The 58,019-nt window shown below is 43.8% G+C and overlaps 5 protein-coding genes across 10 annotated transcripts; 4 read left to right on the top strand and 1 right to left on the bottom strand.

Annotated features, from left to right (window-relative positions):
* Nucleotides 1-1,660: 1,660 nt before the first annotated feature.
* On the top strand, nucleotides 1,661-6,206 carry khdrbs1a (KH domain containing, RNA binding, signal transduction associated 1a). Of its 2 annotated transcripts, XR_008563412.2 has the most exons (11): nucleotides 1,661-1,983; nucleotides 2,348-2,475; nucleotides 2,646-2,762; nucleotides 2,844-2,990; nucleotides 3,072-3,193; nucleotides 3,305-3,566; nucleotides 3,656-3,732; nucleotides 3,818-3,879; nucleotides 3,971-4,145; nucleotides 5,888-5,946; nucleotides 6,026-6,206. XR_008563412.2 is itself a non-coding variant. In XM_015970470.3 (9 exons), the coding sequence occupies exons 1-9, from the start codon at nucleotides 1,893-1,895 to the stop codon at nucleotides 4,078-4,080; spliced, it is 1,116 nt and encodes a 371-aa protein (XP_015825956.1). In that variant the 5' UTR covers nucleotides 1,661-1,892; the 3' UTR covers nucleotides 4,081-4,942. The 2 variants fall into 2 exon arrangements, 1 of the variants encoding a protein (XP_015825956.1); XM_015970470.3 differs by lacking the exons at nucleotides 5,888-5,946; nucleotides 6,026-6,206 and having other exon boundaries at nucleotides 3,971-4,942.
* Nucleotides 6,207-6,763: 557 nt separating this feature from the next.
* tmem39b (transmembrane protein 39B) lies at nucleotides 6,764-18,461 on the top strand. The gene is made up of 9 exons (XM_015970332.3): nucleotides 6,764-6,931; nucleotides 7,511-7,713; nucleotides 7,839-8,058; nucleotides 15,933-16,016; nucleotides 16,199-16,353; nucleotides 17,212-17,545; nucleotides 17,629-17,816; nucleotides 17,898-18,018; nucleotides 18,091-18,461. Exons 2-9 carry the CDS (start codon nucleotides 7,583-7,585, stop codon nucleotides 18,322-18,324), a joined length of 1,467 nt encoding a protein of 488 aa, XP_015825818.2. The 5' UTR covers nucleotides 6,764-6,931; nucleotides 7,511-7,582; the 3' UTR covers nucleotides 18,325-18,461.
* A 2,598-nt stretch (nucleotides 18,462-21,059) lies between these two features.
* Nucleotides 21,060-32,437, top strand: ccdc28b (coiled-coil domain containing 28B). 4 transcript variants are annotated; one of them, XM_015970330.3, is made up of 6 exons: nucleotides 21,060-21,281; nucleotides 21,970-22,280; nucleotides 22,363-22,532; nucleotides 22,691-22,845; nucleotides 24,720-24,742; nucleotides 24,858-25,062. In XM_015970330.3, exons 2-6 carry the CDS (start codon nucleotides 22,045-22,047, stop codon nucleotides 24,910-24,912), a joined length of 639 nt encoding a protein of 212 aa, XP_015825816.1. In that variant the 5' UTR covers nucleotides 21,060-21,281; nucleotides 21,970-22,044; the 3' UTR covers nucleotides 24,913-25,062. The 4 variants fall into 4 exon arrangements, with proteins under 4 accessions (XP_015825816.1, XP_015825817.1, XP_054597495.1 ...); XM_015970331.3 differs by lacking the exons at nucleotides 24,720-24,742; nucleotides 24,858-25,062 and adding an exon at nucleotides 32,298-32,437; XM_054741520.2 differs by lacking the exon at nucleotides 24,720-24,742 and having other exon boundaries at nucleotides 24,779-25,058.
* togaram1 (TOG array regulator of axonemal microtubules 1) lies at nucleotides 26,443-44,812 on the bottom strand. Of its 2 annotated transcripts, none has more exons than XM_070546695.1 (23): nucleotides 44,625-44,812; nucleotides 42,984-44,162; nucleotides 40,407-40,467; nucleotides 36,617-36,745; nucleotides 36,182-36,445; nucleotides 35,856-36,112; nucleotides 35,570-35,781; nucleotides 35,250-35,350; nucleotides 35,009-35,173; nucleotides 34,874-34,936; nucleotides 32,509-32,639; nucleotides 32,265-32,439; nucleotides 31,952-32,179; nucleotides 31,016-31,139; nucleotides 30,664-30,769; nucleotides 28,825-29,060; nucleotides 28,583-28,741; nucleotides 28,351-28,477; nucleotides 27,740-27,855; nucleotides 27,476-27,659; nucleotides 27,169-27,388; nucleotides 27,005-27,091; nucleotides 26,443-26,924 (listed from the first exon to the last, which is right to left on the bottom strand). In XM_070546695.1, the coding sequence occupies exons 1-23, from the start codon at nucleotides 44,712-44,714 to the stop codon at nucleotides 26,671-26,673; spliced, it is 4,668 nt and encodes a 1,555-aa protein (XP_070402796.1). In that variant the 5' UTR covers nucleotides 44,715-44,812; the 3' UTR covers nucleotides 26,443-26,670. The 2 variants fall into 2 exon arrangements, with proteins under 2 accessions (XP_070402796.1, XP_070402797.1); XM_070546696.1 differs by having other exon boundaries at nucleotides 36,182-36,322.
* A 7,586-nt stretch (nucleotides 44,813-52,398) lies between these two features.
* On the top strand, nucleotides 52,399-56,524 carry LOC107392492 (kelch-like protein 28). Its single transcript, XM_015970325.3, has 6 exons — nucleotides 52,399-52,577; nucleotides 53,218-53,478; nucleotides 53,558-54,195; nucleotides 54,277-54,720; nucleotides 56,029-56,237; nucleotides 56,313-56,524. The coding sequence occupies exons 1-6, from the start codon at nucleotides 52,437-52,439 to the stop codon at nucleotides 56,474-56,476; spliced, it is 1,857 nt and encodes a 618-aa protein (XP_015825811.1). The 5' UTR covers nucleotides 52,399-52,436; the 3' UTR covers nucleotides 56,477-56,524.
* The last annotated feature ends 1,495 nt before the right edge of the window (nucleotides 56,525-58,019 follow it).

The raw sequence follows: 58,019 nt of genomic DNA, 5'->3' as shown, positions 1-58,019 counted from the left end.
TTGTTTGCGATCGTTTATATCAGCCCATGTTCTCTGGTACTTCACGTTTCTTTTTTTCTTTTTTTTTTTTTGCGTTCGGTAGATCCCTTTGGCTGATTAGTTAGAAAGTGAGAAATCTAGGAAACAGTTTTTCTGGAAGACGGAGAAAACATGCAGCATGCAGGAAGGTTAGAGAGAGAAAGGGCAGGAAATTATTCCAAAAAATCAAGAAAACAAAAAGTGCTTGAAAAGAAAAAAGTGGGTAGATATATCCCCAATGCACATTTTTACCATTTTCTAATCCTAGAGTTTCACCGTTTATCAGATTTTCTATCAGAATCTAATGCAGGAGATAGCGGTAGGAGACTATGTTCATGTTCAGCCTGCATGGAACACTCAGTGACACATTAGAATCAGAAATAATCATAAAATGCAATTTTTTCAGTGAAATTGACCTATATATTGGCCTACAACAGATTTGTTAGATTTCCAAAATGTGCCCCCCCCCCCCCCCCAATATTAAACTCGTTCCTACGCCCTTGCTTATACTAACTATGCTGTTAATGCAAATTTAACGCAAATAGGGAATATCCCTCTCGCTTCCATCCAGTTGGCATGTGACACCATTAATCAGGTCAAATGGCAGGTTGCAAGTAATTGAATAATACTTCTAAAATAATATTTAGACAAAAAACAAACAGTAACAATGTATATATGTTAATATATGTATTTCATGAAAATAATGGGAGTTTCCATCACCATTCGGAGAAGAGAAGATGGGGAGTTGCTGCCTTCCAGTGGCCAAAAGGTGGTATTAAACATTTTAGCCATTTAGAAGAGAACTTTCGCACCAGATCTCAGTCCAAACGAGAACCTTTGGGATGTGATGGAATGGGTGGAACACCAATCCACCATAAAAACATTTTTAATTTGTTCTTTCATTGTGATCACGCAAAACCATAGTGGTTAAAAATGGTACGTTTCATCAACACCAACTTAGATGTCCAGGTTAATGTATTTGATGTTATTTTCTATCTTGTTTCAAATAGAAAGTCTTGCAACATACAATATATTATTAAGCTTTGGTCATTTTGGGTGACTTCTAGTGATACACCAATATCTGATATTAATATGATTGTTATGGCCGATAAGTGATATTTGCAGATATCGATATATGCTGATATTAATGCTTGTAAAATCAGCAGATTTTGTATAGAATGAAAATTATTAAAGCTGAATTTACAATATTATGTACACCACACACATTTACGCTTCTGAGGTGATTACAATCACTATCACATGACAAAACAAATACACATTACCCCCCAACCTTCTGAAATAGATTAAAAAAAATGGACTAACATCAGCCGATACTGATATTGATGCCGATATATTGTGCATCCCTACTCTAATTATGTTCTTTGTTCATTTCGTTTGTGCTTGATGCAGGTTTGAATAGGAAATTGTTTCTAATAATAATAAATAAATAAATAAAAAGCTATTCATGCTTTGTAAACCAAGACCCTAGTTCCTGAAAAGTACCTTTGGTGCTAGTAACGTTCGTCAAAATGTAAAATGATTTTATTTATTTATTTATCTCTTGACCCGCCAGAAATCGTTAAGATTACCCACAATCCTCCGCGGCGACGTCACTTCCTCTCCGTCTCCGCTAACTGAAATGCTGCTGCGCCATTTCTTCTTTGTCTACCGAGCGGAGCGCAGTCACCGACGTGTGGAAGCACCGGCCGGATTTACTGCTTGAAACTCGGACGCTGCTGCTTTTTATTTTCTCCAAAAAAAAATCCTTAAAACAAAACATTTCAGAAACGAGTTTGCTGTCCTGTTCGGTTTGCGACGATTTTGAGTGCAAGTTGAGCCCGCCATTGTGAAGCTAGAGAAAGAAGAAAATCAAAATGGAAGACACAAAGTACCTCCCGGAGCTCCTGGCTGAGAAGGACAGCTTGGATTCGTCGTTCACACACGCCATGAAGCTTATTACTGCAGGTAATCCCGATGTTTGCTGGCTGGTGGCTAAAGCGAGCGACTTATTCGTGTTTCTGTTCGAGGCCTAGCATCTTTTTTCCTTCGTGTTCGAGTCAACAGGCCTAAACAATGGCGCATTAGTGCACGTGGTTGTAAAAATGGGGCAACCCATCAGTGATTATGCATTCATTTGGATAAGCAAAATTAATAAGCAGGTTGCTTAATTTTGTAGAATTCGTAAATATAACAAATTAGAATTTTATGTAAATAAAAATTTTGTCGTTTTTCACCAGATTAGTAACAACTTCGACATTTTTAGCTCAGATAAACGTTCAATAGTTTTCTGTATTGTTAGTAATGCTAACGTATTTGTTTTTCTCGGCAGAGATCGAGAGGATCCAGAAGGGTGACTCTAAGAAAGAGCCAGAGAAGGAGACCTACCTGGACCTGTTTGCCACCAAGAACCTGAAACTCAAGGAGCGTGTACTCATCCCAACCAAGCAGTATCCTAGAGTGAGTCCTCTCTCCTTCGCCTAAACATCCATACATTTTATTAAATATGTGAAATTTAATTCACAGTGATCTGCGATCATTGAGGCGTTGTGCTACGGTCTCATTTTGTGCATTGATGCAGTAAAATAGCGAGAATAGGAGCTGTGATTGACACACGTGACTTCTTGCAGGTCAACTTTGTAGGTAAGCTGTTGGGGCCTCAGGGCAGCACGATCAAGAGGCTCCAGGAGGAAACCGGAGCAAAGATCTCAGTTTTGGGAAGAGGTTCCATGAGGGACAAGAATAAGGTTTGAGTCAAATTGATAATATGCAGAACCACTGAGTGGTTATTTTGCAGATTAACTATTTTCATATTAAATATTCATCAGGAGGAAGAGCTTAGGAAGGGTGGTGAAGCAAAATATGCCCATCTGTCCATGGAGCTGCATGTGTTCATTGAGGTTACAGCACCAATACCAGAAGCATACCTGCACATGGCTCATGCCATGGATGAGGTCAAGAAGTTCCTGATTCCTGTAAGTCTGCTTTAAAGTTCTCTGTAGTTGTGTTTTTATTCAATCTGGTATTAGGGTAATGTCTTCACCTACTGATCACAGGAGCCTGGTGAGCATGACCCCTACATGGACCCTGAGTTCCTGAATGGCTCCCAGGATGGCTCTGGCAGAGGACGAGGTGGCCTAGGGCGGGGCAGAGGTGGACCACCTGGAGCAGGACCCAGGTATGAGGGAGGCCATGGTTTGCACTATGCAACAGATTATCTGAACAGAAGGTCCTTGTCCCTGTTTTCATTGGAAGTTTTTTATTGAATTCAACCATTTTGTTTTCTTAGGGGTCGAGGAATGCCACGTGGCGCCCTTCGAGGAGCAATGCGAGGTGGTGCGCCACGTGGAGGACCTGGGGGTCGAGGCACAGCACCCAGAGGGGCTCCAACTGGTCGGGGTGGACCCCCCGCTGCTACTGCTAGAGGAGGATCTGCTGCCCGGTCCAGGCCACCTGCATCCGGAGCTCCGAGGATGCTTCCGTCTGCAGCCTTGTCCCACCAGCAGGTTGCGTCTGGGTCGCAGGCAAAACCAGAAGCATATGACGAATATGTGAGTTTGATTTTTGCATCCTTGCATTAAATATGGTGTCAATTCTGATGTAAATACTGATTTTCATCGTTTTCACTTTCTTTTCCCAGGCTTCATATGACGAGACCTACGTAGAGGCTTCCTACGAAGGATATGATAATTACTACAGTCAACAGGCTGCTCCTGCGTGAGTCCAAATTTATAGATTTTAATTATATGAATGCTTTTCAGATGGAATTTTGTCTCAATAATTCTTTACAATTTATCTTCAGAGATACAGAGTATTATGATTACGGACACGGTGAGGCCCAGGATGCAGCATACGATGCTTATGGTACGTTTGGAAACAAATGCAACAATAAAATGCAAAGTGCAGGTAATCGAGCTGACGGGTAACTTTTTGAGTATCTGTCCTCGCCTTGCAGGTCAGGGGGAATGGGACAGTTCATGGGCCAATTCTGGCGCCGGAGGCAAAGCCCCCCAGTCACGGCAGACGAAGGGATCTTATAGAGAGCATCCATACGGGAGATACTGAACAACTACTGGTAGAGAGTTGCTTTGGCAGCTGTCTCCGATTGTAACTCACTTAACTTTTCAAAAGTAATTTCCCGTTTTATTTGTTCCCTTTTTTATTAGTTTTATTTTATTTTTTGTTGTTTTTAAAATTTCGAGACCATTTGTTGGATGTATGAGAGCACCAGAGGAAAAAACGCAAAACTTTTCTCATTGTTATCTGTTTCCATTTAATGTTTCAGTTAAGGTCGTAGTGGCATAAACCTAAAAAGACGTGACATTTTATTGGTATTTGATGGTTATTTTAGTTAATGGTTTATTGAACAAACTGTGATTGTGGCGATTCAATTTTTTCCTGTAGGCTGCATTTTCAAAAGTCCTTCATGCCTGGACACAAATTGCTCCCTAACTCTTCGTTGTGACTTTCTCGTGAATAAAATCAAATTAGTTTAAATTCAGCCTTGAAGTATTTTGATTAGTAGCAAACGTCTTAATATTTGTTGTAAACGTTGCAAATTTAGTTTTCTCTGAATATTCTAAAAAAAATTGTAGAAGTCAGTCTGACTTAAAATAAATTCCTATTTTTGGCTCAAGTCACAATTTGGTATATGGTCAGACGTTCTGTAACATGCAAAATGACCACTGAATAATTATTGTAAAGCTTGACAGCTGACCAATCTTTGCTGTGTAAAAAGAAGGCTGCAGCCAACTCAATATTTTGTACATAACCTTAGGACAACTGTGTATGCTTTGAGTCGTGCCGTCTCCAAAATGCATAATGCTTGTGTACCTTTTGCCTAAATAGGATACTAAACACTTCCCAAAATGTTTTTCTGCAGTGCGTGTTTCAATAAAGTTTCTAGTTTCTTTTTAAACAAACTAAACGTGGTATTTTGCCTTTGTTGTACCAAAGGAATGCCTTCAGTTTGTGAAAATGATCATCGGTTCCCAACCATGCTGGTTAAGCTGTATGTATACACGTGAACCTGAGCTGCAAAAATATGGAAAGAAAAAAGGCAATGTTTTTCAGATGACCTTCTCCTCTTCGTCTGTTTCAAAACTAAAGGACACTTGTAATTCCACCTTCGGACACAAAATAAAGCTCATCATTCCTTAAGGTTATGTGCTGCCAAATACGTGTTTGACTTGACAATGATACAGTGCTTTAACATGTATTGTCACTAATCTTTAGTTAGTGTATCTCTCCAAGCTCTCGAGAGAGCATTTTGTATCTTCAGCCACTTGAAATGACTGAATATTCCCCAAATCAAGCTTGCAGGGATCTTACTTGACTTTGATGCAAAGTCATGCTGGCTGGTTTTTATAAAAGAAAAATATCGCAGAGGAGAGGATTCTAAAAGCCTAAAGATCGCCACAAGAAGGTAAAACTAACCCCAACACTCATTTACTAGATTTTATTTTTGTCTTTTTTTTTCTGTGCAAAACATTTTAAGTAATGCAAGTCATCCAAAACATCAAAACCATTCAAGTGCAAAATTATGCTGTTATATTAAGTAGTTTATTATTCCGAGCAAAACAAGACGCACAAAACAATCATATGGTTGTGATGCAACTCTTGCTCAAATAAAACCAACAATTCTTTCATTTCACTCAATAATTATTTCCATCCTATTTCTGTAGATTATTGATAATTGTTAGCTTCACGTAAAACGTTAAAACTTCATTGATGGTTTAAAAAAAGGAAGTCCGTTCAGCTTGAGTTGCATGATAATTTTTTGTAGTGTAAAATTAATTTTGCATGTGTAGCTCTCTTGTGTGCTTTTAGGCTTGTGTGAGTCCCAGATCTCACTTGGTTTTCCTCCTCATAGGTTGTCCGAACTCTAGGAGCAGGTGATTTGTTTCAGCGCCAGCGAGTCGGGCCTGTAAGGTCAGTTTAAAAAGGGTGCAGTCAAAAGGTTTAGTGGTTTTAATTGGTGCACTGAATTTACATTTTGTGTCCTTCACAGGTTTGACATTACCTGGAAAGAGGCCCTGCAGAGATTGAAGGCTTTTTACCTTTTTTTAAGCAGCATTGACCTGGTTTTTTACTTTTTTATGATTACAGATCAAACTATTTTTTTAAGTTTTCACTCATTGTTCTGAACATTTTGTATAAAAAATGTGAAAATAAACACTTTTTTTTGTAAATTGTGTTTTCTCTCTTACTATCAACTGATGTTAAACATGACTGTGGTGTTTAGCACTGCTCGGAGTATAAATGACAGAGTTATGTCATAGCCTGCTAAAGTTTAAATGGAAAAAATTAAAAGGGTTGATATGTAAATTATTGCTGGGAGTGAGCCGACTGCATTCCTGGATGGATGGTTTGTTGATAAAGGCTAATCGGCTGCAGAACCTTGGGGGCAGGTGCCAAATAAAAACATGGGTTATTTGCATGCATGCTAGCTATGCTGCAAAGCTTTTAGCATTGGAAAGTAAAGATCATGCACACAGGTAAAGGTTTCTATAAAAGACCCATGTGTCCTAGAGGACAGTTAACGACAGCAGCCTTTGTTAGCCTAGAGGAAAGCATTTTGTCATTTTTGCACCATCTCCGTGCAATTATCTCCCACTTTTAGAATAGTAGTCAACACGAAGCCAAGTGAAAGTTTTTCTAGCAGCTCAGGTTGAAGATTTATTCTGCGATTTCGTTATTTTTGAGGTTTCTGAGTGCACGGATGTGCCTTTAAGGGACTCCTCCCACAGGCAGGCTAGCATACCCGCGCCCCCACCCACCAGCGACTTGTTTCACATCAACAATGAGTCTCTTCGCTGGTTTCAGTGGAACAACAACTAGTGTTTTTAAAAGTCTTGTCCAGATTTAGCCCAAAACCTGGGAAACGGAGTAATTTCTAACTGAAAACACGGCCCTGGTAAGCGCACGTTTTCTTCCTGGTGAGGATAATGGCTACTTAGCTTGCTGCTAGCTTTAGGCCTCAATCTTGATTTTTAATCAAGCGTGGTCTTGGCGGCCATAGGCTGGTGGGGGGGTCTCTGCCTCATTGTGTTGACCCACGTTGTTTCCCACCTCGTGTTTCACAGCCAGACAGGCAGCTCCCTGGCCCTAAACCAGCAGGGATGCAAATGTCACGTAGCTACTTAGCTAAGTTGTTATGACAGCTTCCGCAAAAATCTTGCAGCCAAATTTGGGATTCTGTGTAGCTTGTACAAACCTGTAGAGTTACTGTGCACGAATGAGCATCTTTTAATCTGGGGTTTTTATTTATTTTGGTATCTGGTGCATTTTAATTCTAATGTAGCACTGTTTTGTTTGTGTTTAGCTGTCAGTTCATGATTTTATGTATTATTACCGGGAAGCCTAGCTCCAGTAAGCAAGAAATGAGCTTAACACTTCCATTCAGTAGTGTGTATTAATAATTAATCATGTAAAGTTGACTATTCTGCTTCGATGTTTGCTTTCAGTGTCTGATCTGCAGCCTTTACGTACACAGGTGTGTGGACTAGGTGAAAAATCACCAAATCAGACACGAATCTGAGAGGTGGGAAGTGCAGGTTCCTCTGCGATGGCCGGGGGAAGGAGAGGGACAAACCGTACCACGTACTGCAGACCTCCTCTGAGCAGTGAACCAGGCTCTGTCAGCAATGGAAACCACACGACCAGTTCTCCAGTGACAGGGGTGCGATCTCGCACAAGGTGAGTCTAATATATGTATATATAACCCCGTTACATGTTAATGTGCAGCCTGGTGTCTATTTTTTGTTTTTATTACACCCCTCACAATGGCTCACTGAGGAGCGTGTATGCTGTTGTGTCTGCAGGAACGGCTCTGGAACATGCATGTCCAGCCCTCCTCTTGCAGCACAGACTGTGGTTCCTCTGAAGCACTGTAAGATCCCAGAGCTGTCCATGGATCAAAATGTGTTGTTTGAGCTTCATCTCTTCTTCTGCCACCTTGTTGCACTGTTCGTGCACTATGTCAACATCTACAAGACTGTGTGGTGGTACCCGCCATCACACCCTCCTTCACACACATCACTGGTGAGAGCACTTTTCATTACACACGAGCAGCAATCTGGAGATCCCCTCCTTTCAGGAATCATGAGTTTTTAGAAATTCTTGATGGGCTTACCCTGCAGGCAATAGGTCTGCTAAGCCCACCTCTGTCCTGTAGAGCCCCATGCATTTTGACTTGAGTGCCACTCAGCTTTAGCCAATAGCGCTGGACATCCGCCTACATACAGATGTCAATGAGAGAGTGTGGCGCACGCTTGTAGAGGTACCTGCACTGATTCAGAGTTGTTGATGCTTCTCATAGACAAGTAAGTCTTTATAATACATGTATGTGGAAATAAAAAACAAATAATGTGGGAATAAAATTGTAAAACAATGTGTTTTGGCTCAGTCGGCTGGTTAGAAGTGAGCGTTCACACTCCAGAGGCGCTGTTCTCAACTCTAGTCATGGAAGCAGGAAGTGGGTTAGGGTGCTAGCCTGGCAAGCCAGACTAAATAAATGTATTATTTAGTCTGGCCATGCTCCATTGACGGCTCTCGGTTGTGGGGCGGGTTCTACCGTTGTCTTTCAAATGATCTCCACTGTAACTCCCTCCAAGTTGAAAACGGACACAAGGCGTTCTTGAATTTTGACTGGCATTTATTGCACACAGGTGCCACCAACGGTGCCGTGAGAAAATTGGCATTTACAAATTACCCGTGACCACCATAGACTCGACAGTTCTGTCACAAACAAACATCTTATTTTCCCATCACGACATAAACACACACATTGCATACCTCATTGGCCGCATTAACTTGCAGGGGTGAATAAAAAACACATCTTGCAGTGTCACTCCTTTCCGCAGCTGGAAAACGTCGTTGCATGCGTCTGCATAGCTCTACCAACGAATGATAGCGGTTAGCATGCTGCCGCCTATCAAGTGTGGCGTGCAACTGAAAATATTGTCAACCCCGAAACAACAAACTAAACATTGGTTCCACCCTGGAAATATTCTGTAAACCATTTAAATGCGCGCTTAACGTATACATTATTAAAAATAAAATATTCTTAGCTTATTTATCGTAACTTGAACCATAAATTATCTCAAAACTGCATGACTGTGGCTGACGGCAGCCACACTCCCACCAAATCACTGGTGATTTCCAACTGGACCTCATTACAAAGGGAAATAAGGAAAAGGCAAACAAAGGAAAATAAGCGTAGATAGACTCTTGGGCCAACATAAGGTACAAAGACAGGAGCTCTGAATTTATTCAGCTTCGAGTAAGGTAACTGTTTTGTGGATGGGTCTCTCAAGATACACTGGCTTGTTAACTCTTTTTCCTTGGTCATCCAATGCCGGATCACTGATTAGCAGCTCGAGTTTCCTAATGATTCCGTCCTCACTAGGGTACACCTTGGTTACCTTTGCCAACTTCCACTCATTTCTGGGTAGACTATTATCCATCAGCATCACAATGTCATTGGTTTTGGCATTTCTTTGTGGTTTGCACCATTTTCCTCGCTGCTGAAGATTCAGCAAGTATTCCTTTTTCCATCTGGTCCAAAATTCATTGGCCAAGTATTGCACCCTGCGCCATCTCTTTCGAAGATAAAGGTCTTCCTTCACAAACTCACCAGGTGGTGGTAAAACCACTGAAGACTTCATGGTCAGGATGTGATTTGGCGTAAGGGGCTGTGGACCAGTGGGATCATTCAACAGGTGAGTTGTTAAGGGCCTACTATTTATGATTGCCATGACTTCATAAAGGTAGGTACGCAAGGATGAAGTGTCAAGTCTTTGAGATGAATGATCAAGAATAGATGTCAAAACACTTCTAATCGTCCTGATCTGTCTTTCCCAGACCCCACCCATATGGCTGGCAGATGCTGGGTTCATGACAAATTCACAACCTATTTGTCTTAGGCTTTCTTGGTCCATTTTCTTTACAGACTCCAAAAACTCTCGTCTTGCTCCAACAAAGTTGGTGCCCTGATCTGACCGAAGTTGTCGAACATTTCCACGTATGGCTATAAAGGTTCGAAGAGCATTAATGAAGGCATCACTGGTCAAGTCGTCGAGAAGCTCTATATGCACAGAACGCGAGCACAGACATGTGAATAGCAGACCATAGCGTTTAAGTTCCTTTCTTCCTTCCTTAATGTAGAACGGGCCAAAGCAGTCCATTCCACAATAGGCAAAGGGGGGCGATGGTTCAACTCTTTCATGCGGTAAATCTGCCATTCTTTGCACTTCAGCATTCCTTCTGAATTTTCTGCATTTGACACACTTGTAGATGTAGGAAGACACTGCGTGACTACATCCCAATAGCCAAATGCCATTCGATCGTAGCTCATTCATAGTTATCCCACGTCCCTGGTGATGAACCCTTTGATGGAAGTGTTCAATCAGTAACCTTGATATGTGGGTTTTGCTCGGCAGGATCGCTGGATGTTTGATGTGTGGGTGTAAATCTGCATACTTCAGCCGACCTCCCACTCTTAACACACCCTTTTCATCCAAGAAGGGATTCAGTTTGTGCAATCTATTTGCACGATCTCCTTTTATTGTCTTCTTCGATTTCAAGTCTTTGATTTCTTCAGAAAACAGGTCGTTTTGGACAGCGGCTATGATGAAAAACTCTGCCTCTTTTCTCTCCTCAAGACTGGTGGCTTCGTTTGTTCTGTCTATCAGACCCTTGAGCTCTTTGACACATCGTATGAGTCGTGCAATGGCCTTAACTAGCCTTATCCAGTTTGAGAACCTTGAGAAATGATTGAGCAACGAATCTTCTGTGGTCAGTATCTTATGGACAAAAGTCTTACGAAGTTCTGGATCTTCAACTCCCAACTCTCCCACCTTAGTGTCATCAGTAGGAAGTTTATCTTGCCAGAGAAAATCTGGACCGGTGAACCAGTTGGAAGTAACTAGTCCCTTTGATGTCAGACCCCGTGATGCATGGTCAGCTGGATTGTTCTCAGAAGTCACATATCTCCATTGGTCCGAATTGGAGACTTCTTGGATACGCTGAATACGATTTGCCACAAATATGTGAAACCTTCTAGCATCGTTGTTTATGTATCCAAGAACAACCTTCGAATCTGTCCAGAAGAATTCCTTGGTTTGAACTTCCAACTCCCTTTTAAGCAGCTCACTCATTCGCACGGCAATGACTGCTGCTGACAGCTCAAGCCTGGGTACAGTGGTGACCTTTGTAGGAGTCACCCTGGCCTTGCCAATTACTAGAGAGCAGTGGACTTGGTTTGAGACACTGATTGCTCTCAAGTAAGAACATTCACCGTACCCCTTAACACTCGCATCTGAGAAATGATGCAGCTCATATCTTTCAACTTTCTCAAAACCTTCTGGAAGATAACAACGTTGAATTTTGATGTCAGCCAGGTTCCTTAAATCTGCCAGCCAAGACTCCCACCGTGGTTTAAGCTCTTCTGACAGTGGCTCATCCCATCCAACCTTGTCTTTACACATCTGTTGGAGTATTTGCTTTCCAACCAGAACAAATGGTGCCACAAGGCCAAGAGGGTCATAGATGGATGCTACAGTCGATAAGACTCCTCTTCTAGAAAGTGGGCGTTCTTCCACAATCACTCTGAAATGGAACTGGTCTGAAACAATACACCATTTGATGCCCAGAGCTCTCTCAATTCGAGACTCACCAAGAACCAAGTCTCGATTCCGTACTGAATCTGCTCGTTCGCTCTCTGGAATGGATGCAAGCACCTCATGATTGTTAGAAATGAACTTGTGAATTCGCAGTTTGCCAACACTGCAAAGTTGCCTTGCTTCCTTTACTAACTTGATGGCCTCATCCTTGGTTGAGACACTTGTGAGCCCATCGTCCACGTAAAAGTTTCGTTCAATGAACTGAATGGTTGTTTCACTATAGTGACCATGTCCTTGGGCGGCAACATGTTTCAAGCCAAAGTTTGCACAACCAGGGGAAGAGGCGGCTCCAAATAGGTGCACTCGCATGCGATAGACTGATGGTGGAGCCTGGAAGTTTCCACCGTCCCACCAGAGAAATCTCAAGTAATCCTGGTCCTCTGCTTTGACGTGAAACTGATGGAACATACGCTCTATATCACACATTATAGCAACTTGTCCCTTGCGAAAGCGGCAGAGAACCCCTATCAGGCTGTTCGTCAATTCTGGTCCAGTGAGAAGGTGATCATTTAATGACACGCCTTTGAATCTTGCTGAGCAGTCGAACACAACCCGTATTTTCTCTGGCTTGTGTGGGTGATACACCCCGTGATGAGGAATGTACCACACAGGACTGTTGTTAAGTTCTCCTATAGGGACCCTTTCTGCATCCCCATTTGTTATGATTTCACTCATAAAGGTCGTGTAGTCCCTTTGATATTGTTTGTCTCTTTCAAATCTTTCTTTCAAGCATCGAAGCCTGTGAACTGCACATGCCTTATTGTCTGGGAGGCTTGGTCGATCTTTCTTGAAGGGAAGTGGCATTTCACAGTGACCATCTGCTTTGACTTTGATTCCCTTTTCCATTATGGTTAGGAAACGCAAATCTTCTTGAGATAAATTAGCATCCTCTACTCTTTTCTCACTGAAGTCAGACTCAAGCATCCTCAGCACATCCGGTGGTGAAATGAACTCCTTAACTTGGGTTCGACATATGTATTTCACTTCATTTGTGAGCTTCTTAGACGTCTGTAGATGAGGTTTCACTGACTTCACGACAATCTTATGACTGCTTCCTATAGCATCACCATAGTCGACACAGGGGCTAACACAACCGACTATGCTCCAACCAAGATCTGTCCTTTGAGCAAATGGCTCATTATCTTTGCCTGGGACAACCTCACGGGGTAGCAAAGCCTGTGGACAGTTGTATCCTATGAGAAGCCCTACATCACACTCAATAAATGGAGCAATCTCCTCTGCAAGATGCTCTAGGTGTGGCCAAGCTCTTGCCGTTTTTGGTGTAGGAATGTGACTTAGATTGGCAGGGATGAACTCTCTTGAATAGGTTACAGGGAGAGAAATTCTCTTTGATGAATAGAAACCTCTCACCTGCAGTCCAACTAACCTTTTACTTGGAATGATTGTATTTCTGGATGAAAGTGTGGAGAGTTTTAACTGCACAGCTTCCCCTTTCATATCCAAAGCTTCTATCTTATCTTGCATAATGAATGTGGTGTCGCTTTGGTTGTCAAGTAGTGCATATACAAGAATTTCATTCTCTGGGTTACTTGAGGCAGACAACCAAACTGGGACAACTGTGGAAGTGTACATACTGTCCATGCCTTGCACTACTCTGTTTGATGTAGCTTCATTTGATGGTTCAGGTGTTGGGAGACGGCTTACATTAATAGACTCTGCTATTGCTTCAGCAAGGACTGTGACACTATCTGCTTGGTGTATCACAGTACGCTCACGTGGACTCCTTGTAGCTCCTGGAGCTCTATGTTGCTGAGCCACGTGGTTATGAAGTAGCTCTGTTATTTCCTCATCTGAGCTTGCATCTTGTTCATAAACTTGGAGCCGTGCCTTTGCTGCACTTATCTTCTTAACAGTCTGTAAGCGCTCTATTTGTCTGCGCTTCTCTTCCAGTGCTTTCTTTCTTGCCACATTTTCTTCCTCTTGTAATGCAATCCTCTTTCTATCTTCTTCTTCAAGGTCTTCTAGTTCTTGCTCTTCACATTCTATGTCCTGCAGGACCTTTAGTACAGCTTGTGTGGCAGCCAGCTCTGCTACGGCCTCTTGTCTCTTAATAGAGAAAAAGCTTGACCTTTGTGACCTTATGCTGGAACTGCTTGCAGAGCTTAAACTCCTTTGAGGGCCTTTACTTGTGCCTTGAGAAGCTGAAGATGAAAGCACTGAACTAGACTCAGGCCAGACTAAATCCTCTGTCTGAACATCTTCGTTATCTTTCTTCTGAAGGTAAGTGGTTGCATTGTCCAAGATTATTTTAGACAATGCGTCACAGGTATCTACTCTACGACGGATCTCACTGTCTGGGGAAGCATATTTGCGCAAATCTTCATATGCATGTTTCACATTTGCTGATGCACAGCTTAACTTATATATCAAATCCTTAACAACCTCAACAGAGGGGGCTCCCATTATCATTTTCTTAACTTGCTTGGCGGTTGCTTTCCACTTATCATAAGTTGTAGTGAAACGATGCTGAAGTTTTCTTAACTTATCGTCATACAGTTGCTGAGCCTTCTCAGTAAGCTTTCGATGTCTCTGACCTCTTCGTAGCTCCTCTTCACGTGACTGCTGTACATTTGTGGCACTACTACCCTCAAGTAAGTCGCCATGCTTAGTTTCATATTCAGTCATTTGATCCATTTGCAATGTTTACTTATTACTTAAATTACAAATAAATTACAGCTGTACCTTGACAGACATGCGTTGAACAATATACCAGCTCAATTGCCTGAAACAATAATAGCTACAAGCTTAACCTTGCCTTTAGATGAGCTTCATATAATACCTTCAAAATGTACAACACCTTAAACCTTAATGGAATATCTAAATGAATACCATCTTGAGTCAACAACGCATACGACGCAGCACTTAGTTCTACAACACTTCTAGCATCCAAATACCAGAAGGTAAATGACTTCACGTCCTCTAAATCTTAATTGGACAAAACCATAAACTTAGAAAGAACATATGCAGAGCACCAGATTACTTAAAGGGTTCAGTTCTTATAGTGTTCCTTTAAAGCAGTTGCCAGAATTGATCCACTTCTTCACATTTAACTTGATTTAAACGTATCACTTAAAGGATCATCCACAGAAACTGCAACTTCTTGCTGCTTAGGTTACTGGTGTATGCACAGTCTTATCTGTATGATGCTAGAGTGCGATGAATTTCCTCTTGCTCAGTGGTTGAAAGGCACAGGTCCTTGTCTCCTCGCCTTATGTCGAGCAGATTGAGTTCTCACTGTAACTCCCTCCAAGTTGAAAACGGACACAAGGCGTTCTTGAATTTTGACTGGCATTTATTGCACACAGGTGCCACCAACGGTGCCGTGAGAAAATTGGCATTTACAAATTACCCGTGACCACCATAGACTCGACAGTTCTGTCACAAACAAACATCTTATTTTCCCATCACGACATAAACACACACATTGCATACCTCATTGGCCGCATTAACTTGCAGGGGTGAATAAAAAACACATCTTGCAGTGTCACTCCTTTCCGCAGCTGGAAAACGTCGTTGCATGCGTCTGCATAGCTCTACCAACGAATGATAGCGGTTAGCATGCTGCCGCCTATCAAGTGTGGCGTGCAACTGAAAATATTGTCAACCCCGAAACAACAAACTAAACATTGGTTCCACCCTGGAAATATTCTGTAAACCATTTAAATGCGCGCTTAACGTATACATTATTAAAAATAAAATATTCTTAGCTTATTTATCGTAACTTGAACCATAAATTATCTCAAAACTGCATGACTGTGGCTGACGGCAGCCACATCCACATTCCTCTGGACAATGAATGTGACGTGCTCTTGTTTCACTCTGTTGCGTCATCCCACCCACCAGGCATATAGAGTGCCCTGATTGGCCCACAAAGCGGATAAAGCTCTGTGATTTGTTCACTAAGCCGATAGAGCACAATGATTGGCCCACCATTATGGACCAATCACAGCTCTTTATGTGTTTGAAACCCCTCTAGAGAGCTGTGATTGGCTAGCCAGAGTCCTGGTAGGAGCAGTGGAGGTTCCAATGGAGCATGCCTAGACCATTCTTTGCAAAGCAAGAATTTGGTCTAGTTCACTAGGCTATTAGGGTGCTGCTTTGAGTAGGGAAAGAGAGAAAACATGCCTCCTGATGGATTCATCATCAGGTCTGTCTGTTTCCTTTGTGCTCGGTCTTGCTGGCAGCCCGAACTGTCTGTGTTTTGACTTTCAGAACTTTCATCTCATCGATTATAACATGCTGGTGTTCATAGTCATTATACTGGCAAGAAGATTAGTTGCTGCGATTGTGAAAGAGGTAAGAATTTCCATGCATTCGTGTTTAAAACGGCTTCAGCCATATGAACACATATTTGACGATAATCACGTAAAATTTCTAGGAAGTTGGGATATTTAGGCGGATTGTACTGGAAATTTCTCATTTGGATTAAATTCTGCATCCTTGTTGTCTACATGTTGTTTCTGTCACGTCTTTTTCAGGCGTCACAGAGTGGGAAACTCTCCTTCCCTCACTCCATATTTTTAGTGATGGCCCGGTTTGTGGTGTTAACGCTGACCGGCTGGAGCCTGTGTCGTTCCCTCATTTACCTCTTCAGAACCTATTCTGTCCTCAGCCTGCTCTTCCTTTGCTACCCGTAAGTGCTCACAAGATTAATAACTATTAGTCCTGCAGCGCGTGTGGGTGGACAGTCAGTCTCCCGATAATAATCCAGAGATGATACCTTTACAAGCTTCCCGGTTGCTGTGTAGTTACATGTGTTAAAGTTAAAGTCCCATCAGTTGTCACACACACAGGTGTGTATGCGAAATTTGTTCTCCGCATTTGACCCATCCCCTGGGGGACCGGTGAGCTGCAGACACGGCCGCGCTCGGGAACTATTTGGTGGTTTAACCCCCCCAATCCAACGCCTTAATGCTGAGTGTCAAGCAGGGAGGCATTGGGTCCCATTTTTTTCAAAGTCTTTGGTATGACCCGACCAGGAGTCGAACCCTGATCTCCCAGTCTCAGGGCGGACCCTCTACTACTAGGCCACTGAGAAAGGTTGCTGGTCCTGACGCACCTCCATACCGTCTACAGTGATCCCTCGCTACTTCGCGGTTCGTTTATCGCGGATTCACGACTTCGCGGATTTTTTCTTTGTAGCCTTATTCAAGGGAAATTCGCCGATTTGCAGTATTTTTCTATGCGAATTATCAAGAAATTCCTGTTTTTTTTCATCAATTTCATCATAAAATGCACTTTTTGTAATAAAACTATAAAAAAAAACAAGTAAAAATTTTTTGTTCTTGAGTTTTACCCACAAAAAGAGAATGTGATCATACGATAATTCAATATAGTACTGTACTGTAAATATGGTGTCCCTACTTCGTGGATTTTCACCTATCGCGGCCAGGTCTGGAACGCATCTACCGCGATAAACGAGGGATCACTGTAGTTTAATTTTACGCTTTCAGACTCTGTAAGACATAACCACAGCTGGTGATTCACACAGGTTCGGTATGTACATCCCCTTCTTCCGTTTGAGCTGCGATGTCCGACGAGCCGGGTCCCTTTCCCCGATCGCGAGCATCGGATCCAAAGAGATGGGCAGCGTGAGCCGAGGGAGAGACTACCTGACCGTGCTGAAGGAGACATGGAAGCAGCACACCAGCCAGCTGTATGGAGTCCAGGCCATGCCCACTCACGCCTGCTGCCTCTCCCCTGACCTCACCAGGAAGGAGGTGGAGTACCTAAAGATGGACTTCAACTGGAGGATGAAAGAAGTGCTCGTCAGCTCCATGCTCAGTGCTTACTATGTGGCGTTTGTGCCCGTGTGGTTTGTGAAGGTAAACACCTTCTGGGATTTTCGTTCATAAACAAGTTTCAAATCGAAGGTTTCACCTGTTTCTGTCTGGACGTTTTCCTTCAGAGCACTCAGTACGTAGATAAGCGGTGGTCCTGTGAGCTCTTCATACTGGTATCAGTCAGCACGTCGGTCATCCTCATGAGGCACCTGCTGCCGCCACGATACTGCGACCTGCTTCACAAAGCTGCAGCTCATCTGGGCTGCTGGCAAAAAGTCGACCCCTCGCTCTGCTCCAACGTCCTCCAGCACATGTGTGTGCTATTTGCTGCTCATGACTAAATCCAGACTCATTTCGGGGTAATTTAAGTCACACGTTGTTTCTTTTTGCACAGATGGACCGAGGAGTACATGTGGCCACAGGGAGTCCTGGTAAAACATAATAAGAACGTCTATAAAGCCATGGGCCACTATAATGTTGCGGTTCCATCGGACGTGTCGCATTATCGCTTCTATGTGAGGATACAGCGCATTTGTTGTTTTTTTAATTTACGCATCTCTTTCCTGACTTCCTGTTTCTTTCCCTAGTTTTTCTTTAACAGGCCTTTACGAATATTAAACATACTCATCATCCTCCAAGGTGCCATGATATTCTACCAGCTGTACTCGCTGATATGCTCAGAAAAGTGGCATCAGACGATATCGCTGGCCCTGATCCTCTTCAGTAACTACTATGCCTTCTTCAAGCTCCTCAGAGACAGAATCGTCCTGGGAAAAGCATACTCGCACTCAAACAGCTCATCAGACCAGAAGGTCAGCTAAGACTGCAGTTTACAGGTGGAACAGTTCAAACATGCCTAAGAGTCCGGTATTTTTTTTTTTCTATAAACTGCTTTTTGTGTCACATTTTTGTTCTGAACCGCCATAATAAAATAAATATTTTTGTATTTCTTTGACAATCTTGTTTTATTTTCTTGACTTGCTGATGCACGATGGTCAAAAACGGACTTTTGAGCTAGTAAACACAGCTCCCAAATGCTTCTCAGCAGCGATGTGACCAAGTCACTGCTTTGCAAGTCACAAGTAAGTCACAAGTCTTTCCAGTCAAGTCTCGAGTCAAAGACAACCAAGTCCAAGTCAAGTCCAAAGTCAATGATCTGGAAGTCCCAAGTCAAGTCCTTAACTTTGAATTTTCAAGTCATCTGTCCGACTTCAGTTTAATGACGATTACAATAAATAAATTCCAGAATTAAAGCTTCATTTATTCACTCAACCAGCAGAAAGTTTAACAGATCATAAACAAAGAGCTGCTGCATTTAGCAGAGCAAGATCGCACCCAGAACGACGAACAAGTCATGATTTTTGTCCATGTCGGGCCACTGTTGTGCTAAAATATCAAATATGCTTAAGTCAACAGATGCAAGTTCCAAGTCATTGGCGTTCAAGTCTGAGTCAAGTCATAAGTCTTTCTAGATTTTATCAGGTCAAGTCAGAAGTCCTTAAAGTAATGACTCAGGTCTGACTCGAGTCCAAGTCATCTGACTCGAGTCCACACCTCTGCTGCTCAGCACGGTGTTTAGTTGTAATAGAGCAGTGGAAATACATTTTATTCCAAAAAACAACCAAGTCGAGTCCAAAGTCAATGATCTGGAAGTCCAAGTTAAGTCTTTAACTTTGAATTTTCAAGTCATCTGTCCGACTTCAGTTTATCATAAACAAAGAGCTGCTGCATTTAGCAGAACAAGATCACACCCAGAACGACGAACAAGTCATGATTTTTGTCCATGTCGAGCCACTGTTGTGCTAAAATATCAAAAATGCTCAAGTCATCATCAAGTCAACAGATGCGAGTTGATTCAAGTCACAAGTCATTGGCGTTCATGTCCGAGTCAAGTCATAAGTCTTTCTAGATTTTATCAGGTCAAGTCAGAAGTCCTTAAAATAATGACTCAGGTCTGACTCGAGTCCAAGTCATGTGACTTGAGTCCACACCTCTGCTGCTCAGCACGGTGTTTAGTAGTAATAGAGCTGTGGGAATACATTTTATTCCAAAAAATCAAATCCATTTCTTGGTGTAACAATCACATTGATGCAAATAGAAAAGGACAAATGTAAGGAAAAGGAGAGAGGGTACAAACTTATTTAATTCCATATTTTCTTCAAATAAAATATACTTAATTATCAGATCATGAATTGACTGATATGGGTTTTTTATTGCTGATAGAGGCCGATTTTTTGGACAGATTTCTAGACGTTTTTCACCATATTTGCTCGCTAAAATTTCAAAACATTTCTTAACCTGAACCAGTTTATGAACTCTTGTGTTTAACCAACTCTTAAATCTTAATCTGTGCACAATTTAGTATTAAAATCAAACATTTAAACAAAGTTAATCAAACAAATCAATAAATAGGTCACAAGTTACTAAAGTGGTATAGGTCCTCAACCGATCCTTATAAAGGGGAAAAAAGGTAAATATTAGCTCAATGTATCGATCGACCAATATATTGGTTAATCCCTAAAACCGATCATCAGCAGCCGGTTTTTATCCTTTTTTACTTCAGTAATTTTCTAATGAATTAGACAACCTATTCTATAATTATAGAGATTACTGAGATTCATTTGAATAAACAGGAATTGGAATTGACAGATCCAACAAATAGAAATTGGTATTGGTTCCCTTCAAACCCACAAGTGATTCATTATAGGTGGTTCAGAATGCCTGTGCTCGGCTTCTGACCAAGTCCTCCAAACACACCCACATCACCCTGCTTCTCCTCCAGCTTCAGTGGCTGCCAGTCAACTTCAGGGTTCATTTCAACATCCTGGTTCTGGTCTATAGGGCCTTACATGGACAAGCACCATCTTACATTGGTGATCTTCTTAGTCCCCACACCCCCAGCAGGTCCCTGAGGTCCAGTGACCAAAGCCTACTGGTTGTGCAGCAACAGTCTAAAGACCAAAGGTGACAGATCATCTGCTGCTGTGGCCCCCAGACTCTGGAACAGCTGAAAACTCACCTGTTCAGGCTGGTTTATGCATAACCTTCAACGCCCTCTCCTTGTTCTGCTCTTATTCCGTCTTTCCCGGGATGCACTGCAGTTTCTCTCTCCCTTTCTTTATTATTGTCTATCACAATTTCTATTTTTTTCTCTCGTTTTAAACATATTTTTACCATTAAAATTTTTTTTTACTTTAATTTTTTGTGACACGCCTCCTGATTTTTATCTTGAAAGATCTAAAAGATCCTTTTCTTTCTTTCTTTCTTTCTTTCTTTCTTTCTTTCTTTCTTTCTTTCTTTCTTTCTTTCTTTCTTTCTTTCTTTCTTTCTTTCTTTCTTTGAGTCTAAATGATCCCAGCTGGTTTTTAATTTACTTTAACCTGAATTGTGAACACACCGATTCACTTGTAGATTTATGTCTGACGTTATTTCCCAAGTTAAAATTAAAGACTACTTTAATTTAAAAATACATATTTATAAAAAAACAATCATCATCACCTGTCTCCTCCTCCTCGTGTCGCGCGCAGCCGGGTATTTGTGTGTACTGGCCCTTTAAGAGGGATAAAGACAACAGCTTCGCACGAGCGCAACGCGTCGATGTCCCGCGCTACATTTCATCGGTAATTCGCACCCACTGGCAGCTGCTGCACGGGTCATTTGACTCTGTAGTGATTAGAGGAGGTTAATTACACAATCAACACCTAAACGGTGTAAGTCTTTGGAGGAGAGCCGCGACACCGAGCCCCGCCGGTTGGCTCTCCGGTGCGTAATTGATTCGGTGAGTCTATTTGTGTCATCTGTGCTGCCCGTACATCTGTCGGTGTGTCCATACCGGAACATCACAGCTGTTAACCAGTGTTTCTATTCCCTATGAGGCAGGCAGTCTGTCGGTAAATGAGAATTTTGGCGCACAAAGTTGCCTTTGTGTATTTCTGTAGGAGCCATCTTTGGACTGAGACACTGGCGCAGTGTTTCACAGATAGACGCGCGTCATAACACGCGTCTATTCTCTCTAATCAGATAAACTGTGTCAGAGTCGTTAATAACACGCACTTTTACTGCAGCATCCATGTTTGTTTATTTAGTTTTTTAATGATTTAACTCTTGTGAATGTACATCATCCACCCTGTCAGGCTCGTCTGTATGGACCAGATTACATCCTAAGGGATCCTGTTCTGTATATTAGTGCATCATTCAGCTGTAATCCTGCTGCAGTCTGGCTTTCACTTTTCAGAAATGTCTAAAGAAAACGGCTCTTTCTTTACCCATTTTGCTAAAAACAATCAGTAAATTTGATCCATTAAAGCCTTCTACCCGATGGATTTGAGGTCAAATCTTTGCTTTCATTGCTTTCGTGTTTGCTTGGTACCTGTTGGTTCCTAAATGTGCAGTTTGGCTCTAGTGTTGGGTCAGTGAGGTTTTCTCAGAGGGAGCTGGTTTTCAGCTTCCTACCTTTGTTGTTTCAGGACATCCTGCACACTCGCCCTTCCCTTCGTCTCGTCCCACAGGAGCTTCAGTTAAAAGAAAAAAGGTAAACAACAATGGAAGACAAGCGTAAGAAGCGTAGCCCCAAGGTGTCCCTGCCTCAGCCCCCGCCTCCACCCATCAACCCCCGCAAGCTCTCCGTCCTGCCGGCCAGCAAAAGTGCCACCTTCTCCATCGGCCTGCCGCATCCCCCCTCCCCGAAGAACAGAAGCAAATATAAAAGATCCATAGGAGCTGCAGGGCAGCCTAAAGAGGTCCTTACAGCTGTTGTGCCTCCACCAAAGACTACCAGGTGTGTGTGACTTGAATACCCCCCAGAAATCCTTGGAATCAACTAAATAAGCAGTTAAAATCTGATGTTTTTCATTCGTCAGACCACACAGGGAGAAACCCAGAGCTCCACAGCCAGCAGGACCCAGTAAAATAGTCCAGTCCTCCCCCTTGCAGCACTCCTTCCTTACTGATGTCTCAGATGTAAGAGAGATGGAAGGAGGCCTCCTCAACCTCCTCAATGACTTCCACTCAGGCAAATTACAGGCTTTTGGTGAGATAACCTGGATCTGAGAACCCGCTTAGAGGAATATTCTGTTACAAGTTAAAAATAACAAAGTCTTAAAATGAACTACCAAATGTCAGGGGAGCTGTGTAAAACATCTGGTTGTTACAAAAATACCCGTGACTTTGCTGCTGTCTGATCTCCAGGTAAGGTCTGCTCCTTCGAGGAGCTGGAACACGTGCGCGAGATGCAAGAGAAGCTGGCGCGGCTGCACTTCAGCCTCGACAGCCATGTGGAAGAGCTCTCAGAGGATCAGAGGAAGTGCGCCTCTGACCACAACCTAGAACACCTGCTGTGCAATGTGAGTACTGGGCAGGGTGTCCGTGGAAGAGGGAAGTGCAGGGAAGAGGTGGTACTGCAGTGTTTGTTTTTAATGCATGCACTTCCATCCACTGCAAAGCAGTTAAGTGGATGTTGTTCTGAGCTTTCAGCACTTTCTGTGCCAATAAAGGTTAGGACAGAGCTGTTTGTAAGGTGGTCTTTAATTTGATCAAAGTGGCCTGAAAGGGGATTTTTAAAGTCTTAAACCTGACTTCTTTAAATCTGCAGATACCCTGATGGAGCTCCAGCAGGTTAAGAAGGATGATCAGTGTCTGACTTAAAATCTGCTGCAGGAAGCGCTGTTAACTAATGGAAAATTAGATTTTAAAGGTCTCGTTCACTGAGAAGCCACGTAAAACTTCTTTTTGAAATACGACTTTTCATTGTGACTTGCAAACGCATACTGAAGGAAAATTCCTTTAATCCCTGATGCCTGCATTAGCCGCAAAAGAAAACCGTAAAACGACCGGGTCAGAAAAAGCCAGTCTCTTCCACGTCACCGGGGAACATTTGCATTCATGCGCTCGCCATCTTTGGCTCGTGACCAGTGTTGTTGATTTAGCAGCCAGGGGTGAGCGTAGCGTGTCTTGGCTAGTTGAAGCTAACCATTACCCCCCCTTTTCCCTGCATGCAAATGTAATATGCTGCGAGTGGTCGTTATAGCGGGTTAGTTCCTTTCCATCGGCAGCAAAGTGAGACGTTTTGGACGCGCCCCAGAAGCGAGGGCTCGCCTCATTATGTTTCGAGTCTATTTTTGACACGCTACGCTTCCAAAACATGTCAAACTCCGCAGTTTCGATCGAGCGAGCCAGACAGGAAGTCGAACACAAAAGCAGCGTAGCACATCCGGAAACTTTCATAATAAAGGTCACGTGTAGTATGTCATTTCCTGTAACCGATGTAAACAGAACAGAAAACAACCCACAGACATTCTTTCATGCTTGCAGCTGTCTTTCTTCTTCTTTATTATTGTGTGTGAATGTCTGAAATCACGTGTGGTGTTGCAGTCCCACGATTTCGTGACGTCACGGGATCAGCTGTGTGGAACGCTTTCACTCCTGTTTCGTGCATTACGTTACGCGACTGCTTTCGTTAGCACTAGCTAATTATTTATGTAGGTAAAACATAAATGTTGCATATTTACTCGAGCAAGAAGAGTGAACGAAGGCAGCAGAAGAGTTGTGTTGCTTTTATCCAATCAGAGGCTAGACATTTACATTTCATGAATATTAATGAGCAAGACTCCAAATCCTTTCGTTTTTCATCACCACTCCTCAGGCAAACTTATTTCCACAGCTTTAAGTATCTGTGCAGAAGGAGAAAACTTCCTCATGTCTGACGTCAGCGCTATGGGGACGAGAAGGATCTGGTATTTGCGCTAAGTCTCTTTAAACATGAACATCAAGAGTAAAAATTGCTTCTTTTAGAGGAGTTAAACTGTTGAGTTGTGGGAAAACTCTCTTAAGAGGCGTTAAGTTACCCACGCCCAGGGTTGGCATGTTTGGTGTGGAGAAGCTGCAGTCGGTGCCATGTCTGATGGAAATGAGAGAAAAGTTCTTTACAGATTCTGCAACCAGGGATGTTTGCAGTCTGTAGCTGCAGCTGGAGGTCTGTGGCTGCAGCTGGAGGTCTGTGGCTGCAGCTGGAGGTCTGTGGCTGTGAGCAGATGGGCTGCAGACTTTTCAACTCTCTGTAAATTAGAGTGGAAGCTGATCATTGTTTTTCATACACAAGGCAGGGGAAACCCGACGAGCAAAAAGCTGTTGAATAAAACTATTAGGAGATGAATGCTCTGTACTACCACCTCTGTTTTCATCTGCTTTTGTTTTCCAACACCTCTCATCTCTTCTGCAGCTGGAGGAGCTCAGCACTTCCATGTATCCTCCTCTTACTGAATGCCGATCTATTTATAGGAATCATCCAGGCAGCGCTTGAATGTCAGTGATGTGCTTTACTTCCTGTGTGTGAATCCTTAACACGTCCCCCGTTCAGACAAAAGCTCCATTTGGCCGAGAATCAGGACCTGCCCAAGACTTCTGGTCCATGACGGATGGGTGGAGGTGCTCGGAAAAGCTCCCATCTTCTCCTGAATGTCTAGCCAAGCCCAGGTTGCCACGGCATTAACCCCCAGTCCCCACTGCCTTAGAAACTGAGTGGGAAGGTCCACAAGAGGGGGGGGGGGGGGGGCTGTTTTTTTCCCCTCCCATCGGGTGAAGCAGAGGACATTCCAGTGACTGAATTCAGCAGACCATTAAACGACTGCTCAACCAAAAATCATAAAGGGCCTCATTCATAGCACAAAAATCATGAGCTGGTGAGGAAGTGAGAGATGTTATTTTTAAGAGTTGTGATCTCGGTGTTAACTTCTATATGGTTAGTTATGAAATCATTTATCAGTTGGAATCACGTTTGAGTTTATACCTAATTATCGTTCCTCGTCTTCACTTTAGATAGAAAAACATCCAGATGTTAGCTGCAGATGTTTTAAGGGAAATTTATTTACATTTTTTGTTGACTTGTATTTTAAAAAAAATCATTAGTTTGGCATTTCTGTGTGAGGCTAGCTCTGCAGAACGTTTAATTTAGTGACAACGTTCGTTGGGAAGCTTCTGTATTTGACATTCCTGTTATTTGTGCAGCATTCCTTCACGTTGGAGGTAAAAAAAAAGGAGTTTTATGCAGAAAAATGTGTCTTTTACCCCACTGTGCAAATCCTAGAGCAACTGGCCTAAATATAAACAGTGCTATTTGAAAATGGCAGCTAGTTTCATTACTGAGTAGTTTTTATTTCTATTACGGGCCGGTTTATCTCGTGTAACAAGCACTAGTGTGTTCGGTTGTTATGGCTTGCTATTGCTTACCTCTGGAATAGCCTCATAATTATATTTACACATGGGGGGGGGCACACATGAATAAAATCTATTTACTTAAATTCAAAGACCGATTCTGTGTTTCTTCCACTAATGTCCCTTAAATGACGCACAGCACGTTCATATTTAGATAAATAAAACCATTTATTCATATATCTCTTTCTTCTCCATAAACCAGTTAAATATGGTTAAACAACAGTTGAGTTAAAAGGCTATTAGAAGACTGGCACGATACCGAGACCGAAACAGAGCAGACTCGCCGTTTCTCAGGCAACCATCGAGGAGCAGCGGTCCAACCCTGATCTAAACTTCCTGGGTCACAGGCGTCCTCAACAAAAACACACGACTTTAATTCTGCCAGTGGAATTTGGTCATGCAAACAATAAACGGTACCAACACGTCATTAATCTGACATTCAGACCATTACACAACATAAATTATAGATGTAACATCATACGTACACAATGGGCTAATACTGTGCAAATACACAACTGAACTGTACAAAAGTATTCTGTGGTACTCTTCATCTCGTTCCACTAATCGTCTACAGCACGTTTCAAAAATATTACGTCACGTTTGATAAAACAGCAAAAATATACACCTGTAGAATCCCGTCTTCCTCTTTGTGCGTTTTAGTTTACATTCCGCCGTTGGGTCTGATTTGTCGACAGTACATTACGGAGAGAAGCTGTGACAATAAGCTACGTTTCAAAGTGCAAAGAGCAGGCTGAGGATGAGTACCTGATGTCGGTATGTCACGATGCTTCCGCACCAGAGGAGGTGTCGCCGATAGAGTGGGAGGAGCTAAAACTTTTAAGGACTTTTCTTGTTACCGATATAAAAAGTGCAGGCACTGTAAGAAATGTCGAACATCTCTTCTTCAAGTAAGGCCAGTGTTGATGTTTTATTTGGACGTTTTGGATTCTAAATTTATCTTAGGGTATGGTTCTCAGGACCTCGTTTAAACTTTTAAGGACACTGGCAGACTGGGAGGCGGCACATTCACTCAGGCTAGGCCCCATCTGGGCATGGAGGGCTTGGCACAGGCTGGCCGTGGCACCCCTCACGCTGCCGGCCCTGCTGTGAACCGTGCCGCTGTGGGTGGACGTGCCCAGGAGGTGCCACAGTAAGGGCAACACTTTCTGCTCAACCATCTGAGGTTTGCGAGGGTAGAGCTCCGTAGCAAGAACTGCATTAAAAACAGACAAAACCAGACAACGTAAGAGGCAGAAGTGACAAAAACCAGGTGATTACAGCGATCAGACGGACCTGCAACCTTCTCGATGAGGTCCACCTTCGCTTTACCGCTCAAAAACTGCGCTTTGGTGCAGAAAGGCTGAAGAAGTAGATTGTTGTCTGATCAGAGGAGAGAAAAACAGTCAGAAACCGTTCAGCGAATCCAAACAAAAGTGTCAGATTTTTGAAACGCGTACCGAGATTTGAAATAAGCGCATCGATGGCTCCAGTAGCAGCAGAATAGATGGCATTGTTCTTGGAGTTGAGGTGATTGTCCACGATTGCTGGGACCAGGATGTTGACCACGTGGGACAGGTTGTCCTTCAACAGAGAGATGATTTTCTGCAGAGCCTCCAGGGCGTGAAGGTTAACTTTGCTGTTGGACTCCTGCAGTCTGGACTTTAAGGCATCAAACACCTGAGAGAGGAAAACGCTCAAACGCCCGACCTGCATAACCACAACTTCTGATCACACATCGTGATTAAATGAAAAGATAGAACAAACCGGAAATAAACTATTGATGACCATGTTGGGGTTGTGTTCACAGTCGGCCACAAGCTGGTCGATGCCTTTGATCCGCTCTCTGAAGTCCTTTGAGCCCAGCAGACCTGAGATCTGCTCTATGTATTCAGTTTTGTCTGCAATACTCTGTGACTGATGTTTGCAGCTGTGGTGGCTGTTAGACTCCCTGCAGGTCATTTAGAAAGCATCAAGAAGTTGAATGTTTTTTCAGTTGTTTTATTTGACAGGCATCTTGGGCAAACCTACTTGCTGTTCTGATTGAGCGGCTCTCCGTTGAGCGAGGAGGCTCTGACCGTACCGCTGCCCGGGAGGGAGCGTCTCCCTCTGGCCAACTGAGTGTCTTGGGGCATTTCACCAAGACCCTAAAAAAAACCAGCAATCTCCAGATTACATCCAACACATTTGACTTTTGGCAAAGACCATTAACTCGTTCACTGCCAATGACGACAAAAGTCATCATTTGTATTTTTTTACTCTATGGGCGTCGGAACGAGCCCACGCGCCGAGAGAACAAACATCTCAGCTCTAAAGCTGATCTTCATCTGCATACGTCACACGTCACATGATCAGGAAGCAGAACATCCATGTGTTAGGAGATCATTTTGGACCGCTGCTGTAAAAAAAAAAGTGAGGCACGAACCGGAAAAGCTTCTGTCTATCACAATTCAACAACGGATTATGAAAGAACGGATAACGCTCGAAACGCACGGATTCTTCCTGATGTAAGAGGTGAGTCGCCTCTTTGTTTTGGTTGTTTTGGCGTCGACATCCTAGCGCGCAACGTTCTGTCCCTCTTAAAAAAACAGTGAAAACGTCAAGAAACGCTGGCAGCGAATGGGTTAAAAAGCTGACTATACCTTTGTCTTAAGAGTCGACAGAGTATCTCTAACAGTCTGCAGGTCTTTGGTGGGAAAGTGTTTCTCCAGAATCTTGTCAAAATCAGGGTGGGACGACAGAGACAGCAGCACTCGACGACCAAAGTACCTGTGAGGTGGAAATTCACAATAAAAAAGTTCTTACAGCTAAACCTGTGCATACAATTACTTAAAAGGTGTAAACATTAACCCACTAGCAAATCTTTCTACACACCTGGCTTCCTGGGAGGAGTCTTGTGTGAGTTTGGCAATGGCAGGTAACATTCTTACTGTGAGATCTCTACTTCCAGACAGGAGACGTGCAGCACCGACCTTCTCCACCAGATCAGCCAGATGTTGAGCCGTGCATTTCCTCACCACCGGATTAAGATGTCTGCCCCCCAAAAATAAACAAATTCTCTAGTTAATGCGTGTTTATGTTATGAATACTCCTAACTCTGCTGTTCGCATTCTGACCCGAGTCCTCCAGTGAGTAAAGCACTGATGCCACGGGTGGGGGTGCAGTGCTGCACCATGCAGTCCAGCGCTGCATCCACATCCTGCCTAATGAAGGCGTTACTCTCTCCTGCCTTCTGCAGCAAAGCTTTAACCGTCGCCTCCAGTTCCTGGTCCATCGCCCTTTGCAGATGTGTGTACAAGTCACCGAGCGTACACACGGCAACCCTGGAGACGCCTGATCGCAGGTTCTTTACCTTAAATGAAAAACAGGCTTCAGTGATTTATGAAACGTATGTAACCCCCAAATTCCACTACCTCCGCTCCGCCCCGCCTTCCACAGCCGCTCCCTTCCGAACTCAATTTTTACTGGTACCCGCTCTACAACGGCTCCGCTCCGGTGCAGTGACCTGAGGTGCGCAAACAAGCATGCGCGGGATTTTCGAGATCTTGCGATACAGTCCGAGCAATAAACGCGGAAGTTAGATCCAAACACCCGTTGTGTGGGAGAAGCATCGACATGAACTGTTTAACCTGCCCATCATTTGTGTTGAGAGATCAGCAGAGTTTGGATCAACAAAGTGTGACTACTTTGATAGTAGAAACGGTATTTATGGCTTACTTTTGTGCATTTAAACTTCAGCCGCCATTGATAGTTGTTAAAGTTGTTAAACCTGTGCATATGAAACAAAAAATGCCTTTTGTTTATCGATTTATTGTGAAAAACGGAAGTTGTGCTCCGGCGTTCGTGTCGGAGCGGAGCGGAGGTAGTGGAATTTGGGGGTAACACGACACGCCGGAGCAAAATCGGTCCCGTTGTAGTCAATCAGAGCAATTCCACTATTGCGGCCGTGCTCCGGCAGTGTGGCACCGTGCGCCGCCCTCTGTTCCGGCGTCCGGCAAAAATAGAATCGATCCTATTTTCGCCGGACGCTGGAGCAACTCCGCAGTAAATGGACAGAAATCACAACCGCCCAACAGGAAAAGGAGCAAGCACAGCGTCCGTTATTTCACAATAAATCGATAAACAAAAGGCATTTTTTGTTTCATATGCACAGGTTTAACAACCTTTAACAACTATCAATGGCGGCTGAACTTTAAATGCACAAAAATAAGCCATAAATACAGTTTCTACTATCAAAGTAGTCACACTTTGTTGATCCAAACACTGCTGATCTCTCAACACAAATGATGGGCAGATTAAACAGTTCATGTCGATGCTTCTCCCACACAACGGGTGTTTGGATCTAACTTCCGCATTTATTGCTCGGACTGTATCGCAAGATCTCGAAAGTCCCGCGCATGCTTGTTTGCCCACCTCAGGTCACCGCACCGGAGCGGAGCCGTTGTAGAGCGGGTACCAGTAAAAATTGAGTTCGGGAGCGAGCGGAAGGCGGAGCGGAGGTAGTGGAATTTGGGGGTAAGAGTGAATTGGGCATTTTATATTAGTGTATCTTATAAAGAGGCCACACGGTGGTGCATTAGAGTAAAAGCAGGAAATACAGTCTGTTGTTATTCTCTTAAAATAAGCCTAAAAAGTTGCTCCTTAATTCATATCAATGCATCTGGTCCCCCACTGAAAGAGTTCTATTTAAATGTCTGTTATCTGATAATAAATAGGTGACCGTACCATTCATTTTACTTACTGTGTCAGTATTCAGATTCACACTGATTGTTTAGAAAAATGTACATTTTAGTTTCAGCTGCAAAATTCCAGATTTTTCATAAATAAGTTGACATTTTTGTGCTTTTAATTGACAAAAACATCTGAAGGATTAACTTTCTTTACGTCTGAGATGCAGCGTTTTTGTGTTCTTTTGGCCTTTGAGAATTAAAACGTTGCGTCTGAATGAGACTTACCTCTTGAATAAGAGACAGACAGACTTCATGGAGCCGGCCCTGAAGCGTGTCTGAGTGGTTGTAGGCCAGAGATCGCAGGAACATCAGACCCTCGATCTTCTTCTCCCTGAAAACAAACCAAAAAGGAACGTTCACCTTTCTCCCGCTGGCTGCTGCTAGAGTTAAAAAATGCTGAAATTAGCAGGATGGTGTCTGTTTTTCCCAAATTTATTTAAAGTATAAATCAGCGCTCTTGTGTCTTTCATAAAATCTAATTTTAACACTTTTAAACCTTGAAAATACTAACCTTGATTAGAGAATCTTAATGGTGGGCTGTCACAATTACAAATACAGGAAGGTAAGTGTTCCTCACCAGTTCTCTGAGCTCAGCAGGTTGAAACTTTGCGTCAGAACCAGGTCGGGCTTCGAGAAGGGACAAAGCTCTGGGGGATCGGAGATATTTTTTTTGTGGCGTAGAGTAGCATGGCAAATCTCATCTAAATGACCCAAAAGATACAAAAAAACACAGATTCCTGTTGCATCAGTGTGAAAACAAGCAGCAGTGAAGAATAACTGTTGTTTGTTATGCATCTTTTCACTCGTACCATGATACTAGCAGAATAAAGTTGAAATGCTTGATTTATTTAAAGCAACGCCAAATAGTTTCATAACATGAAGCTACTGCTTTCAAACTGGTTTCAGTGGTTCTTGAGCCATAAACTCGAACAACTTCCCACTGGTCAAACTGGTTTCAGTGGTTCTTGAGCCATAAACTCGAACAACATCCCACTGGAACGCTTTCTGTAGCTCAGAAACTGCACTTAAGAGTTTTGTGCTTCTGGTAGAAACACTAGTGGGACGTCTCTGCCTGCTTTAGTTGTTTATTGTGCTGTCGGCTAATATAAAGGCTAGCAGTTAGCCTTTTCAGTTTGCTGAAGAAAAAGTTTTGTTGTTAGTAAAAGCAACAGTAATGTCTTTGGAGGGAAAGCAAAGAGCTAAACCCGCAGTGAACATGGCCGCGGCCTACGCTCGTTTGAGGGAGGCTACAAAGTCACGGACTGATGATGACCTGGCTTTGTTGCCACTGGAATTGTAAGTTATAATATTTTTTGTCCAACAGAGCAGAACATTTTTACTTTGTGGCTTATTTAGTATCAGCTGGCTCATGCTAGCGTTAGCTTGTTGCTGCAGCAGCCTGCGGCTGGACTGTTTATGACAGCTGTAATTCCACTTTCGACCAGTAAGATGGACAAGCAAGAAACTTCAGTGTTGCCTTAAAGTTCACTGATGTGTTTTCTAATCAGCCTACCTGAACTATGGGACAAAGAAGGCCGGGTCCTGCTGAGGCTAGGTGCCCTTCTGAGACGGGTCACATTCTTTGAGTTGGGAGGTACCATCGGGGGGCTCGGTTGGTGGGGTGGAGTGAAACACGTTTTTGGACTTAGGGGACTTGGAGGACTTGTGGGACTGACTAGGGATTCGTCCGAGAGAGGATCCGTTTTGGTGGACGTCAGCATGCTGCCGTTGAGATGCAGATCTAAAACAGAGCACATCGATTATAACGAGCAGCACCGGACTGATTTTACTGATGTTTTTTTTTTGGGTGTTAAAAATTTTCTTGCCTGTTATAAAAGGTTCTTTATTTTTTTCTGCAGGCGACAGCATCTGCCTGACACGGTGGGGAATTTTGTCTCCCGCGTGGTCCTCTCGTCCTGGATGCCCCTCTAGTTGATCCAGACGCTGCGGCTTTGTTCTATCCCGACCAAGTCTCACCCTTTTCACCCTCTCCTGCACACGCTGGGATAGAAAACACTTTAGGGCAGCTTGAACCTTTCAATGAACCACTATGAATGAACACTGACTAACTTTAGCCTCATCTGGATGTGGGCTGTCATTGCCTGCTGAGGGATCAGTGGGAGGCTTGGCTGTCAAATCCCCCTGCTCAAGTGACAAAGTCTCTCCTGGACAGCTGGAGGGGACAGCCGTCCCAAACATGCCTGAAAAGCACGACGGGAAAAGGATACAACTCAAGTTATACGACCGGACACACAGAAGTTAATAAAAATATAGTAGGTTCTATAGAAATGTCTTCAACGGACCAGAAAATGTGTACTAAATAACATTTTTGAACAGCTATGATGTATATTAAGTAACCTATATGATAAGACGTCTTTTGGGAGGGATAGCATCATCATCTTAATTTGAGAATTATATCTGAATTCCTAACACAGCTCATAAATGCCTCTCAGTTCAAATCAAACCAAGACTTCTGCTTAGAGCCCTGCACGGGCCTAAAATCTGAGCCCCGGCCCGACCCGGTCCGAAAAGGTTTTCAGGATTCTCTGGCCCGACCCGAGCCCGACATTTTTTTAACCAACTAAATGAAAACAAAGTGTGTCAATCCTGACCAATGTGTTAAAAGACGTGCAGGATCCGAACAATTTGTTTTTCCCTCATTTACCATCACGGAGATGACGGCGCACTGGCTCTGGTGTTAATCAAGTTAAATTTGATCTCTTTCCAACAATTTTCACAAGAAAACAAAACAGTTAAAAGCAGGGCTTGTGTTGTGTTGACTGGACAGTTCCCGTATTTGACCGTTTATTTTGACGGAGAAAGAATAGAAAGAATGACCCCGACGCATGCAGACAAACTGACATTTTATTCTACGCACATCGCAGATGTAGCTAAATCACTCAAGAAATGATTCCCATCTGAACATCTGAGCTGGACACTGCTCAGCACAGCTCGCTGTCAGCGCATATGTGCACAGTGAGCTGAAGATGTGGAGATTGGCTTGGAGCGCGTTGCAGAACCAGAGCGCATGCGGGAAGCTTCCTCCCACTGAAGCGAGTGTTTTCCAAACCCTGTCTCTCAGAGAGACTTGTCACTTAGAAAATGTTCCCTGATTATGAAACTTTGGCTGAATAGCGCTTGTTCCTGTCTCCAATGTGGCGACACATCCAGGAGCCGTCTGAGGAGAATCCCAGAATCTCACATCTTCAGCTCAGGAAGCGCCTATATGATTACGCACAAGCGTGACGCGTCAACCCGGTCTCACAGTAAGACCGGGTTGGGCCTGTTCAGGTTTACGCAGACAATCTTTACATAGAATTGACTTACAAATATAAAATTAATTCAGTAAAATATAAAGCATTTTATTTAAATAGCCATTCATTATTTTACAAGCACAGAGAGCCGCATCAGATTCAGATCAGCGGGAAGATTCCTCCGACTGAATTCAGTCGGAGGAATCTTCCCGCATGCGCTCTGGTTCTGCGACGCGCTCCAAGCCCCTCTCCACATCTTCAGCTCGCTGTGGACCTTATGTAGTACACGCTGACAGCGAGCTGCGCTGAACAGTGTCCAGCTCAGATGTTCAGATGGGAATCTTTTCTTGGGTGATTTAGCTACATCTGCGATGTGCGTAGAATAAAATGTCAGTTCGTCTGCATGCGTCTGGGTAATTCTTTCTATTCTTTCTCCGTCAAAATAAACGGTCAAATACGGGAACTATCCGGTCAACACAAGCCCTGCTTTTAACTGTTTTGTTTTCTTGTGAAAATAGATAAAATTAAACTTGATTACCACCAGAGCCAGGCGCACTGCGCCGTTATCTCCGTGACTGTAAATGAGGGAAAAACAAATTGATCGGATCCTTTTCTGACCTTCCCCACCTACAAAGTTTAATTACAACAATCAAACGTGACAGAGCCTGGATTTGTATTCTGAACAGTCTAAACATGTTTTAAAAAGAAAAGTGTGACAAAAGTGGCACCTGCTCAGTAAAACCATCAACAGGGTGAAAAATATCAATATTGTAGGCAGAGACGGGCTACAACTTCTGGATCCACTTTATATAAATCGCTTTATTGATTATCGTTTCATGAAAGATAACTTTGACGTACACGAGCGACCGGTACCGGCTGCTGTCACCTGTTGTGAGCAGCGCTCTGCTGTCTGAGGGTAGGCCCCGCCCACAACGCCAGCGGCTGCTGTGGCTCCCAGTGTTTTCTTTACTGTGGGAAACGGGTAATAATGGCTCTTTGATGGGGACAGGTTGCCGACCCCTGCTTTAAGTGTTTCAATTTTTTTTAATGAATTCGATTAAAAATAAAGGCGCCCGGCCCGGCCCGTGTCCGAGGTAATTACACAGTCGTTGGCCCGAAGCCCGGCACGACCCGAGAGCCTAGAGCTTCAGTGCAGGGCTCTACTTCTGCTTCTATATCACCTCTTCCTATCACTCCTTCAGGCATGTCTGCTCCAGGTGAATTCCTGCTGTTAGTCTGGGATCCTAAAGAACGAAAGAGGAAAATTAATGACTCCATAAAAACAGTTTTTTTATTTTGTGTCACTCCTGGCTGACCTTTGGTCGGCTTCAAAGCCCTGATCGGTTCATGGACAGCTGGTCTGACCAGTGGGGAGGACAGACCCAGCTTCTCCTCCTCAGGTCTGATTGTTCCGTTGCAACACGCCACCCTTTGCCCGATAACGCCCACTTCCGATGACGGTTCATTTCTCTGGCATATTGCTTGAAAAGATAGAAATCAAAGTCAGGCAAACACATGAAAGTGGCACGAGAGAAAAACATTTCCATGTCTCCTTACCTTGAAGGCTGATAAAGTCCATAGACACGGAAGACCTCAGTTTTGCAGACGGCCCTCTGGCAAATCGAGGCTTCGTTACAGCAGAGGCCGAGTTTCTAGGACTGTTGACAGACACGACAAGTGAGGATTTGTGAAGCTGCCTTACATCATCTCAAATGTTACCCAACTTTTCAGCGTGACATTCACTTTATAACTGAAACCAAAACAAGATCGCTCCTGTTCCAGCACACGATGAGCTTTATTCAAGTTACGCATAACCCGGGCAGAGTAACAAGTCGTTGAATAATTGATGAACGAGGAGAAAAATGGGGATCCTTGACCTGGTTTTGATGTCATTGAAGCTGGAGTTGGCCACGGAGTTCAGAGTGGAAAGCCCACTCTCACTGGCGGAGCTGGTGAGAACTGGAGAAGTGAATAAAGGTGAGTCCACCCTCAGGGCTGAGTCGGGGCTGTCTGGATCCGGACTGTTATGGCTCGCTTTAGCCCTCTTCTTGGCAGCACTGCTGCGCAAAGAGCGAAGGGAGTTCAGCATCTGTGAGCAATACACACATTAGTATGTAAGAGCAGGACCGACACTTAGCTTTAGCGCTCTGGAGCTGTTCAAACCTCCTGCATGTCCAGGGGTTCGTCGTCCTGAAAGTCCTGGCTGCCAGGCTCCAGATTGGGGTTAATGTCCATCGGGCTGACTGAAGTATTCGATCTGTGGCCGTTATGAGAGTGGGCTTGTTCTGCTGGAGGTACAACCGGTGAGATGGAGAAGGTCGCCCTGGTGTTGCCCAGAGCTCGCCTGAACGATGAAGTGGAAGAGGAGTTCACAAGAGAGGCTCGAAGAGGCCTGGGGGAGCGCGTGCTAAAGAGTTCATCTAGGAAAGATTTGTTTTTCGTTTAAAACACAGAGAAGTCACATTTGGACTGTGTTGTTTCTACTTTACCCTTTGCTGTTTCTGCCGTCTCTGCCCAGGGACTCGTGTCTCCCTGCTGAGAGCTGCTCTCCCTCTTGTTGGGCCAGGTGTTGGACATCGAGAGGGCGGAGTCTGCGTGGTGGCGGGACAGCGTTGGGGTAAGCATGCCCCCTGTGCGTGTAGCCAGAGGGTAGGAGGGCAGAAGGAAGGAGCCAGGTGTGGAAGGGTTTGAGGGGAAGGAAAACGTTCGCTCAACACTGGGATTCCGTGACAGCACACGTCCTTTGGGTGCCACTATGGGATATTGCATTCACAGTTCAAATCAACAAACCACATGGCTGCTCATTATGGACAAAACTTCCCTAATATGCTAAGAAAATTATAGATGTTACCTCTTCAATATTCACTCTCTCAGTTATTTCTTCATCATTTAATTTAGTCAAGCCTAAACTATCGAGTCCTTACCCACATCTGGATCAGAAAAGTTATTGGTTTTGAAGATATCAGCGTCTAAGTTGAGGCTCCCACTTCTTCTGAGATCAGCAGGATCCTCCCTCCTTCTGGAAGACTGGGGCTTCTCCGGGTCAGCAGGGCCTAGACACAAAGTGTACTTTTACTAAAACCCAAACAGACGCAGAAGAAATGGTTACAAGGGACAAAGCAAACTATGAGTGATGTTTGGAATGAAACAAAACACAGACTGTAGGGGGAGGGGATTTATTCATTTAATACAACAGAACGGATGAGTCTGACACTCTCCCCTGTGAGAGATGGAGACCGGAGTGCGTTATTACACCTTTCCTTCTTACTTATTAGACAAGTCCTGCATGGAGCTCTCACCTTTTAAAAGCTGCAGAAAGAGCAATGCTGGAGGAATAAAAGCCATCGTACTAAAGCTGGAACATTCACTCAGTTAAAGATGCATTACCAGACTCTTCTTCAGTACATTTATAATGTTAAGATCTAAAATAAATAAAGTATTTAAGGGTCTGAGGACCATTTCTTTAACCACTTAGTAGAACGGTAGGTTTTCAAAAGAGAGTCAGAAGATTGGTGACGCTAATCTGTGGAGCAGCTAGCTTCGCTCATCTCAGAGCTTTTAGTAGATGGCGACTCCTTTGACTCAGCATGCTAATCCAAGTTAAAGCTGCTCTAAATCAAGTCAAGCTAAAGACGACTAGGACTACGGTTTACATCTTAGGACATCTTCATGCCTCAGGAAAAGTTTCATTCATCAGACTTTGGACAAAACAGCATGAAAAGCTTCCTGCAGGTGGCGCTGTTGTCAGGTGACGGCCAAACAGTTTTCCAAATACGCAGTCACGTGAAACAGCAGCAAAATGTATGATTCAGGCTTCTAACTACACCGTGGTACATTTTATTATTTCTTGCTGTTCTCGTTACTTTTGCTACAAATTGCTAACACTAGCATACAAAGTCCGAGAAGGTACGGCTCCCATCTACCTGAATCCTCTTGCAAAGGCTTACGTCTCGGCCCGGCCGCTCCGGTCATCACAGGATCGTCGACTAGCAGTGCCTACACCACGCTCAGGACAATCTAGACTTTTCTCATGCATCGTTCCACAAATGTGGAATGACCTTCCTAACACTACCAGAACTGCGGCTTCCTTTTCTATTTTCAAGAAACTCCTGAAGACCCTGCTCTTCAGAGAGCATCTTCTTAACTAGCACCTTGCCTGCACCCGTCCCCCCTCTCTACTGTCCACTCCTTGTTCCCTCCTCTCCATGACTGAAGTCAATTTGTTGTTGTTACTATTGTTGTTAGCCTCAAGGGCAAAATGTTGTTTATCACTTGTAAGTCGCTTTGGACAAAAGCGTCTGCTAAATACATAAACATAAACATATGTGAGGTTATGTTGCAGTTAGGTTGTAAAATTTACATAACTGTCAATAATGTTGCGAGCAGGGGTGTGTACCGACGTGATACGATATTGGGGAGGTAAGAAAATATCGATATGGCAATATATCGCAATATTTTTTTCTTGCGATATTATATCGATATTCCAAAGCCATGGATCACATTTTTGGAAGAATTTATATGCAAACATTTGTGTATTTTCTTTTCTTTTGGTGCAATTCAAACACCAGCCGCTAGTTGGCAGCAGTGTGCAGAAATGTAAGCCTGGTTTATACTTCTCCATCTGCGGCGATGCGAAAACACACAACGCCTTTATGCGTCGACGCGAGGGCTCTCTGACAGGCTCACGGAGGGTGACGGAGACATGGCCAAAATTTTAAACAGCCATCGAAAGTGACGGAGAACACAAGCTTGTGATTAGTCAGGACGCCGCTTCCTGTATATTCGTCACCAGCACCGCTGTAGCTCTGTTAAAAAGTAAACAGATATTTAGCAGCAGACCCAGAAAAGATTGAAGAACACATCGTGGAAAAAGTCTGAAAATAAAAACATTTATTCACCCGTGAGTGAACAAGTACAGAAACAACGGTAAAAGTGGGTTTGGAGGTGGCGGCCGCATGAAGAGGTGGAGGAGAATGAAGGACAAGTTTGTCCGTGTTATAAAGTTTCTGAAGTACATAAAGACATTAGTAAATACACTATCGGGGACCAGATACACGAGTGATATGGTGGCAGGATACCACAGAACAGCGCTACGCCCTCTGCTGTCCTGGTGGGAAATTGCTTTGCTGCCTGAACAGAAGTTCGAATGTGAAAACCTTTCTGACACTCAATGTGCGTCTCTCCATTGCGGAGCTCACGGAGAAGTATAAATCAGGCTTCATGGTTCAGATACCTGATGTTAAACATGTTACGCATCAGTTTGGACTGTTTCTTGAATTTTCCTACAATCATTTCAGTCTAAAAAAAACGCTGATATTGTCTGCCTGAATGTTTCGCAATAGATCGTGATTACGGCTGGGCAATAGATCAAAAATGCATCAATATTTAAATTTCTGACTTTTATCGAGATAATTTTTCTCACGTCAATAAATTTGATAATTAAAAAATGAAAATGTGAGTAGGTTGGTAACGTTCACGTCCCTTTAAGAAGCTGTACCACCTTGAGTCACGTAAAAATATGAATCAACAAAATACATGTGACAGCCCCATCTAGAGGACAACTTTTGTTTCTGCGCATATGTAGTTATCGTCCATTTATCGTTATCGAGGTGACATCCTCAATATATCGTGATATTGATTTTAGGCCATATCGCCCAGCCCTAACTGTAATATGTGGCATTGTTTCCCCTGTATCGTGATACGTATCGTAGAAGAAAAAAGAAAAAGAAGAAAATTTCATTTCTATAGCGCCTCTCAAGATATAAATCATGAGGCGCTTCGCCAGAATTTCACCAATACAATATATATATACAATATATCCCTATTTGATATATTGTGATACTAAAAGTGAGACGATGTTTTCATTCATTTTTGCGAGATCTCATTGTTCCACCAGACTGAAGATGGTAAAAACTGCTGTCAGTGGTCAGTGTTTGAATTCATCCATCCATCCATTTTCCGAACCCGCTTGTCCACGTAGGGTCGCGGGGGGGGGGGGGGGGGGGGGGGGGGGCTGGTGCCTATCTCCAGTGGTCAATGGGCAGTCAGGTGGGGTACACCCTGGACAGAGAGCCAGTCCATCGCAGGGCAACACAGAGAGACACACAGGACAAACAATCATGCACACACACACTCACACCTAAGGACAATTTGGACAGACCAATCAACCTAACAGCCATGGTTTTGGACTGTGGGAGGAAGCCGGAGTACCCGGAGAGAACCCACGCATGCACAGGGAGAACTTGCAAACTCCATGCAGAAAGATGCCAGGCCGGGAAGTGAACCCAGGACCTTCAGGTGTATCGATATTTTCGAACATCCCTAGCTAGGAGCCTGAAACGTACGATCTGCCGCCGTTTCATGTATGACAATTTGGTCTCGTGTTCTTCGTTCTTGGGTATGCAATACTTTCCCACAGATTTTTGAGATATGTTTTTAACAAATGCAAAAATTTAAATAAAGTGGAAAAAATTGCTGCTAATGAATGGTGCCACCTGCAGGATGCATCTCTCTGAAGTTGTTTTTTTTCCTGAGACTTTTTTCCTGATGCTGTCAGATGGGTTTTAGAATGAAACCTGATGCTCTTGTCTCTATGTTCTGATGTCTGATGATGTGTTCCTGAGACCTGAGGATGTCCTAAAATGTACAGCGTACAGGACATCCAGTCAACCGTGTCATCTTTACTCATGTGTTCAAAGACGTGTTGGAACTTACTGAAGCTAGGTATGTAGGTCTCAGGCTTCTTGGAATGACGCACATAATCATCACTCATACCCTAGAAATAAGCAGAAATGCCATTATTGTAATAGCTGCCACAATAAAAGCTACAGCTCAAGCAGCTAGCTTGAACAACCTTTAAACACAACAGGGGCAAGTGTAATTCCATCCCCGGGGTTGAACAAAGGGATGTACCGGCTCAGACAAAACACAATCAGTTGTTCCTCCAGGTATCATCGAGGGACTTCTGTTTTGTTCTGTTTGTATGCAATCCACTGATTTAAAGCATAAATAAAAAATGTAAACCAAAAATACAACAGATTCTTACATTTTCCAGCTGGCTAAAATACGATCAGCAGTCATGTCCAAGAACTTGGTGTGTTTGCAATAAATCGCTGAGAATAAAAAAATAATCATCATGTTTTACAAGCATGAGCCTGTGATACGACCAATTATCACTCTGGCCCTTCGTTAAGTGTTCTGTGTGTTACTGCTGTTGCTGGGGAACAGACTCAGCTGTAAACAGAAGGGTTTTTTTTTCCTCAAATGAAGCTGATCATTATAAACAGCCACATACCATATCAAAAATAGGTTTTTAAATCAAGCCGATGGCTGGAGGTTTATTGTTAGAAAAATAAAACAAACTCCTTTAATTGAACACTGAGACCGTCACAAGGGCTTATCCTCTAATCGCCTCTGCTCTTCTTTGCAGCAACACTGTGCGAGAAAATGAGTCATCTACTGTCAGAAATGCTGCTGTGCTCTGAAAATATCTCTATTTCTGATGGTTCATCCCAAAATAAGAGCCACATAGTTAATGGCATGTTCCTGTTAGGTAATACAAATAAATGGTGTGAATATGGGTGGATTTAAGTGACTTTTACCCAAAAACAACAGACTGAAACAACAAGATGCAGCCCTCCCTTGCTGATGCTGCTGTTCTCCATCCATACTGCATCCTCACGCAACCTCTATATTTAGATTTTTCCTCCTAAACCATCTCAGAAAATAGTGCTACCAATTACACTTCCTCTGCTGTTTGGGGTTGAAGCCTCTGCGTGAGATTTCTAACAGAAAACAGTTCACCACTGCTATTTATAGCATTTTCATGTTCCCAGAAATAAGAACTTTTTAGTTCTTAGTCGCTAAAGCTATATTTGCATTTTATCTGTTAATGAAGATAAACTGAAACCAACAGCTGGTAAAGAGCTAACAAAGGCGCCTTGAACCGTTTTTGTTAGATGTTACTTGGAAAGGATGGTGACAGTTTGACAAAAGAAACTTTCTCTCATGTCCTCAAAAAGCATTTATTAGTTCACTTGAGTTGGTTTTGGTCAGAAAGAGAATCCATGATGAAAATAGCTGTTCCTGATCTGACCTGGCTCGTAGTAAACTTGCATCACAAAGCAGCTTTAAATGAAAAAAATCAGTATGCCAGATGTTTAATTCCTTAAAAATGCCATCTCTTCTTTTTCCTTTCTTAAGGAATATCCATTGTTTGTTATTCTTCTGCTTTAGTTTATTTTACCCATTAAAGTGACAGTGTGTATTTTTCCTGGCGATAGGGGGCAGTAGATACCTAAATCGTTGCAAGCAAGCGGTATTTTTGTGTTGGAGTAAGACTTTAACAATGGACGCCCATTAAGGAGGGGGGCTGGGATGGGAATATGGGATCTATGGGGCTATTTTAACCTGTGAAGCACTTTGAGTTGCATTTTTTTTTGTATGAAAAGTGCTACATAAATAAAGTTGATTTGATTTGATTTAGGGTCAAAAAGCCCTGGAGAGTGCAAACTTCAGCAAAATAACAAGCACATCAGATTTCATCAATGGCAACAAGTGAAGAGGTAAATGTGTAAAACAACAACATTTAAGAATCGAGAAAGTTTAGTAACCGTTTGTTTCAAAGTAGTAAATTAATTTTGTCCTCATGGGCTTCTGTAGAAGGAAACATGGCATCCAATATGGCGTCGCCCAGAGACTTAGACCCGCTCCCATGTATTGTAGACCCGATTTTTATGGTTATATGTTACGAAGCCACCAATATTTTTCAACAACTGGGCATCATTTCATCCATTTTCAACAACATTCTGATGGATGTTTCCAGAAACTACCGATAAGAACTACACATTGTCTCTTTAAGTACTATTTCTGACACATTCTAACAAAAAGCAACATTGCATTTTCCATAAGCGTTTCATATTTTTTTTGCTGTGGTTTGATTTCCACAAAAAAACTCAATATGCCAAAACAACCTGGAATGACCACTTTCATTTAGGGATGCACAATATACCAATATCATCATCAATTTTGGCCAATATTAGTCATGTTTCCACGTAATGGCATCGGTCTGATAAATAAAACTGGGCCAAAATTAACAACCAATGTTTGTTTCCATCATGTTTTCATGTTTTTTCAGGAGGTGGACGGGGGTGATGTGGTATTTGGATAGTAATGTGGCGTTTGTACTGAAGCAGACCCAATTTTGGTGGTGTAGTGGATTTTACATGGTGTCGAATGTGTAGTGAAATAAATATATTTTAATAATATGTTGGCTAAAATGACAGAGCTCACCTGTTCAGAGCTCCTTCCGTTAGGTGGGCTGCCTTGCTGTAGTTCGTTGTCAGTCGACGAGGAGCTTGAGATCTCCCAGGGTAGTTTGTTCTTCCCTTTGCCTGCACTGACGATTCTCCTCTGAAGCGGTAGGTCATCAGTGAGCGAGCCTAAGCTGCCGTATCCGTACAGTCGGTCACTGTCCTGCTCGGTTCTGTTGCTCCCAGCGCTACTTATCCTCCCGCCGTTCATCACCCAGTCCAGATCAGCTCCTGAACCATACTGTACTTGGGACCATTGTCCAGGTTTTGGTACCACCAAACCATACTCCACGATTCCCTCTGAGGTTAGTTTTGGAAGAACCCTCCTTGCTCGTCTTGCCTGTACGGCTGCCATCAGACCCTCTGCGTCCTCGTTGAGCTCAACCATGTCCACAGCTTTCATAAGAGGCTGTTTCCTCCCGGCTTCAAGGCAATGGTCGAAAACGGCAAACAGCTCCAGAGAAGCGTGGCGGACTTTCCTCTTGCTGTCGGCCAAGTAGGGTGCAACCTCAAAGCAAAGCCTGGGAATGTTGAAATCCTTCCTTGGATGAGTGAGCATAGCTGCCATGATGATGTTAAGGACATCTTCGCGAACCCTGGAGTTTTTGTGTTTCAAGTTGCCGATAACCAGATCCAATACCTGCTGCGGTGCAACAGTTTTCATCAGCTGCTGGAACACATTGAGGTACTCGTTCCTGGTGATGGTGCGTGTGTCACCTAAAGCCTTGAGAGCAACTAAAACTATACGTTTAAAAAATTTCTCGTTTCCCTTCTCCAGCTTCTGAATGAGTACATTTAAAACTTGTAATGCGCCATAAAGCACCTTGAAATTACTGTCACCTAAAAGTCGGGGAAGAAAGTTGATGAACTCCTCGATACTAGCAGGTGAAACCGACCGAATGTCCACTTCTGAGAGGATATGTTTAAGCTTTTCCACCCCATTTGTGCGATTTTGGTAATTCTTCAGGTCCAGAAGCTGCTCATGTAACTCTTGGGAGATCAAACCTGGTATCATTATTGATGATCTTATGGATTTGTCAAATTTGAGAATCCAAGGAGGCAATCTCAATCCAACGAGGACAGTAATGTTCCCCACCTTCAACTTGTGCTTCCATCTTGGAACAGATGATGATGGAAAAATGTGATCCTGTTTGTCAAGCTAAGAATGTAACACAGAGAGGATAAACAGTCAATAGAAGGCTGTACTTCTAAAGTAGATAAAATTACACCTCAAGACTAGACCAAACATTAAAACAAAACATTTAGATCTATCAAGCAATGATGAAATTATTCATCGATTGCAGGATCTTTTTATGCTATTTCCAAAAGTAACATTTTTTCCAAAAAATTAAATATTTAGTTAAACATTTGCCAAGAGTCTAGACAAAAAAATGATTGGACAATGTAAGAAATGGAAATTTATTGTATTTCAAAACGGCAATGTTGGTAAAAACTAGCAAACAAAGTTTGTTTAAAGGGTAAAATATTACTGTTGGAACTACTGAGATGTCATTTTCGATTAAATATGTTATTTTTGGTACCATTCCTTCAACCCAGAAATAAGACACCTGGATTCAATGAAATCCTGGCTCCCCACGTGTGAATTTCAACAGCTACGGACCTGGAGACCGTAGATCCATGCAGTCATGTCCCACTCATGCCCCCATCCATTCACAGAGAACTCTCCGTTAGAGGGTCGAGCTGCGAACATACACACTCTCACCAAAGAAAGCAAAAATGCAATTTTTGGTTCTAGGTTTTAAAGGGTTCTAGGAATTATATAAGAAATAATTTACTTGTTCACAACTGTGGAGATTAAACTCCCTGCTAACTACACGGAGAGATTGCATGTTAGTGTTTACAGTCCAGGGAAGAGGGACTTGGACTTGAGATTCCCAGGATGGGAAGGGGCAGAGCATGATGACTCAACCATGCCTGTCTACGCTTCTACAGCCGCTGGGCAGACCAGCAGCGGATTTTCAACTGAGAGAGGAAACTGCATGAGTGAAGCCAAAAACCACTTTGGGGGTGATTTTCGTTAGGAAATAAAAATGTAACATAGCACCAAAATGTTGGTTTTGGATTATTTAATATATATACAAAGTAATGTGAGACATTTCAATATCGGTATCAGCCTATGTTATTAATTTTTTAACATATCGGTATCGGTTGGATAAATAAAACCGGGCCGATAATACCAACCGATATTTTTTCCATCTTGTCTCAATTCGTTTGCCTGTTTGGGGGGGGGGGGTGTAATTGTTCAGTCATGTGAACAATGAATGAAATCATCTCATAACCATAAATGTGTGTTGTGTGTGCATAATAATGTAAATTCAGCTTTAATACTTTTCATTATATATATGTGCAAATTAAACACTGATAACAGTAATGTTGATAATTACACAGTAATAGCTGGCAATAATCAGATTTTACTTCGTATCATAATTTTTTATTTTATATGTTGATATTTTTTATGCTTTTTAAAATCTTGCTTTGTAATTGTTAGGGGAACCTAATATAACGTTATATTATTATTTAATAGTAAAAATGATGTGTGGGTATGATTTTCTACATTTTCACTTTTGTTGATTTATTAAACATTTTAATTAATTTTAAGAAATGCATTTTTTTCTGTTTTGAGTTACAGTTCCAAGTCTATGCGGTCTTTTCAGAATGCGGCCACATTTCTAAATGTACATTTCTGCCTCTATTTTGTCTTTTCATCCCAGCTAAATAAAAAAGACATTTTTTAAACATCTGTAAGATAACTGAAGGTGAAAGCGCATTAATAAAGCTCCTACACAGCATTAGAATAAAATAAAACAGGATAATGAGGACAACCACTTGTGGATCGTCTGGTTGCAGTAGCGACGGAGCAAAGTGTTTTTTTTACACTTCCTACTGGTTCTCACTGGTTGTTTAATAATACTGGAACATTCCTCCAGTGGAGTTCTTAACAGTTACTGAGTAATACAGTTTATTTTATTACGCTCCATCTTTGTCCACAAGCCTCGCTTGTTAATTCCGTATGGCTAACACGCCTCTCCGCTCGTTCTCGCCGTGTTAGGCGCTGTCTGGAAGGGCTAGCAAAGTTAAAAAGAAAACCAACCTTGCCAATTTCCCCCCTGGCTCTCCTCGATAACCCGGGGAGAAACTATCTACAGTCCCGTCGTTCAGTCGCTCATGTCATGCCGTAGCAGCTAACGGTTCCGCTGGTTACACGCATACATTTCTTCTTTTGGCTGGGGCTGAAGTGGTGAATGTTTGGAAGCACGGAGGTATTCACATCGAAAGGAGCCCACACACATACACACACCAACCAACCAAACACACACCGAGGCAGCAAAATGGCGAATGCATGTCGCAAACTGAGTGCTTCCATGGTGACGCGAGTTCCAGACTCCTCCAGGCAGAATCCACCTCTTTACAGGGCTGCAGTGGTGTATGGCAAGCCGTTGTAACACAGAATAAAACTATATTGGTCTCCTTAACTATATTGGTCTCCTTAAAAATTAATAAGTAAAATAATGGAACTCATAGTCAAAGCGACATTTTGTGTCAATTAAAAAATGTTCATCAATTATTCACTTTTGAAAAAGTCTGGCGCCAAAATCCAGTTCTGGATCTAATTAGCTGAGGTGTTAACAAGTCACTGTTTTGCAACTCACAAGTAAGTCACAAGTCTTTCCAGTCAAGTCTTGAGTCAAGTCCAAGTCGAGTCCAGTCAGTGATGTGGAAGTCCAAGTCAAGTCCAAGTCCTTAACTTTGAATTTTCAAGTCAAATTCAAGTCATCTGTCCAACTTCAATTTAATGATGATGATAATAAAAAGATTCCAGAAATAAAGCTTCTTAAAGCTTCATTTATTTGTTCTAACAAGCAGAAAGTGCAACTGAAACTGATTATAAACAAAGTGCTGCTGCATTTAGCAGTAAATCAAACCCAGAACGAAGAATGATTTATGGCCATGTCATGCCACTTTTGTGCTAAAATATCAAATATGCTCAAGTCATCATCAAGTCAACAGATACAAGTCGATTCAAGTCACAAGTCATTGGCGTTCAAGTCGTAAGTCTTTATAGATTTTATCAAGTCAAGTCAGAAGTCATTAAAATAATTACTCAAGTCTGACTCGAGTCCAAGTCATGTGTCTCGAATCCACACCTCTGCTAATTAGAGAAGGTCCCCAAAATCATCTGTTTGGAATTGACCAGTCAGTCTTTTTAGAAAACACTCAAATCAGCGTACAACTGCCACAATGGTGTGTCTTATGAATGCGCTGTGGCAGCATGGTGATGCGGAAATTTATCAGCATTCATGCCACCATGCTTGGTAACGTTATTGCTGCAACGCTGATCTTGTGTATGCATATGCCTTGGTGCAACAGAGGGTGGTGTCATAATCACACGTGAAATTACTACCAAGCTTCGGCCGGTAAAAATATTAAAACGAAAGTAAATACCGACAGTAAGTTTTGGCTTTGTAAATACAATCAGCAGAGATGGTAAACTGGAGCAATGCAGAACTCCAGGAGCTTCTCTCTGTTAGAGCTGGAGCTCAGATCACCAGACAGTTCAAGGGGACTGAAGGACAGACACCTTTAGGATCAGCTGGTCAAAAAAAACTTATAGAGCATGATTTCAATCACAATTAAAAGTTGTGTCCACGCTAAATGTGAGTCCGCGTCAGTGCAGAGACCGCCCCATACCCCCTTTATAACTTCATTGCGTAATCTAATCTTTTGTAAAAAGGACACGATTGCAGCACATTATCGCCACGGTCTGACCGCTAATTATTTTGCACAAAATTCCTCTCAGGTAAAGCCAACAGCCACTGCTCCTGCTGTGTTGACAGGTGGTGGTTCTAGACTAATTTCCTTTATTGTGACATGATAGAGAACTTTTTGAAACACTTGCTTTGCAAGCAATGTCTCAAATCAAACACTGGCAAAAAGTGGATGGATGTTTCTCTTTTGCATTTGGAGTTTTTATAGAGGCAGTAGAGACTCTTATGGAATTACAAAAAGATGCAAAAAGACATACAGTACTTACCTAATACGTCCAGAGGATCCATCCATCCATCCATCCATTTTCAGCCACTTATCCGGAGTCGGATCGTGGGGGCAGCAGGTTAAGCTGAGAGGCCCAGACTTCCCTCTCCCCAGCTACTTGGGCCAACTCCTCCAGGGGAATCCAAAGGCGTTCTTTGGCCAGACAAGAGACATAGTCTCTTTAGGGTGTCCACGGTCTTCCTTTGGGTCTCCTACCAGTTGGACGTGCCCAGAAAACCTCACCAGAGAGGCGTCCTGACCGGATGCCCGAGCCACCTCAATTGGCTCCTCTCGACGTGGAGGAGCAGCAGGTCTACTCCGAGCCCCTCCCAGATGACTGAGCTTCTCACCCTATCTCTAAGGGAGAGCCCAGACACCCTGCGGAGAAAACTCATTTCGGCAGCTTGTATCCACAGTCTCGTTCTTTCGGACAAAGATCGTGACCATAGATGAGGGTAGGAGCGTAGATCGACCGGTAAATCAAGAGCTTCTAACCCTAACCATTCTTTGCAAAGCAAGAATTTGGTCTAGTTCACTAGGCTAGGTGACTTGCTCTTTATTAAACCAACTGTGGATGATCAACTTGAAATTACGTCTAACTGTTATATGAGAAATTGGGTTGCCGTCGTCGTCGTCGTCGTCGTCGTCTTCCTCCGCTTATCCGGGTCCGGGTCGCGGGGGCAGCATCCCAACTAGGGAGCTCCAGGCCGTCCTCTCCCCGGCCTTGTCCACCAGCTCCTCCGGCAGGACCCCAAGGCGTTCCCGGACCAGATTGGAGATGTAACTTCTCCAACGTGTCCTGGGTCGACCCGGGGGCCTTCTGCCGGCAGGACATGCCCGAAACACCTCCCCGGGGAGGCGTCCAGGAGGCATCCTGACCAGATGCCCAAACCACCTCAACTGGCTCCTTTCGATCCGGAGGAGCAGCGGTTCTACTCCGAGTCCCTCCCGAATGTCCGAGCTCCTCACCCTATCTCTAAGGCTGAGCCCGGCCACCCTACGGAGGAAACTCATTTCGGCCGCTTGTATCCGCGATCTCGTTCTTTCGGTCATTACCCAAAGCTCATGACCATAGGTGAGGATTGGGACGTAGATCGACCGGTAAATCGAGAGCCTGGCTTTCTGGCTCAGCTCCCTCTTCCCCACGACAGATCGGCTCAGCGTCCGCATCACTGCAGACGCCGAACCAATCCGCCTGTCGATCTCCCGATCCCTCCTACCCTCACTCGTGAACAAGACCCCGAGATACTTAAACTCCTCCACTTGAGGTAGGACCTCTCCCCCGACCCGGAGGTGGCAAGCCACCCTTTTCCGGTCGAGAACCATGGTCTCAGATTTGGAGGTGCTGATCCTCATCCCAGCCGCTTCACATTCGGCCGCGAACCTACCCAGCAAGAGCTGAAGGTCAGAGCTGGATGAAGCTAGTAGGACCACATCATCCGCAAAAAGCAGAGACGAGATTCTCCTGCCACCAAACTCGACACACTCCACACCACGGCTGCGTCTAGAAATTCTGTCCATAAAAGTGATGAACAGAACCGGTGACAAAGGGCAGCCCTGGCGGAGTCCAACCCTCACTGGGAACAGGTCCGACTTACTACCGGCTATGCGGACCAAACTCACGCTCCTCTGGTAAAGGGACTGAATGGCCCTTAACAGAAAGCCACCCACCCCATACTCCTGGAGCGTCCCCCACAGGGTGCCCCTGGGGACACGGTCATAAGCCTTCTCCAAATCCACAAAGCACATGTGGATTGGTTGGGCAAACTCCCATGCCCCCTCCATCACCCTTGCAAGGGTATAGAGCTGGTCCACAGTTCCACGGCCAGGACGAAAACCACATTGCTCCTCCTCTATCTGAGATTCAACTATCGATCGGACCCTCCTCTCCAGTACCTTGGCGTAGACCTTTCCAGGGAGGCTGAGGAGTGTGATCCCCCTATAGTTGGAACACACCCTCAGGTCACCCTTCTTAAAGATGGGGACCACCACCCCGGTCTGCCACTCCCTAGGAACTGCCCCCGATGACCACGCAATGTTGTAGAGACGTGTCAACCATGACAGCCCTACAACATCCATAGCCTTGAGATACCCAGGACGAACCTCATCCGCCCCCGGGGCTCCGCCGCTGTGTAGTTGTTTGACTACCTCAGCAACTTCTGCCCCCGAGATCGGACAGTCCATCCCCAGGCCTCCCCGCTCTGGTTCCTCCTCGGAATGCGCATTGGTGGGATTGAGGAGCTCCTCAAAGTATTCCTTCCACCGTCCGACTATAGCCTCAGTTGACGTCAGCAGCTCCCCATCCCCACTGTAAACAGTGTGAGCGAGTTGCTGCCTTCCTCTCCTGAGGCGCCGGACAGTTTGCCAGAACCTCTTTGGAGCCGCTCGATAGTCTTTCTCCATGGCCTCACCAAACTCCTCCCACGCCCGAGATTTTGCCTCGGCAACTGCCACTGCTGCACCCCGCTTGGCTATCCGGTACCTGTCTGCTGCCTCCGGAGACCCACAGACCAGCCACGCCCTGTAGGCCTCCTTCTTCAGCCTGACGGCTCCCCGAACCTCTGGTGTCCACCAGCGGGTACGGGGGTTGCCACCACGACTGGCACCGGCCACCTTACGACCACAGCTAGCAACAGCCGCCTCGACAATCGCAGAGTGGAACAAGGCCCACTCGGACTCAATGTCCCCCACTGCTCTCGGGACGTGGTCAAAGCTCTGCCGGAGGTGGGAGTTGAAGACCGTCTTGACAGGTTCTTCTGCCAGGCGTTCCCAGCAGACCCTCACTATGCGTTTGGGTCTGCCAGGTCTACGCGGCATGTTCCCTTGCCATCTGATCCAACTCACCACCAGGTGGTGATCAGTTGACAGCTCCGCCCCTCTCTTCACTCGGGTGTCCAAAACATACGGCCGCAGGTCAGATGATACGACTACAAAATCTATCATCGACCTGTGACCTAGGCTGCCCTGGTACCAAGTGTACCGGTGGGCATCCTTATGTTCGAACATGGTGTTCGTTATGGCCAAACTGCGGCTTGCACAGAAGTCCAATAACAAAACACCGCTCGAGTTCTGATCAGGTGGGCCGTTCCTCCCAATCACACCCCTCCAGGTCAAGCTGTCATTGCCCACGTGAGCATTGAAGTCCCCCAGCAGGACAATGGAGTCCCCTGATGGAGCACTATTTAGCACTCGTCCCAGGGACTCCAAAAAGGGTGGGTACTCTGAACTGATATTTGGCCCATAAGCACAAACAACAGTCAGGACCCGTTCCCCGACCCGAAGGCGCAAGGAAGCTACCCTCTTGTCCCCCGGGGTAAACCCCAACACACAGGCAGAGAGTCTCGGGGCTAACAAAAAGCCAACCCCAGCCCTCCGCCTCTCACCCGGAGCAACTCCAGCAAAGTAGAGTGTCCAACCCCTCTCCAGGTCTCGGGTTCCAGAGCCAATGCAATGTGTCGAGGTGAGTCCGACTATATCTAGCCGGTACCGCTCAACCTCTGCCACAAGCTCCGGCTCCTTCCCCGCCAGCGAGGTGACGTTCCATGTCCCAAAAACTAGTTTTCTTGTCCGGGGATTGGACCGCCAAGGCTCCCGCCTTGGTCTGCCACCCGATTCACATTGCACCGGACCCTTCATGTTCCTCCTGCGGGTGGTGGGTCCACAGTTGGACGAGCCCATGTATCCGGTTCGGGCTGGGCCCGGCCGGGCCCCATGGGCGAAAGCCCGGCCACCAGGCGCTCGCTCACGGGCCCCAACCCCAGGCCTGGCTCCAGGGTGGGACCCCGGTAACCCTCCGGGCCGGGTACTCCGACTCTTCGTTTTCACCGCCATGGGTTGCCATACAACATAAAATAAAATAAAATGCAACATACATTTAACATTTTATGTACTATAGCCATTAATGCTCTAAATAAAAATGTTTGCAATTTTGTGATAATTTATGTTTTGGTGTTGTTTGATACAGAAAACTATATACAGATTATACAGATTTTTGTTTACTAAACAATTACACCATTGGTTTACAGTGAATGATTATGGCAGCAAAAACCTATTTTTGTTTTCACAACTGAACAATTAGGCAATTGTTTTAGTCTATTTTGTCTTTTTTTATCATTTGAATGAAAAAAATAATTAATGCTAGCGAGGTCAAAATATGTGTCCTCGGCTGATTATAGTTGGGAATTAAATAGAAATATATCATGAAACCTGTATTTGATTAAATATTGTAGACTAGAGATTAAAAAGAAGAGAAAGATGAAAACGTGTTTTTTCAAACAGCCTGTCAGTGAGTCTAGTAAAGTCGTCTTATTTTGAAAGCACCGGAAGTGGGTGTTTTATTCTGATAGAGCGTTGTTATTGTCTTTAGCTTGTCTGTAGCTGTATGTACAGTCTATGGTCTGTAGCTTTGTGGCTAGGTAGGTTGGCAGTCGCTTGTTTTCTTGCTAGCTGCTCGGGATTCTCAGTCATCGCCACCGCACAGTCAGTCGTTGTTTTCGCGCATCATACGGACCACAAATTACAGGTTTGTTTTTTTTCTGCTTTGACGAGATAAATTGTTATCCGAAAGCTAGCTAAAACGTCACGTTTGTAACCGTCAGCCATGTTTCTGTATATCAATTCTGCGCCCAGAACAGGCTAATAATAATTTTTAGCGAACAACCTGTAGTGCATTGAGATGGAAATATATGTATTTGGATAAGCTGTGTGTTTGCTGGACTCAAAAACTATAGCTCACTGTTAGCTATGTGTGTTGCTTTAGCTAAGAGGTAGCGAGTGATTTCTGATTTAAGAGCTTCCTCCGTTGAAAAACAAAGACAGATCCCAACATGTCATTCTTATATTTGATGATTTGTTGCAGTGCTTAAATAAATGCATTTTATAGTTTGGTAAATTTGGTTCACGTGTGTCGTGTAGTGTTCGTACTTCCTAGCTAAAAGCAGCGTTAGCTTAGGACTCGGATGCTCTTTAGCCTTTACCTTGGAAACTGCAAACAAACGGATCCCGAATGCAGCCTTTTAACTCGGCATGTCGCCACAAACGTCTACAGTAATAAGTTCATGTTACACAAGCTTGAAATGTGGTAGTTCTTAGATTTACATCATGTTGGTCAAGTCTACACTGTGTAATAAACTCTGCTCCGATGTCTGGGTTTCTGTTACCAGATGGACCAACAGGACCAGTCCTATATGTTTGCAAGTCTCACACGGCCCCACTCAGAGCAGCTGCTGCAAGGCCTCCAGCTCTTGCGGCAGGATCATGAACTGTGCGACATCGTCCTTCGTGTGGGTGATGCCAAGATTCATGCCCACAAAGTAGTTCTGGCTAGCATCAGCCCTTACTTCAAGGCCATGTTTACAGGTAACCTTTCAGAGAAAGAGACCTCTGAGGTGGAGTTCCAGTGCGTTGATGAGACCGCATTGAAGGTATGCTTAAACCAAGTAGATCCACAAATTCAAAGCTGTAAAAGTCCTTTTCTTACACCTTTTACTGTTTCTCTTCCAGGCTATTGTAGAGTATGCCTACACAGGGACGGTGTTCATCTCCCAGGAAACTGTTGAGTCTCTGCTGCCGGCTGCCAATTTACTCCAGGTTAAGCTTGTACTTAAGGAGTGCTGTTCCTTCTTAGAAAGCCAGCTGGATGCTGGAAACTGTATAGGGATATCCCGCTTTGCAGAGACATATGGCTGTCATGACCTGTGCTTGGCTGCAACAAAATTCATCTGTGAGAACTTTGAGGAGGTGTGTCAAACGGAGGAGTTTTTTGAACTTACAAGAGCTGAGTTGGATGAAATAGTTTCTAATGACTGTCTTAAGGTGGACACAGAGGAGAGTGTTTTTTATGCCCTGGAATCGTGGATCAAATATGATGTGACGGAGAGACAGCAGCACCTTGCTCCGTTGTTACACTGTGTTCGCCTTCCACTTCTCAGCGTCAAATTCCTCACCCGCCTATATGAAGCCAACCACCTTTTACGAGATGACCACGCGTGCAAGCACTTGCTCAACGAGGCCCTCAAATATCACTTTATGCCTGAACACAGACTTTCCTATCAGACTGTGTTGTCAGCACGGCCCAGGTGTGCTCCAAAGGTGCTACTTGCAGTAGGTGGCAAAGCTGGTCTGTTTGCTACACTGGAAAGGTAACGATGATGATGATGATGTGAAAATGGAAATATTCGATTTGAAATAGTCTTATTACATTTTATCCTCTTCTCTTTCAGCATGGAAATGTATTTCCCTCAGAGAGATTCATGGATTGGACTGGCCCCTCTTAGTGTTCCCCGTTATGAGTTTGGCGTGGCGGTGCTGGACAACAGAGTTTTTGTGGTGGGAGGCATTGCCACGCACATGAGGCAAGGGATTAGCTATCGGAGACACGAGAGCACCGTGGAGAGCTGGGACCCCGAAAGCAACACATGGTCCTCCATGGAGAGGATGGCAGAATGTCGCAGCACGCTCGGTGTGGTGGTCTTAGCAGGAGAACTGTATGCTCTGGGAGGCTATGACGGCCAGTATTACCTTCAGTCTGTGGAGAAATATGTCCCTAAGCTGAAGGAGTGGCAACCTGTGGCTCCCATGACAAAGTCCCGTAGCTGTTTTGCCACCGCTGTGCTGGATGGCATGATCTACGCTATCGGAGGCTACGGGCCAGCGCACATGAATAGGTAACCCAGTTTTCCCTTCAGGATCTTGTCAGATATTTAATATAATGAGCAATCTAGTAAAGGATATCAGCTGTTACTGAGAAAATGGTGATGGACCTGTTGCTGTTATAGCTGAAGTGTTGAGTGATTCAGTGTTCGTGTCTTTGTGTTGCCGAGCATCACCAGAGAGCTGCGTCCCAGTTGGTCATCTCCTTGACACCCGAAACCTCTCAGGAGGACATGTTTGGACAGAAAATTTCAAGGGACTTCTTCCTCATTCCTCTTGTGGTTTTGTGTTCTTGCTTTTTGGTACAAAACAGTCCCAGATCGCTGGTATCCTCCTACTAAATACCTTAGTCAGACTTGTGACAGCCTCATTAGTCGTTAACTTTGGCATCTTAAACTTTAAATCATTTAATTAGCTATGATTCAGGTATAATCTTTCAAAAAGTTTTCTATGGTTTGCCCTTATTTTTTTTTAATAGGAGAAAAGTTAAAGGTGCAATAAGAAAGAAATTTAAAATGGTCTAATTACTTATTCATGTTGGAAGGACGATTACATTTAAACAGATTTCCCTCTCAACAGGCTGGGTGGTTAACGGGTTTTGCCTTTTTTTTTTTTTAAAAGGCTGAAAAGGGAAGAGGTCATTGTTTAAAATCTACCGATATCAAAATTTGTCTATAAACAATGTCATTTTGCCCATGTCAATATATTAGGTATTTGAAAAAAATAAAATAAAAGGTGTGCGGGTTGCTGCTGATCATGTTCCTTTAAGAGGCTGCGGTACAAACTGAATTGGGTGGAGTCACGTGACTCCACCCAGTCCGATCTAACAAGAAGGGAGAGACGATGTGGCGATGATTCAGATGATGAAGCAGAGGGCGAGGGCCGCGGCTGGCGGCAGCGTCCAAATCCAAAAACGTTGCCGAATGGTTGCTGAAGAATGTTTTGAAAACGATCCTCTCGACCAAATCTACCATCACTGCTCCCTTGGTCACCGTACGGGTAATTAGTGTCCATTTATCGCTATCGAGTTGAACTGCTCAGTATATGGTGATAACTGATTCGAGGCCATATCGCCCAGCCCTACTTCCTGGTGGTTAGCTCAGAGAGGACTCTTTCGTACATGGACTGCAGTACCCAGTTTGACCACAGGATGTCATTCTTACTTCATGCACCTTTAAACTGACATATGCATCATAGAGAATCTGATGTTTTTTGTGTTGTTAATTAAAATTATTGTTGCCATAGACATTGACATCATCTGAAACCACAGCTGTGGTATTGCCATACCTGACTGATGATCGGCTGTTTGTTGAATTACACAGTGTGGAGCGGTACGATCCTAGCAAAGATGCCTGGGAAATGGTAGCCCCCATGGCAGATAAGCGGATCAACTTTGGCGTGGGCGTCATGCTCGGCTTCATCTTTGTGGTGGGTGGACACAACGGAGTGTCCCACCTGTCCAGCATCGAGCGGTACGACCCACATCAGAACCAGTGGACAGCCTGCCGTCCCATGAATGAACCTCGGACTGGTGAGTTTGTTGGATTTTGAACCAGTTTTTTCTTTAGTCTCCTGATGTTTTTATATGATTATCATTTCCTTTCAGGTGTGGGCTCTGCAATTGTGGACAACTGCCTCTACGTGGTTGGAGGTCACTCAGGGTCATCCTATCTGAACACTGTCCAGCGCTATGACCCCATCTCGGACAGTTGGTTGGACTCCAACGGCATGATGTATTGTCGTTGTAACTTTGGTCTGACTGCCCTTTGACCCTTGGCCCTGCCAGCTTGGACTCAGTAAAACAACTTTAGAAACAAAGACTTTATCTTTTTCTGTTGTCTGCGCCTCTTTCCCATATTCTTCAAGTGCGACGAGCTTAGCTGCACGCCTTTAAGAAAACCGGAGAGCTTTCTGGGCTGATGGATGTTCACAGGCTGGTTAGAAGAGCCCAGAGTCTGGCTGCAGAGCCGAAGAAGAGCAATGACGTTATTTAGATAAAAAGATGTTTGAACGGATGTGGGGCACACGAAGACGACTCCTGCAGCTGGATCACTTTGAGCCATGTCCCATTGGGCTGTGGGGGAAAAATTTGCCCATGCTTCATAATTTTATGTTTTGTTCTGTTGTCACGAAGTCCGAAGTTTTAAACGTTTCTGCTGCAGTCAGAACTACGGGTTCAGATTCTGTAGAACACCGCCTTGGACGTAATTATCACTTTAGAAGTGGGGGGAGGACACGGGGGGGGGGGGGGGATCTTTACAGTATGCTCTAATGTGAAACAGGCTTCAACACAAACGGTTGTTTTCCGCTTGGTCCTAGAGCTTAACCAGTGTCAATTTAATATAGCGTAATATTGTTTTTGGATGGTAAAAAGTGCAGGGGTCAAACCTTGACTACGGAAAAAGTGTGGGGGGGGGGGCATGTCCCCCCTGCCCCCCCCAAAAATTACGTCCATGAACACCGCAGTCTGCTTGTCTGTGTAGGAATGTGTGGCTCTTGGCCGTGTAGTGTGTAAAGTCGAGGGGTACGTGCATGACGGGACTGTTCGTTACGTGTCTGCGTGAAGAACCGATGCTCGGCATCGATAAAAGTTCTGCACCTAAATCAGTGCTTCACAAGAAAAGAGCAAAGTTAGAAACTTTCTATTTTCTCAAAGGGCTCTCTCTCTCTGTCTCTCTCTCTCTCGTGTAAATAGTATAAATGCACAGATATAGATATATATATTGATAGAGACATATATATATATATATATATATATATATATATATGTCTCTATCTCTCTCTATATATATCTATCTATACATAGATATGACTATATCCTCTAGTGCATTGCCTGTAAATGTTTTTCTGCACTGGGTCACTTAATTTGTGCGTGAATGTGTGTAGTTTGATTCCCGAGTCACTTTAGAGGTGAATTTCACCCTTTCATCCATCCCATCTGGTCTGTTTCATTCTCAAAGGCGTTAAAGAACTGTGTTCAGTTGTCTCGTCCACCAAAGGTTGGGTCATGCTGTTGCTAATCTTTGCAACGGTTAAAATTGGCCATGACCCATTTTGTTGCTCTTTGGTGAGTCCACAATAATAACTGGTGCTATATTTAGGATTCAGGATTTAGCCGTTTGCGCTCCTTCATAAATGAAGTTTATGTTTAGCCTTCTCTAAATTGTTACATTAGATACTAGTAATTTGCTCTCTGGGCGTTTAAATGTCCAGAATCTTAAACGGCCCCTCAACGTGCAATCACATCTAATTTACTGAGAGCAAAAGAAGTCTCTGATGTTTGGAGATCAGCCAGATTTACTATATTTTAGTT

This window comes from Nothobranchius furzeri, chromosome 18 (assembly GCF_043380555.1).
Source record: "Nothobranchius furzeri strain GRZ-AD chromosome 18, NfurGRZ-RIMD1, whole genome shotgun sequence".
NCBI classification, from domain to species: domain Eukaryota; kingdom Metazoa; phylum Chordata; class Actinopteri; order Cyprinodontiformes; family Nothobranchiidae; genus Nothobranchius; species Nothobranchius furzeri.
Note: the sequence above shows the minus strand (reverse complement) of the source record. Positions and strands in the feature narration are given on the sequence as shown.

Excerpts from the sequence above, each read along its gene's own strand:
- ccdc28b (XM_015970327.3), top strand. The coding sequence starts at position 22,045 with ATGGAAGACAAGCGTAAGAAGCGTAGCCCCAAGGTGTCCCTGCCTCAG. Across the intron at positions 22,281-22,362 it reads CCTCCACCAAAGACTACCAG|ACCACACAGGGAGAAACCCA; the intron begins GTGTGTGTGACT and ends TTCATTCGTCAG. Across the intron at positions 22,533-22,690 it reads AGGCAAATTACAGGCTTTTG|GTAAGGTCTGCTCCTTCGAG; the intron begins GTGAGATAACCT and ends TCTGATCTCCAG.
- tmem39b (XM_015970332.3), top strand. The coding sequence starts at position 7,583 with ATGGCCGGGGGAAGGAGAGGGACAAACCGTACCACGTACTGCAGACCT. Across the intron at positions 7,714-7,838 it reads GGGGTGCGATCTCGCACAAG|GAACGGCTCTGGAACATGCA; the intron begins GTGAGTCTAATA and ends TTGTGTCTGCAG. Across the intron at positions 17,817-17,897 it reads TCCAACGTCCTCCAGCACAT|ATGGACCGAGGAGTACATGT; the intron begins GTGTGTGCTATT and ends CTTTTTGCACAG.
- LOC107392492 (XM_015970325.3), top strand. The coding sequence starts at position 52,437 with ATGTACAGTCTATGGTCTGTAGCTTTGTGGCTAGGTAGGTTGGCAGTC. Across the intron at positions 53,479-53,557 it reads TTGATGAGACCGCATTGAAG|GCTATTGTAGAGTATGCCTA; the intron begins GTATGCTTAAAC and ends TTTCTCTTCCAG. Across the intron at positions 54,721-56,028 it reads GGGCCAGCGCACATGAATAG|TGTGGAGCGGTACGATCCTA; the intron begins GTAACCCAGTTT and ends TGAATTACACAG.
- khdrbs1a (XM_015970470.3), top strand. The coding sequence starts at position 1,893 with ATGGAAGACACAAAGTACCTCCCGGAGCTCCTGGCTGAGAAGGACAGC. Across the intron at positions 3,567-3,655 it reads CAGAAGCATATGACGAATAT|GCTTCATATGACGAGACCTA; the intron begins GTGAGTTTGATT and ends TTCTTTTCCCAG. Across the intron at positions 3,733-3,817 it reads AGTCAACAGGCTGCTCCTGC|AGATACAGAGTATTATGATT; the intron begins GTGAGTCCAAAT and ends ATTTATCTTCAG.
- togaram1 (XM_070546695.1), bottom strand. The coding sequence starts at position 44,714 with ATGTTCGCAGCTCGACCCTCTAACGGAGAGTTCTCTGTGAATGGATGG. Across the intron at positions 32,440-32,508 it reads CACATCCAGATGAGGCTAAA|CGTGTGCAGGAGAGGGTGAA; the intron begins GTTAGTCAGTGT and ends TTTCTATCCCAG. Across the intron at positions 26,925-27,004 it reads CCTCATCGAGAAGGTTGCAG|TTCTTGCTACGGAGCTCTAC; the intron begins GTCCGTCTGATC and ends TTTTTAATGCAG.